The sequence below is a fragment of the Lactuca sativa genome, chromosome 4, assembly GCF_002870075.4.
Source record: "Lactuca sativa cultivar Salinas chromosome 4, Lsat_Salinas_v11, whole genome shotgun sequence".
Taxonomy (NCBI): Eukaryota; Viridiplantae; Streptophyta; class Magnoliopsida; order Asterales; family Asteraceae; genus Lactuca; species Lactuca sativa.
In genome coordinates, this window is record NC_056626.2 from 146662062 (window position 1) to 146734150 (window position 72089).

At 37.3% G+C, this 72089-nt stretch overlaps 3 protein-coding genes across 3 annotated transcripts; 1 reads left to right on the forward strand and 2 right to left on the reverse strand.

The window, feature by feature from the left end:
* The first annotated feature begins 12468 nt into the window (after nucleotides 1–12468).
* LOC111892323 (4-coumarate--CoA ligase 2) lies at nucleotides 12469–16312 on the forward strand. Its single transcript, XM_023888401.3, has 5 exons — nucleotides 12469–13517; nucleotides 14704–14902; nucleotides 15034–15247; nucleotides 15863–15965; nucleotides 16068–16312. Exons 1-5 carry the CDS (start codon nucleotides 12531–12533, stop codon nucleotides 16185–16187), a joined length of 1623 nt encoding a protein of 540 aa, XP_023744169.1. The 5' UTR covers nucleotides 12469–12530; the 3' UTR covers nucleotides 16188–16312.
* A 39844-nt stretch (nucleotides 16313–56156) lies between these two features.
* On the reverse strand, nucleotides 56157–58258 carry LOC111892238 (fasciclin-like arabinogalactan protein 14). The gene is made up of 2 exons (XM_023888309.3): nucleotides 56966–58258; nucleotides 56157–56273 (listed from the first exon to the last, which is right to left on the reverse strand). The coding sequence occupies exons 1-2, from the start codon at nucleotides 58190–58192 to the stop codon at nucleotides 56157–56159; spliced, it is 1344 nt and encodes a 447-aa protein (XP_023744077.2). The 5' UTR covers nucleotides 58193–58258.
* A 144-nt stretch (nucleotides 58259–58402) lies between these two features.
* On the reverse strand, nucleotides 58403–60033 carry LOC111892239 (mitogen-activated protein kinase kinase kinase 20). Its single transcript, XM_023888310.3, has one exon. The coding sequence runs from the start codon at nucleotides 59735–59737 to the stop codon at nucleotides 58511–58513; it is 1227 nt and encodes a 408-aa protein (XP_023744078.1). The 5' UTR covers nucleotides 59738–60033; the 3' UTR covers nucleotides 58403–58510.
* Nucleotides 60034–72089: the final 12056 nt, after the last annotated feature.

Below are 72089 nucleotides of genomic sequence, written 5' to 3' on the forward strand. Positions count from 1 at the left end.
AATCATTGTAAGTTCTGTTTATGCTTATGTTTCGGTATTAACGATGACATCCCAAACATTTTAAAATGAAATAAATACGTTTCTTCAAAAATGTTTTAATAACGTATTTACCATGTTTTTCTGGGAACAAATTCCGCAACCTTTTTATAAAATGAAGTACTCTGATTTTTATAAAGCATAAACAAAATCGGTCTTTTCTGGCCGTGATTTTGGGGATGTCACAGTTGGTATCAGAGCATTAGTTTAAGCGAACTAGGAATATGGATTTATTTCTAGACTTAAACTTAGAATGCTAAGCGATAATTGTGAGGTGTGAGCACTAGCTTATTTTAGGAATGATGCCTAAATTGCTTTTATGTGCTAAATGATTTGTTATGCTATAGTTTGATCGGATCTATGGTCTGTTGCCGACCGGATCTGGAAACCTTATGTGTTTAGGATTCTAAACGTACGACTACGATATTAGAACTAGCATGTAAACGTTTCGGAGTGATAAGGATGATTTAAACGTCAATCCTAAGTAAAGGTCTAGATTCACCTCATTAGGTGTATAGATCAAGATGGTAAGAACCCGTAGTGGAAACGTAAATGCAAATGGGAACAGAAACCAACCCCTAGTGATTGAGCAAATACCGGTGATGGAAGCCACTGCTGAGCCAGTCACAATGGCCGGAGTGCAAGCGATGATCCAAGCGATGTTGGATCGTCAAATGGAGGAAACCAGGCGTTTGCTCCAGCAAAATCGAGAGGAAGCGACCATTCAGATCGAACGGCCCGAGTTGAATGAGGGGCAGACTGAGGAGGGAAACTACAGTGGGACTGTTGGTCAAGCCAACCCACCAATGGTTAAGCAAAACCACCAGGATGGAGGAAATGATGGACGTGGATGCAAATACAAGGATTTCATGGCGTCCAAACCACCGAGTCTATCTGGAAGCCCGACGCCGGTGGAAGTCATAAACTGGATCTCCGAGATGGAGACGATGTTTGAGAGTTGTGAGTGTAGCAACAGGCAAAAGACCGCTCTCGCGGTTCCTCTGTTGAAATCTGGAGTACTAAGCTGGTGGAAGCTACTAGCTGATTCGATGCCCAAAGGAGAAGCGAACAAGATGTCATGGGAGGATTTTCTGGTGCAGCTAAAAATGCAGTACTGCTCTGAACAAGATCTTCTGGAAATCAACAACGAGTTTCAGAATCTAAAGAAGGGAAAGATGAGTGTCATCGAGTATGCTGCAAGTTTTACGGAGAAAATGAAGCTTGTTCCTTATCTAGTTCCAACTGAACTCTCCAAGGTCAATAAGTTTGCCCATGGATTACCAGCAGACTTTGGTCCAATGGTCAAACAAGCAACCACTTTGAAAGCCGCCATCTGGGCAGCCAAGAATGTTGAGACCCAAATAAGGGAAAAGGGTCTGGAGAAAGTTGAAGTTGGTGAGAAGAGGAAGTCGGAAGGATCCTCAAGACCTGATAATAAGGGAAAGTTCTCGAAGTCTAACCTGGACGACCGAAGGAATGAAGCCAAGTGGTGTGAGAAGTGCAAGAAGAAACACTTCGGAAGATGCGATGGTGAAGTGACGTGCTATAAGTGTGGTAGGACCGGTCACTATTCCAGAGATTGTACATTCGAAAACAAGAAGTGCTACGAATGTGGAAATGATGGGCATATTTCAAAGAACTGTCCAAAGAAAAACGAAGCTGCAAGACCAAATGCACCGCCGAAACCAAGGGCATTTCACATGATCCTCGACGAAGCAGAAAACCGTGCGAGGAATCAAGGATGAGGACTTCATATCCGAAGATCAAGTTATGCAGTAGCCATAGTATTGTATGATGTAGCCTATTAGAGGCATAGCCTAGGGTGAACTTGAACACCTATGTAATCATTTCAAGAAATAATATAAAACCTTTGTTTCGTTATCTGATGTGTTAAGTTGATTCGCTGCATGGTGACTTGGGAAACTGCGAGACAATACTTGGGACGAGTATGAGTAGGTGTGAATGGTAGTAGAGGCCTATACTACCGGAAGCACAGGACTCACACTTGGATCAGGGAAAGTCACAAGGTTACCAAGAAGCTAGTAATTGATTTCGTTTTATTCAAGTGTGTTGTTACCATTGTTTCGGTAATGACTAAGAAGATTGTTGATATTCCGACCCTAGTGGTCATATCGAATCGAGTCCGACTACGATGAGTATGTTGTGTGGTTCAGAGGACCAAGTTTGATGTAGCGTCCGACTTAAACCAAACGGTTGAAATCAAAGAGATCAATAGAAGTATCGCACTCGTTGTTAAAGAAGTTGGTGGCTAGAAATGCCTAATGTTAAAGTGTGATTATATCACATTAGAACATGAAGGAAGGCATAGTCTGTTTTAGAATTTAACTCTAAGAGACCTAAGTCTAAGTGTTGCAACATACGATGATAGGTCATTAGAATATGACACATCGATCTATAGTAGTAATAAAAGAACTTATCTCAAGTCCGTATCCAGCAAGGATCGAGATTGTGACTTGAAGGTCATAATTTGGAGTCTAACCTGAGGTAGAGAGCAGGTGCACGATCGAGTACTCTTACAGTCAATGAGTTTAAGAGATAGAATCGAAGGAATGTAGAAGTTATAATTATTACCTAGGATGAAGAGATGACGTATGGAGTCATTATACGACCCTGTTTCGTTGATGATTCCGGGACGTAATCATCCTAAGGGGGAGATAATTGTAACGCCCGCAAATCTGGGCTAGTCAAATTAGAGGCAATAGGGGTCGAAAACGACTTTTCGACAAAAGATTATTTAGAATAAATAATCTTAATCAAGTTGTAGAGTATGTTACAAGGTTTTCGTACATATAAAGAACGCCGAAAACCGAGTTATAACGAAGAAGTTATGACCCGTTGAAGTTTCGCGACGGGACCGACACGATATCGGGAAGCGTAAATAGTGAATTTACGATAGAGCGAGATTTAGCCTTAGCGATCTAAACGAAAGTCGTAGAATATGTTAAACTAAGAACATCGATAAAAAGAACGCCCAAATCTGACTTCGTATGAGGAAGCTATGATTTTTCTAAGATTTAGCATAGCAGTGCACAGCCCGAAATCTGAATTTTAGATCGGTCGATTTTTAGCCGACGGGATCTAAATGAAAGTTATAGTACTCGTAAATACCAACGCGTGGATATAAAGAACGTCGATAATAGAGCTCGTATGCAAAAGTTATGGACGAAGCTTAGTCCCTACTTTTCGAGCGCGGCGAATTCGATACATTTTTGTAAATACGAGATAGAATGAGAATTAGCCAACGAGGTCTAAATGAGAGTTGAAGATCTCATTAATAGGAACTCAACGGTAAAAAGACAGACAAAAATGGAGCTCGTATGCGAAAGTTATGGACGAAGCTTAGTCCCTACTTTTCGAGCGCGGCGAATTTGATACAGTTTTGTAAATACGAGATAGAATGAGAATTAGCCAACGAGGTCTAAATGAAAGTTGAATATCTCATTAATAGGAACTCAACAGTAAAAAGACAGACAAAAATGGAGCTCGTATGCAAAAGTTACGGACGAAGCTTGGAGACTACTTTACTATACACTTCCTATAAATACAAGGGTGAACTCCTCATATTTTCTTCACACCATAAGCCTTTCTTTCTCTCTCTAACTTCTCTCTAACCTCCCTAAACCCCTCCCAAGTCTAGGGAACCTCCCTATCACGAGAAGAAAGCCCCGGAGCGCCCGACGGCTCCGAGAAGAAAAGATTTCGGCTCGGAAATGCTGCTCCAGCGAAGCCTGGTTTTTAATAAAAACCCGCTGTAAGTGAGCTACGCCTATAGTATATTAAATATAGATTTTATTTAATTATAGTAACATTGTTAGGACCTTAAAATAATTATTTAGGCTATTATTATGAGTTATATTGAGTGTTATTTAACGCTTATATAATAGTAATAATAGCTAGACTATTAAATTAGTCTCGTCAAGCGTTAGACTAAACTCTAGTGGTAATGATACTAGGTTTCGTCAAGGGATAATTGTTTTAAGAGCAACGAAGTGCTGTCCGAGTGCCGACTCACCACCTTTCAGGTGAGTGCATAGTCCCTTTCATCTTACACATAGATATGAAGTATTTTATATAAACTACGTGCTATGTGTGCACATTATCTGAATACTTGCTGTCTATGTTGGTTGAACGTTTTATACATGTTTTAAAGGACTTAAACTGTATACGTATTTTATATATACGAAAATGTTGGGTATGAGATGGGTAGATGAATGATGAGAGATAGAAGATGACGTGAGTATACATTGGCAGCTATAGACTTAGTGCCTATGGGACAAACACCGGTAGCTATGGACTTAGTACCTTTTAGACGTTGGTAGCTATGGATTTAGTACCTGTTGGGAATTGGTAGCTATGGACTTAGTACCTATTAGTTAGACGCTGGTAGCTAAGGATTTAGTACCTGTAGGAATTGGTAGCTATGGACTTAGTACCTGTTGAACATTGGTAGCTATGGACTTAGTACCTATTAGATAAAGACTGGTAGCTATGGATTTAGTACCCGATGAATAGACTATAGCAGCTATGGAATTAGTGCTTTATGAACGAACATTGGCAGCTATGGATTTAGTGCCAGTCCCATAACCCTGGAAGTAAGGGACTTCAGAATAAACGAATGCAGGATAGATGACTCTTAGGTTAAATCCTTAAAGAGTAAAGAAGATAATGGGGATGGGTAATTGGGTTGATTGTTTGATTGAACATAATAATTATATTATTGTGGGTTGAAAACCCTATGTACTCACCAGGTTTCCCAACCTGACCCACTCAGTTTATGTATATCACAGGTGACGAAGTGAAGTGACATTACACTGAGAGATTTAAAAGAGATGTAGATCACTAGTGTAAATCATTGTAAGTTCTGTTTATGCTTATGTTTCGGTATTAACGATGACATCCCAAACATTTTAAAATGAAATAAATACGTTTCTTCAAAAATGTTTTAATAACGTATTTACCATGTTTTTCTGGGAACAAATTCCGCAACCTTTTTATAAAATGAAGTACTCTGATTTTTATAAAGCATAAACAAAATCGGTCTTTTCTGGCCGTGATTTTGGGGATGTCACATAAGTCGGCTACAAAGGTTATAAAAGTCGATTTTCAGCTAACCAGGAGGGGGGAATTCGACTTACAACTTAGTTTAGTCGATATTAAACTTCTGTTAAGCCGTTTTGAGGGTTTAGAAGGCGGTCGGAAGGCCGTTAAGCTAACAGGAGCGGAGATCGGAAGGGTTGGAGAGCGGATACATGTCGGTAATCATATGGATTGTTAACGTGACCATGTTTAGCATTCCATTGTGGTACTTTTCTGTATTTAGTTTCTGATTTGGGTGTAAAAACCTTTTACTTTGTGTTTATGATTGAATGAAACTTTGATTATTAGACTAATTGCTATATTGAATTGTTTATTTATGTTTAATTTATCTTGCCAAGCTTGTTAAATGATCCTTATGTGTTAATGATGATTATTTTCTGTTAATTGTTAAGTGGATTGAGTTGCATGAACATCTGCTTGATTTGCTTGTCTCTTATGATTTTTGATGACCATCGAGATTATAAGTCTAGAAATAACGAATGTGAAACTAGGATTAACTTGAGAATAAGTAAGTTAATGTGTGAGCCTTGTTGGATGACCATCAACAAGAGGTTAAATTGAATTAATAATTCGATTAACTATATTTACAAGTCTTGCTTGATACGAACTGAACACTAGGAAGCATGTTAGTTTAACCAACTGATCACTGTTTGAATTGACTTGTTTTCTAAAGGATTAGTTATAGTGAACACGAATCTAATCATTTTAGGAATCGGTGAACATGAATAAATGAATTTGTATATGCAATTGTCTATGTTTTCAAGGTGTAATTTGTCTAAACCAAAGTACCTGAAGAGATTTGTTTTCCTGTTAGTTTATCGAGAGTAGTTAATTAATTGTTAGTTTGAAATTTATTTCTTTATTCTTTTCGTGTGACCTATAACCTATAATTAAATATATTAAATTAATCAACCGTTCCCTGTGATTGACACCCGACTTACCTAAGCTATACTGTAATCTGACTAGGTACACTGCCTATAAGTGCATAGATAGTCTAAGTTTGTTAGGTTATAAATATTAAAATTAATGGGTACTTTTGTGCACATCAATGACGCATTCCTTTCTCTTAACTGTCACCTCTGAATCCTTCGGAGAATTCTCGCTGAAAGACGAACTCAATGACCAAAGACATATGACACTTTGAAACCTAAACCAGAGAACCACAAACAAACCCACCCGGAGCTAAACATACCCACTTTTGGAAAGGTTCACCAATCAACATCTGCCCAACAAATCTGAAAGCAACAATCCGAATAAAAAACTGACAAAACCTTCAATGACTGACGCTCAACCTAAGAATTCCCAATTCTCCCCCACTTAGAAAACTAACCACCACCCACTTGTGGTGAAACCAAAACATAACTTAACTGACCCAACCAGATACAACCATTTCTGACCATGGAATGAATAACATACGCAGAATGATCCTCTTTATACGGATCAATCGAGACCCAAGAGAAACATGAATTTCAGCTGTAGACCCCTAAATTTCCCACTTATAACCACTTACAAGCATAGACAGCTACCAATCTACGACCCAAACATACCTTCCTCACTTGCAATCCTAATGACGATCCGACAACTGGCCTTCCCATCTCCTAAGGATATGGGCCCTTGCTCGCATCGCTAAGGTACTCATGCCACATCAATCCATCTGCACACACCGGCGCTGATATACTGTCCCCAACCACTACAACCAACATACCCCCAGCTGAGAATCCAACCTAACTCGAGAGGTCACATGCCTACCCACTCCTTCTAACTCAGAAAAAAACCGAAGGGTAAGATCCTTGCCACAGATAACAACAATCTAATCCCACAACCCATCACTTACATCCCAAATGCGATTTCCAAGCCGATCATATCAACCACTTCCTCCCTATGTCTTAAGGCCCGAGGGCTGACCTCTAACAAAACCCTCGAGACTTCCAACCAACATACTCACATGGGTCTGAACCACTCAATCCACATCAATATCGCCACATGGGCCTAAACAAACACACAACCCATCCTCGCCTGAGCAACCCCAAGCCAAAAGATCGACAGATACGAAACCACTGTCTCGAACCATTGTATCCAACCATGCTATCTTCCCTGACCAGTCCTTAGAATCCCCGAAATCCTGCTTGAATTGAGTATGTATCATGTGCTTTAAGTAGTATAGGCCCAATAACTACCTTCCACACCTATCCATACTTTCCTCAAGAATCATCTCAGGTCCTCTAAAACCTATTCATAAAATACTCCTGAAATTTGCTCAACAACGAACATTTGCACAAAAAAATACTCCCTAGGCTATCCTAGGGTTCCACACTTCTCTGCCATCAACTGATGAAGAGCTCCACACAATGTCAATTAGACATTCCATGAATACAATCACATGCAACAAAGTTCAGATAATCCTCCGAGTAACAGACTCATCCGTACAACGGTTGGACTCAGACGAGAGTTGTGCAGCAACATCAGATTCTTCACTATGAGATTATCCAACCTTTTCCACATGTGACTTGACATATTCACTTAATGGCTAACTCACACCACTCATGAGATCCACAAAGCCCAAAGCAAGCAACATTCATGCAGAGGAGTCGACTGCCATTAAATGCAGTAAAATCTGACAGATTCTCCTATGGAATCCTCGATCTCAAACTCCGAACACCACGGATACACCTTCACCCTACTCTTGCTCTCATCGAGTGGCTAATCATTCTTCGCGTCGACTCGCTATAAACCGTGCCCAAACCAGGGAAGTTACCTCATCCAGTCGCGGTAACACGACTAGTTGGCTAACCACTGCACCTACTCATGAAACTTCCACCAACCCTGCAACACTCACATATGCTAGCCATACATAACACTAAATCCTATAGACAATAGAATACTTAGTCCTACTCTAAGCCCAAAACCAGACGAGGAATAGGAAATAAAGCCAAACCAAATATTCTCAGGCTATAAAATCTTAGTTATGTACAACTATGATGCATACACTAAGCAACTACAGTAATGATGTCAATTTCATATACTAAAGAACCCTAGGCTATCAGGCATCATATAATCAGGAAATTCTATCATGCAATTCCTGGAGATCCCTAGCCTATCACTAGCATGCTGTTCTAAGGTCTCATAATATTAAATAATAGTATGGTATTTTGGGATCTACTTACTGGCTCCGGCTGATCGTATACATCACGTCCTCGTTATGTATTTTGAAAACCATTTGAAAATCTTTTTCCTTAGTTTGGGTTTGGATTCACACGAGTGTTCCTCCAATTCACTCAAGTTAAGGCTCTGATACCAACTTGTAACATCCATAAAATTTCAATAAAATTTAAACTTTTCAAAACAATCCATTTATTAAAGAGGTGTTACAAAACCGTTGTTTCCAAAACCTTTATTTAAAACCAAAATTATTTACACATAGTTTTTAAACAATAACGTTATCAGAGTATCCTAGAAACGATAAGTTCCAAAAACACGAGGATGTGTACGGTCATGCCTTCACCTTGCCACAATCCACTGAAGTACCTGAAACCATAAACCAAAACTGTAAGCACGAAGATTAGTGAGTTCTCCCAAAATACCTACACAAACAATAGCTAATATACAAAATAACAACATGCAACGGGTCCACAACTAACATATTGGATTACCCCTGAGCCCACAACATAAGTATGGCTTGCCTCCTAAGCCACAAATTATGTCTGGCTTGCTCCCTGACTGTCAGTATGAGTCTCGCATGTCCTACCCGATCCTCAGCTAATATATGGAATTCCCATGAGCCCTCAGTATGAGTCTGACATGTCCTTCCTAGCCCTCAGCTCATATCTGGATCGCTCCAATTTCCTCAAGCCCTCAGTACGAGTCTGGCATACCAACCGGGTCCTTAGCTCGTATTTGGAATGTTGTTGAGCCCTCAGTATGAGTCTGGCATGCCCTACCTGGCCCTCAGTTCATATCTGGAATGCTCCAGGGTTTGTTGGCTATAGCACGAAGCAGTACTACCTCAACCCATCCACACAATATGTCGAGATATAACAAATAATAGCATAAACATATAAACATGCAATTCTTAGGTATTCCAACAGATCTACCAGACTAGCTTAACAAGACTATCATGCATAATTATATCATACTCAGCATATCGGCAATATCAGGTTATCAAACCATTGGGCCGACCTTGGTGCCTTCGAACCAAAAGTATAGTAAGGAAGACTCACCTCACACTGTCGATCACACAAACGTTCCCTTGGTGCTGGCTGCCAGATCCTGAACCGCCACATCAAGACGGCACCCCATCAATAGTTGATTCCATGAATAACCTCTAGCTGTAAATCCGCTATCACCCACACGCTAACAAATACCAAAATGACAGTCCATCAACATCTAGTTGCTGACTCATACTACGCGTCTAATTCAGGGTAAAAGACCTTTTTACCCGTCCTCAAAATTGGCCTAAAGCTAAGGCCCAAACTAGATGAGAAAAGGTCCAATATCAAAATAAATTCCTTAAGTCCAATTATGGCCCAATTTTCCAAATTTGGCCTAATTCCTTCATGGCCTTCACTCAAGAAGATCCAGTAAGCCAAAAGTATATACCATAAAATCCCAAACGGCCCAACGCAACCCAATGCAAACCAACCTAAATCTTGATCCAAAAAGGCTCAAATTACTTCAAGTCCCACACTTGGCCCAATTTTCTAAATTGGGCCCAACTCCTTATTGGGTCTTATCCTAAGGTCCAATCCTCCATTTAGTCCAGAACACACTATTCGGATAGTCCATTAGGGCCCAAGAATCAAAGCCCAAACAGATGACCCAAACCCGAAGCCCAAAGTCCAAAACGCAAACAGAGGCGTGCGTTGGGCGTACCCCTTCGGTACGTTGGGCGTAACTTGCCATGCATTGACCACCATTGGGGTGGTTGACTCAGTACGCAGGGCGTACATCGACTTATGTGGGGCGTACCCTCGCATGCCTTAAAATCCTTATAAGTGCTTAATGGATTAAGCATTTAAGCTCAAACTTCAGATCCATGACTCAAAAGTACTCCTAAATCATAAAGTCTCAAACTTTAATACTTTAGACGTCCAAAAAGGGCTTAATACATGGTCTTGATCCATTAAGACCTCCTATTAGCAACATGAAGCCAAACCAGCCAAAGGGACCTCATGTTTATAACTTAGAACCCTTCCTAGGGTCTGAAAGGACAACTCAAAACATCCAAAACAAATCACATAACAATGGGACTTTTGGGACAAGAAGAACACCAAAAAGCTACCAAAACAAGATCTAAACAATCCAAGCATAAAGGTAAAAACTTTAGACCTCCTAAAGCTCCCAAAGAAGATAATAATCCCATATCTACAAGCTTCCTTCCTTCCTTGACTCCTTTGATGCACTAACTTCTCCTTCAACCATACAAGAAACACACTCATAACTCACATACACACACTAGAGGAGTTACGGTTTGCCAAAAACGATCCCAGAACTTAGAGGCTGAAAAGATAGGGGGAAAAAGGGCCATAATGATGCTTAAATACTCCACAAACCCTAAAAGTTAGGGTTTCACCCAGACACTAGTACGTCTAGCGTACATATGTGTACGCCCAGCGTACTAGGGCACACCCTAATACGCTTAACATACTCATATGTACGCCCAACGTACTACTTTTGCTCCAGAGTTACCATTTTGCCACTAGGGCTTCCCATGACCACTCATTTCTAATCTAAGGACTAAAAATGCCATAATTACAACCCAAGGGATGAATTTGAAATTACTTTAAGATTGGGGTGTTACAACTTGCGACGTGGCTCACATCGCTAGACCTCTATACTTACATCGTGACTACAAGTTTTTCCCTTAAACACCAAAATCTTGAAATCCTCAAATTGACAATTTGACAACCTTGAAAATAGGTGTTACATTATATGAATACATTGATCAAATTATTGATATTCCCAAATTAAATTATCATTTTTTTGTCACAAATAAATAATTCTTAGAAAATTTTCAAAATGATGTATAATTACTTGATTACGAAAAGTTAAATTTGGGCTTTAATAGCTTAAAGATTCATAATGATCTCAGAAACAAAATTGAAAGAAGATTCATACCGACTTTTAGTCGTTAGGAGTAAAAAATGTAAGCTTTTCAACATCTTGTAGACCCAAAAACTGCAAGGCAAAAAGTGAAATCAACGGTTTGTTGATGTTAATATTGATGTCAGAGACTAGTTTTTTCTTATTTGTTAATATTGTGGTTTATCGAAGAAAGAAGATGAAGGTAGACGACGACTTGGGTTTCGATAACCACAACAGAGGCTTCAATGATGATTATGGACGTCATTGCAGAGAAACAATGTCGTCGGGGCATACTAATCATGACCGCAATATGAGATTTTTTTGAAAGAGAATATGAATATAATTTCTTGAACGTATTTGAAAGAAAAAGGATATTGTGGGGTGGGATGGACTCCATTTTATTTTCTAAATATTTTATATATGAAAAGAAATATAGAATTTGAAGGAAAAAAAGTGTAAGATAACAAAAGACAAAAAAATTTAAATTTATACAGGTACAAATCCAAAATTTTATTGAATAAAACCACAAAAAATGACAACAAGATATACATTATTTTTATAGTCTCGTCAACTATAAAATCATTAGGAAAGTTATAATTTTTTTTTATTAAAAAAATACATTACATTTTTTAGAATTAAATGAATCAACTATAAAATCATTAGGAAAGTTATAATTTTTTTTTTATTAAAAAAATACATTACATTTTTTAGAATTAAATGAATCGCTAGATGTCTAAAAGTTAATTTTAAACGTGTATACTTTTCAAATGCACGTTGTAATAGTAAATCATCGGTGATTCACCGGAATTATCGCCGACGGCAATAGACCACATGTCCTCCAGCGAGTAAGTGTGGTAGGTAGACAAGACGTCTTAACTTTGTGATATCAAACTTTAAAGAATCACCACCCAAAAGTTGACCTACCCCTCAATACCAAAACCTTCTTAACTTAATAAACAAACATAAACATGACTTTCCGTTTCATATGACTCCACGTTATTGTCGACTTAGTATAATCTTTTTCATAATTTATTTTATTCAAAGACATGTGGCTACAAAGTCAGCATAAAAGTGGTATAACAAAAAAACAACTCCAGCCTCACCAACCACACCAATGCCCAATTGCCCATTATGCCCTCCGACCACTTGATCAAATTTCCATTACTACCCTTCAAACCAACCCATAATCCCCAAACTACCCTCCGGCCACCACAGGCGTATAAAGGATTTTGCCTTTTTGCAACCTTTTAATTCCCAATCCAGACGCCTATTTCTCTCTCTAGAAATATTTTCCGATGGAGCCGGAGAAGGAGATAATTTTCCGATCAAAACTCCCGGATATCTACATACCCAAACATCTACCTTTACACTCGTATTGTTTTGAAAACATTTCAGACTTCAGTGAACGCCCTTGTCTCATTGATGGCGCCACCGGTGAAGTCCACACCTACGCCGAAGTCGAGCTCACGTCACGAAAAGTTGCTTCTGCTCTTCACCAACTCGGCATCAACAAGGGCGACGTAATCATGATCTTGCTTCCAAACTCGGCTGAATTCGTTTACTCTTTCTTCGGTGCATCTTATCTAGGCGCCATCTCCACCATGGCCAACCCGTTCTTCACCGCTGCTGAGATCATCAAGCAGGCAAAAGCCTCCAGCGCTAAGATCATCATCACGCAATCCGCACACGTACCGAAGGTCAGAGACTTCGCATCGGATAATTCAGTTAAGATTGTGTGCATCGATTCGGCTCCGGAAGGATGTTTGCACTATTCGGAGCTGATTTCCGGCGACGAGACTAAATTGCCGGAGGTTGAGATCTCGTCTGACGACGTGGTGGCTCTACCGTACTCCTCCGGGACCACTGGTCTACCAAAAGGAGTGATGCTGACTCACAAGGGGCTTGTGACGAGCGTCGCACAACAAGTCGATGGAGAGAATCCTAATTTATGGATCCACAAAGAGGATGTGTTGATTTGCGTGTTGCCGTTGTTCCACATCTACTCGTTGAATTCGATCTTGTTGTGTGGATTACGCGCAGGTGCAGCCATCCTTATCATGCAGAAATTCGACATAGTTCCATTTCTGCAACTGATCGAGAAGTACAAAGTGACGATCGGACCATTCGTGCCGCCGATCGTGTTGACGATCGCGAACAACGAGGAATTGGTGGATAAGTACGATTTGTCATCGATAAGGACGGTAATGTCCGGCGCGGCGCCGTTGGGAAAAGAGCTTGAAGATACTGTTAGGATGAAGTTCCCGAATGCGAAGCTTGGACAGGTATGGCGTTCCTTCCACAACATTCTCTCTCTCACACACTTGAACACACAGTTGATGCATCTGTCTACACGTATTTCTTATGATTATCTAAAATTAACATCATTTTCAATACTCTCGTTATATGAACTGAACAAACCAGTATTGTCCTTTTGCGAAACAGGTAAGATAAATGTCTGGAAATGTAGTTTGATTGATGGTTTTATATTAAATGGAAAGAGCCAAAAATATTTAATTTTTTTTAGACCCACTGAATTAAATGAAAACCGAATCCATTGCTTCATTTAACAGATGAGATTTAATTTGTTAGGTCCTTATAAACATAATAAGACCAATTTATTCATTTTTATACAACTTGGGTTACAAGGAGTCCATAAATATTTGTTACCCCATCGACATAATTGGTTGGTAAAATACTCCATACATCATTATTACCAATTATAGAAATACCTAACATGAAATTCTATATAATTGTAGTAGCTAGTTGTTTTGTAACTAGTTTATAACCTGTGGAACCACAGTTATAAAATCAATTAAAATTTCATATTAAAAACTCAAAATTATTAATCAATTATTTTAAATAAATTGTATTAATTAAGAGATTTTTTTTGTTATATAAAATTATAAATCATTGATTTAAATATATATATATATATATGTGAAATTATATTACTATCAACTTTATTTTAATTCTTATTCTAATGTTATTAATTTAATGTGTTTAGAGTGTAAAATATAAAATTTAAAATTTAAAATGAAAAATGAATATGTTGACAAGTGACATGATATTAATTAGGAAACCTAATAAGGTGACACATGACAAAAGGATAATAAACATATTTTTTTGTTAGAATACGAAAATTGGTTACTCGTATATATTTTTATGTAATTACACATTAAGTTAGCTTTTAGCCTGTTAACTTATATATATTTTATGTAAATTTACAAATTTTAAAAGCTTACCGCTACATACCAAATATTTATACATAAATAAAATATGCATTATACTTGTTTAGTTATAACAAATTTAAGTTCCCAATAATAATTTAAATATGTAAAATAAAAATTGCATTAGAAAAAAAGATATAAGAAAACTATTTACTAGATCTTTACGTCGAGGGCATGTTTGACAAAATTAGCTGTTCACCAGGTAGTTGATAGTTGATAACGGATGGTTGAATAATGACAGGGTTACGGTATGACAGAGGCAGGACCAGTGTTAGCCATGTGCTTAGCCTTCGCTAAAGAGCCATTCGACATAAAGTCCGGTGCATGTGGCACCGTGGTCCGTAATGCCGAGATGAAAATCATCGATCCCGAAACCGGTGCCTCACTTCCTAAAAACCAACGAGGCGAGATTTGTATTCGTGGTGACCAAATCATGAAAGGTATTGTACCTATTTTTCTAATCCTTATCTTTGTACACTATGTGTCAACATCAATATATGTCACAATTTGATTGTCATCTACTATTCAACCAAATATGTTTTTTTTTTAATGTGGATTGAATTATCTATAGGTTATTTGAATGACCCTGAGGCGACTAAGAGTACAATAGACTCAGAGGGTTGGTTACATACGGGTGATATTGGGTACATTGATGATGATGATGAGCTTACCATTGTTGATCGGCTTAAGGAGTTGATTAAATACAAAGGATTTCAAGTAGCACCCGCTGAGCTGGAAGCCTTGTTGCTTACTCATCCCGACATTTCTGATGCTGCAGTTGTCCCGTAAGTTTGCACTTTCTCATCACAACAACTGAATTAATTGTTAGCAAAAGACCATGACTAAAAATTTAATAGTACTCACGTAAGTGGTCAGGATATAAAAATTAATTAAAAGATGTTCTGATATTCGTACTATGTCAAGATTGTGATTTACCTTTTCTATTTTTTGGCCGCTAGTGAAGTACGATGAACTTTTTGTTACACATAATAAAGGAATAAATCTTAAAAAGATGATTAATGTGAGTATCGAACTATACAAATACCTAAATTGTCCTTGGGGGTTAAAAATGAAAATAGCGAGAATAGCATGACTGGATCTGGCACCAAAATCGGGTTGGCACATGTGTTGTCATTGCTAGTTGGCTCTAGCATTAAATAGAATTATACGGAGTATTTTATAATTATAAAATATTAAAATATCTAAATATGCACTTACCTCCCACCAACTATTCTGACTAAACAAGGAGTGCCCATCCACCATGAAAATTGACACTTTGACTCCTTATAAGTAGGTTGTCGTGTGTCAATTAGCTAGTTTCATTTTAATTAGGTTTTTTACTTTTTATAAATTGCATCGATTTGATTTTGACATAATATTTTGTGATGCGTTTATCTCAGAATGAAAGATGAAGCAGCAGGAGAGGTTCCGGTTGCATTTGTGGTGAAATCTGCTGACTCAAGCATAACAGAGGACGATATTAAGAAATTTATACACAAACAGGTAATTAATTATCTTTATATATAATCATCCATAAAACTATGTATTTACTTGAATGTGTATTTATTAATGGTAGTCTTTTTTTTATATATATATAATTTACAGGTAGTATTCTATAAAAGAATAAACCGTGTGTTTTTTATCGATGCGATTCCTAAATCGCCATCAGGGAAAATTCTTCGTAAAGACTTGAGAGCAATGCTTGCTGCTGGTGTTCCAAATTAAATGTTATTAGATAACATTAATAACTTAATGGATGAAATTTGTTAAGGATTGTATTTTGTTGTCTGTATATTAAACCATTTTTATTTTTAAATATTGTTTTTAATAAAGTTATGATTTGTTGAGAAGTCTTTTTTTCACTTGATGAAAACATCAATGTACTCTTTCAAGCTTGAGTTATTCTTTTTTGTTCTCTAGTGCTCGAGAATATAATGAATGATCTTGACGAAATAACTTTAATAACTTTTTACCTTATTGTTGGGTGTAAGTGATGAACACTAAGAGTTCTTGTATTGAATGATAATGATAATAACATTTACATGAGTTGGTATAAATACATAGAAATACAGTTGATTCCTAAATACAATCATAAGACCCGGTATAAGAGTGTGAGTAGGACTAAGACTATACACATGTGCTCTTATACATAGAAAGTACCGTTATTACCCCCTACAAGCTCAAAGTCGGGTCGAATTTGAAGCTTGTGTCTTAAGGTCATTAAACGATCTTTGTGTAAAGGTTTCGTGAAGATGTCCACTACTTTATCAACTGAGAAGACGGGATTGATCTGGAGTTCCTTGGCTTCAACTTGCTCTTTGATGAAGCGAAAATCCAAAGCAATGTGCTTGGATCTTGTACGAATAACCGGATTCTTTGTCATAAAAATGGCACCGATGTTATCACACAATAATAAACGAGAGCTTAGCAGAGGAGAGTGCAACTTAGACATCAGTTGTTTAATCCATATCAATTTTGCAGTTGTGTAGGTAAGTGAACGGTATTCCGCTGCCGGACCGAGCAACCACTCATTGTTTTCGCGAGGCCCAGCTAATGAGATTACAACCATGAAAAATGGCAAAGCCTTACTGTGACCTGCTATCGTCTTGATCTGAAATCCATCCAACATCCGAGTATGCTAGCAGAGAGGCAGTGGTTGTGGGTTTGAAGTGCAAGCATTGGTTTAGAGTGCCTTTTAGGTACCTGAGAATTCGTTTAACCGCCTGTGAATGTATAATAGTGGGCGAGTGCATATATTGACAAACTTTATTTATAGCAAAAGCTATGTCTGGGCGGGTGATGGTGGCGTATTGTAAGGACCCAACGACTTGTCGGTATAGAGTTGGATCAGGAAATGGATCGCCATGCATTGTTAAACGAGACTGACTATGAGCAGGTGTTGAGACTAGGGTTGCTTCATCCATGTGTGTTTGTATGAGTATATCATGTATGTACCCAACTTGACTTATTGTGGGACCAGTCTTAGTGGTGGTGATGTTGATGCCAAGGAAACAATGTAAGGAACCCAAGTCTTTGAGTGAGTTGTGAAATTAAGCGGTTAAAAAGAGTTGCACTTGTCCCTATGATAATCAAATCGTCAACATAAACTAAGACAGAGATGGTGACAGAAGATAAATGATGAACAAACAGATGGTGTCCGAGTGACAAGAACGAATTCCTTGAGTGATCAGATATGTCTTTAGTTTAGTGAACCAAGCTCGGGGAGCTTGCTTAAGGCCATAGAGTCCCTTATGTAAACGAAAAACATGATTGCGCTTTGTGGAATCTTCAAATCCTCGTGGTTGCTTCATGTAGACTGTTTCTTGCAAATCACCATTTATAAATGCATTGTTGATGTCAAGTTGACGTATGCACCATCCATTTGAAATAGCCAGAGATAGAACTAAACGAATTGTGGTAGGCTTGATGACGGGACTAAAAGTTTCAAAGTAGTCAACACCCTCCTCTTGAATGTAGCCTTGATCAACGAGACGGGCTTTGTGTTGTTCAATTGTGCCATCGGACTTTCTTTTAACCCTGTAAATCCACTTGCAGCCTACAAGATTAATGTTAGTGGGACAGGAAACAAGTGACCAAGTTTTATTTCGCATAAGGGCATCATACTCATTTTACATTGCATCTTGCCAACATTTGTGCTTAATTGCCTGTTTAAATGTGGAGGGTTCAACAGTAGGGATATAATCGGTGGATGCAGAAATAGCTTTGGGTTTGAGTGACTTGGTTCGTGCTCGAGTAATCATGGAATGTGTGGTGGTATTTGAAGGGCGATAGTGATAGGTGGAAGGACATGTCTATTTTGCATGAGAGCTTACTGTACAGTTTTGATAAGCGGAAGTATTAGGAGAAGGGGGGATGTGTTGTTCGAGGGGACAGTAACACTTGGGTTGGGATAGATGGGAGTGTGAGGTGGTGAAGGCGGAAGGGTAGGGGACAAAGAAGTGGCTAATTGGAGAATTGCAGGATCAGTAGTAGATTGGGGCAAAAGTAAAGATTGTATAGGAGGAGTGGGAGGCAAAGTGGTTGAAAACGGGAAAACATCCTTGTTGAAAACGACGTGTCTGGCAATGTAGATTCGGGAAGAGGGTTGATAGTAACACAAATATCCCTTGTGAGAGGCATTGTACCCAATAAATACACACGGTAAAGATCTAAAATCAATTTTATGATGATTATAAGGTTTGAGAAACGGGTAGCAGAGGCATCCAAAAGTTTTCAGAAACGAATTATCGGGAATTTTAGAGTATAACTTTTGGTAGGGTGAGTGATAATGGAGAACAGGAGTTATGGTGCGATTGTGAAGGTAAGTTGTTTTTTTAAAACGCATGTTCCCAGAAGGTATGAGGAAGGGAGGAATAAGCAAGGACAGTAAGACCTTTCTCCACAATGACCCGATTGCGCCTCTCGACTGCCCCATTTTGTTCCTGTGTACGGAGACAAGAAATGCGATGGTCAATACCGTGTGTCGACAGGTAGGTAGAAACACTACAATATTTCCCTCCCAATCTGATTAGAGACTTTTGATGGTAGTCTTGAATTTAGTTTGGATCATTTGATGAAATTGGATAAAAGTGGAGAGAACTTGATATTTTTAAGATAAGAAATAAATACACACATATTTTGTGCAATCATCAATAAACAAAATGAAATAGCGGTTTCCATTTATTGAAAAAAGTGGGGATGGACCCCATACATCAGAATAAACTAAATCAAAAGGTTTTAAAGATGCAACATGAGAACTAGTGAGTGGAAATCGGTGGCTCTTTCCAAGCTGACAGGAATCGCAGATAGTAGGGAAGGCATTTGATGAAGTTGGAAGCTTGAATGAAGACAAAAGGCGCTTGAGAATAGGTGCATGGGGATAGGCAAGTCTCTTGTGCCAGCCGTGAAGAGAAGTGCGAACTCCAGTGAGTGCTATGATAGGAGTTGAATTGTTTGACATTGTAGCATCCCAAGTCCTAAGTATATTATTTAATTAATTTCTTTCATTTTGGCAGGTAAACTCGACGAGTTGGGAGCACTAACTCACCGAGTAGAGAGTGTAATGGCCGCAGGATTTTGGAGTCTACTCGACGAGTTGGAGGACCCCGACTCGACGAGTAGGAGTTGGGTGAGAAAAACCCTAATTTTTCGGGTTTGTGTCCTATTTAAAGGACCTTAAGCCCTCATTTCTGCCTCCCTTGTTAGGACTGCCAATTCTCGACACGACACGCGACATGACCCGCGACACGACACAAAATAAATGGGTTTGGGTTGAGTTTTTCAACCCGCCAACCCGCTAACCTACCAACCCGTTTATTAAATGTGTCATATATGGGTTTCTCAAAAAATAAACGGGTTGACCCGCCAACACGTTTATATTCTTAATAAAAAAATTATTTTATTTTTAAATGTATTTATGTATCAAGTATTAATATTTAATAAGTATTATATAATATATATCATTTATTCATAGACCATTTGACTGTTTTGGCATTATGACTCGTGGCGGATGGTCTAAGATCATAAGTCGTAATCTATAAGGCTAAGTCTGTAAAATGTTTCTATGAATGTTTTTAATTTTCATTTTGATGTTTAAGACTTAAATATCTAATATTCAGACCCACAAACCTAAATCTGACCCACGAACCCGCCAACTTGTGAACCCGTATAAATAAATGGGTTGGTGGGTCATATATGGTTTTATGTTCCAAACCCGCCAACCCATGACCTGTATACTTAAATGGGTCGTGTTTGGGTTGGCATATTTTGACCCGCCAACCCGCGACACGCCAACCCGAACACGACACGATCGCCAGGCCTATCCCTTGTCATCCTAACCCTCTGCGAGAAACCCTAATCATGTGTATCCATTTGTGACAGAGAGAGGAGCTAACTTTGGGTGCTTTAGTGCGCATTTGGAAGAATAGTGAAGAGCATCAAGCCTTGGAACGAGAAGAGGCTTGTGGATCAAGTGTTTCTCTGTGCTAGCTTCAGTTAGGAGTTAAAAAGCTACCACCTTGAGCATTTCTTTCGATAGATCTCTTTCTAGAGAGTTTTAGGGTTTTTTTCCCCTTATCTTGTGGTTCCTAGGCTGCTGTAGCTTGTCATGGAGTTGAGACACCAGATTTGGACAAAAGGAGGTCCCATGAGCCCAAAGATCCAAGCTTTATCAAGCTTTGGCCAAGTATCCATGCATGAAACCCTTCATGGAGCTTGTTTTGGCATTTTGAGCCCTAGATGCCACACATGAACATAAAACTTGCAACTTTACGTGATAAGCGAGCCTTAGAAGGCTAGATCCAGAGTATGCAACATCACTTCTATCTAAAAACGTTTGAATGAGGAAATGCTCTGAAGGGACTCGACGAGTTGGTTAGGGTTTTCCTTGACGAGTCTGGACATGTGTGACTCGGCGAGTTGATGAGGCAACTCGGCGATTTAAGTTGGATTTTCAAGACATTTCTGAGGACACGAGGGAACTTGACGAATCACATAGATGCACTCGACGAGTTGGGTCAACAGGGACTGTTGACTCGAGTGTTGACTTCTGTTGACTTTTAGGGTTTGGTCAAGACTTGGATTATGGAGACCATAGAGGGGTAAAATGGTCTTTTACCCATTCCAAGAGTTAGAGAGCGAGGTTGACTGAATTTATTTAGAGTTGTGGTTATAAGTGTTAATTAGAGGTGATTATGACATGTAGGCAGGGATTAGACCATTCGAGGGGTACGAGGTTTACTTGCTTGCTTACGAGGTGATTCTTCTCACTATACTTACCATGAGTGGTGACATTGTGTGACCAAATGGTCTTGTGTTCTTATATTGAGAATTGTAATATCATGCATTATGTCTTCGTGATTTATGATGTGTATTATCTTGAGTTTTATTGAGTTAGGACCGAAGGGTCCAACCCGAGCTGTGGGACCGGAGGGTCTCCACTAAGACACATTGACCGTAGGGTCATATCGAGATATATCCATGAGATGTGTGTGGTATTTTGTAGAACTCACTAAGCTTTGTGCTTACCGTGTTATGTGTTATGTGTTTCAAGTACTTCTCAGGATCACGGGAAGGCGCCGACTTGATTGTACACACGAGATGGAGTTTACGTTTTTGAGGATCCTGGATTTTATCAAACAATTTATGAATTTGTGTTTTTGATAAATTGACAATTGTGGTTCATGGGTTGCTAGAGCTTGTCATGGAGTTGAGACTCTAGATCTAGACAAAGGAAGGCCCCATGAGCCCAAAGATCCAAGCTTTATCAAGATTTGGGCAAGTATCCATGCATGAAACCCTTCATGGAGCTTGTTTTGGTATTTTGAGCCCCAAATGCCATGCATGAACATAAATCTTGAAGCTTTACATGATAAGTGAGCCTTAAAAGGCTAGATCCAGAGTATGCGACATCACTTCTGTCTAAAAATGTTTGAATGAGGAAATGGTATGAAGTGACTCGACAAGTCGGTGAGCTGACTCGACGAGTCGGTTAGGGTTTTCCTCGACGAGTCTGGACATATGTAACTCGGCGAGTTGATGAGGCAACTCGACGAGTTAAGTTGGATTTTTACGAAATTTTTGAGGAAACAAGGGAATTCGACGAGTCACATAGATGCACTCGACGAGTTCGGTTGTAACACTCATGTTTCTGGGCTAGGCATTAATGACAATGTAATAGTCTAGGTTAGTCTTTGTAACTCATTTTGAAATAATAAGAATGTATTATTTGAGTATTATGTGTTTTATGCTTAATTGTGTTGCTAAATTGAATTAAGAATAAAAATAAGAGATAAAATAAAATATTAGATAAGCCGATATCTATGAAGGATGCGGTAGTGGTCGTGGAAAGGTTTCTGAATATATAAAGAATGTCAAAATTCGAGTTATAATGAAGAAGTTATGACCTGTCAAAGTTTCGTGACAGAAACGGTGTGACACTGCGTGACGTAAATAGTGAATTTACGATAGAGCGATATTTAGCCTTAGTGATCTAAACGAAAGTCGTAGAATACGTTAAACCGAGAGCATACGTAAGAAGAACGTCTAAATTTGACTTCGTATGAGGAAGTTATGATTTTTTGAAGTTTCGACTTAGCAATATGCAGCCCGCAATTCGAATATGAGATCGAGTGATTTTTAGCCGAAACAATCTAAACGAGAATCGAAGATCTCGTCGATAGTAGTCCAACGGTGAAAAGACAGACAAAAACAAACGTCAGATGAAGAAGTTATGAATTTCTATCGGAGTTTTCCTGTCTCGGGCTACTAAAAATAATATAATAAAAATGAAAGTCAAAATTAAGCGACGGGGTCTAAACAAAAGTTGTAGAACATAATCCCACCTACGCGTGGATATAAAGAACGTCGAAAACAGAATCGTATGCGAAAGTTATGAATTTCTGAAGTTCGAGGCATGCATAACGAGGAGGGAACTCCCCGCGTTCAATTGGGGAATGCACCGTGTTCAATACTTGGCTCCAGAGTGGCCACGTCGATGCTGACTCAACGGATAAGGTATAGGATCAGAACCCCACTCCTACGCATCGCGTTCCAAGGGAACGCCCCGTGTTCACGGCAGACTTCACCCTATAAATAGATCACAAAGGGCAGCCATTTGTGGTTGCCAAATCTCTTCTCTCTCTCCCTTATTTCATCGATCTACGTGCAAATTATACCCTCGAAGCCCCGGTATCATCCCGAGACCCGAAGCGAGTCCCGAAGCCTCGAAGATCCCGAGAAGTAAAGTTTCCGAGCCGAAACTTTGCCCGCGAGAAGCCCGTTTTTTGTGAAGATCTCTCGGTTTCACCGAAGATATACTACTCTTAGAGCCGTAGTGCTGTCCGATCATCTTCTGATCAAGTGAGTGTGTAGTTACTTTCTTCTAACCAATGCTCCAACAACATTCATGGATTTAATGAACAGATTTTGTAATCCGTTCCTTGATAAATATGTGATAGTGTTCATAGATGACATTCTGATTTACTCAAAAAGCCAAGAGGAGCACGGTAGACACTTGCGAGAAGTGTTGGAAGTCTTGAAGAAGGAGAAGTTGTATGCTAAGTTCTCCAAATGTGATTTTTGGATTCCAGAAGTCCAATTCTTAGGTCACGTGGTCAACCAAGAAGGGATAATGGTTGATCCAGCGAAGATTGGAGCTGTGATGAAGTGGGAACAACCGAAGAGTCCCACGGAGATCCAAAGCTTTTTAGAATTAGCCGGATATTACCGAAGGTTTATCCAAGGCTTTTCTTCGATCGATAGTCCATTAACAACTTTGACCCATAAAGGAGCTGCTTATGCTTGGAGTGATAAGCATATAGAAGCATTCGAGTTGCTAAAGAAGAAGCTATGTGAGGCACCGATTCTTTCTCTACCCGATGGAATCGAAGACTTCGCTGTCTATAGCGATGCGTCTGGTGTTGGGTTGGGTTGTGTTTTGACCCAAAGAGAAAAGGTGATAGCATATGCGTCTCGACAGCTGAAGGAGCATGAAAAGAACTACCCCACTCATGATTTGGAGCTGGCAGCGGTAGTTTTCGCTCTGAAGATATGGAGGCATTACCTCTATGGCTCGAAGTGCAAACTTTTCACTGATCATAAGAGTCTCAAATATCTCTTTAAGCAGAAAGAATTGAATATGAGGCAACGACGCTGGCTAGAGTTACTTAAGGACTACGACTGTGAGATACTTCACCACCCTGATAAAGCAAATGTTGTCGTTGATGCTCTCAGTCGGAAAGTCAATCTTGAGAGAAAAAGGTCAAGAGCGTCGAGAATAGAAGATGTCTCGACAATTGTGGAGAGTATAAAGAAAGCTCAAGAAGAAGCTTCTGAGAAGAATGACCGAAAGGAGGACGTTTGGGCAAAATGTTGGTGTTTGGTACAAACGGTCACAGACTAAAGGTATTCCAAGATCGAATTTGGGTGCCTAAGTCAGGTGGGATAGGAGATCTTCTGATGGAAGAAGCTCACAAAACCATGTACTTGATTCACCTCGGTAGCACTAAAATGTATAGGGACCTAAAACCCTATTACTGGTGGCCGACGATGAAGCTTGATATTGAAAAGTACGTGGCGGAGTGTGTAACATGTGCACGGGTCAAGGCACAACATCAGAAACCATACGGGATTTTAGAACCTTTACCTGTGCCTATGGGTAAATGGGAAGACATTGCTATGTATTTTGTCATTAAACTGCCCAGTACAAAGAACGGTCACGACATGGTTTGGGTGGTCGTTGATCGCTTCACTAAGAGTGCACATTTCATAGCAGCCAATGAGAAATGGTCTATGGATAAGCTGGCGAGTTCTTACATGAAGAAAATTGTGAGGCTTCACGGTGTTCCGTTAACGATTGTGTCAAATCGTGACAGCAGTTTCACCTCGCGATTTTGGAAAAGTCTACAAGAGGAATTAGGTACCAATTTGTGTTTGAGTACAGCTTACCATCCACAGACTGATGGTCAGAGCGAACGAACGATACTAACTCTTGAAAATATGCTGAGAGCATGTACCATGGAATCCCAAGGTAACTGGGATGAACATTTACCTTTGGTAGAATTTTCCTACAATAATAGTTTCCACTCGAGCATAAAGATGGCACCTTATCAAGCTTTGTACGGACAAAAATGTCGTACGCCCTCTTGTTGGCTTGAGGCTGGGGAAAAGCAGTTTATGGGACCGGAGATAGTCCATCAAACTGCTGAAAAGTTGAAAATAATTAGGGAGTGAATGTTAGCAGCCCAGGATCGTCAAAAGAGCTATGCTGACAACAAGCGAAGACCGATGACTTTTGAAGTTGGAGATTTGGTTTTGCTTAAAGTCCCACCGTGGAAAGGACTTATACGATTTGGTAAAAGGGGAATTGAGTCCAATGTTTATTGGACCGTTTAAAGTTCTTCAAAGGATTGGGAACAAAGCTTACAAGCTCGAACTACCAGAAGAACTGAATGGAATTCATAACACTTTCCATGTGTGTTATTTGAGGAAGTTCACGGGAGAAGTTCCCGACATGATTCCACTTTCGGAGTTGAGAATTGATGAGAACAAGAGGTTAATTGAAGAACCAGTGGCAATCGTTGACCGAAAGACTAAGAAGTTGCGGCATAAGATGGTCGAGTTGGTGCTTGTCCGATGGAAACATACGAATGGGCCGAATCTCACCTGGGAGACGGAGAGTGACATGATGAGTCACTATCTGCATTTGTTTGTTGATGTGTGATTCCGAGGACAGAATCATCCTAAGGTGGAGAGAATTATAACACCCGTGTTTCTTGGCTAGGCATTAATGATGATGTAATAATCTAGGTTAGCCTTTGTAACTCATTTTGAAATAATAAGAATGTATTATTTGAGTATTATGAGTTTTATGCTTAATTGTGTTGCTAAATTGAATTAAGAATAAAAATAAGAGATAAAATAAAATATTACATAAGCCTGATATCAATGAAGGATGCGGTAGTGGTCGTGGCTAGGTTTCCGAATATATAAAGAATGCCGAAATCCGAGTTATAACGAAGAAGTTATGACCTGTCAAAGTTTCGCGACAGAACCGGCACGACACTGCGTGACGTAAATAGTGAATTTACGATATAGCGATATTTAGCCTTAGTGATCTAAACGGAAGTCGTAGAATACATTAAACTGAGAGCATGTGTAAAAAGAACATCTAAATCTGACTTCGTATGAGGAAGTTATGATTTTTCGAAGTTTCGACTTAGCAGTATGCAGCCCGAAACTCGAATATGAGATCGAGTGATTTTTAGCCGAAACAAACTAAACGAGAATCGAATATCTCGTCGATAGTAGTCTAACGGTGAAAAGACAGACGAAAACGGACGTCGGATGAAGAAGTTATGAATTTCTAACGGAGTTTTCCTATCCGGGCCTACTAAAAAAAAAAATAAAGGTCAAAATTAGCCGACGGAGTCTAAACGAAAGTTGTAAATCATAATCTCACCTACGCGTGGATATAAAGAACGTCGAAAACAGAGATCGTATGCGAAAGTTATAAATTTCTGAAGTTCGAGGTACGCATAACGAGGAGGGAACGCCCCGTGTTCAATTGGGGAACGCACCCCGTTCAATAATTGGCTCTGAAGTGGCAACGTCGATGCTGACTCAACGGATAAGGGATAGGATCGGAACCCTGCTCCTATGCATCGCGTTCGCGACAAACTTCACCCTATAAATAGATCACAAAGGCCAGCCATTTGTGGTTGCCAAATCTCTTCTCTCTCACCCTTATTTCATCGATCTACGTGCAAATTATACCCCTGAAGCCCCGGTATCATCCCGAGACCCAAAGCGAGTCCCGAAGCCCTAAAGATCCCGAGAAGTAAAGTTTACGAGCTGAAACTCTGCCCGTGAGAAGCCGGTTTTTGTGAAGATCGCCCGGTTTCACCAAAGATATACTACTCTTAGAGTCGTAGTGTTGTCCGATCATCTTCTGATCAAGTGAGTGTGTAGTTACTTTCTTCTAACACATAAATACGAAGTATTCTCTATACAATATGTGTTGTGTGTATATATGTTATGTGTTATTTGAAATGAGTATTGATTGGATGTTTTATAAATGTTTTATGTTGTGTGTGTGTGTATATATATATATATATATATATATATATATATATATATATATATATATATATATATATATATATATATATCTACAAAGATGTTGGGTAGAACATGGGTAGATAGTGGATGTGTGATGAAATAAAATGATGAGAGGCCTCGATGTTGATGTTGTTAATCTTGTCATCTAGCGGAGTATGGATGACGACCACGGACTCTTTCTAGACTATCCTATGGAACGCTGGCAGGTTCATAACCTATAGGTGTTGTGGGCTTGATGTTCACCGGTGTACTCTATCCCCCTCATGGTTGCCTTTAGGACATCTATTGTTGAGGAAACTCCTTGCAGTAATGTCCGTCCCGATGAAAGATCCTAGATTAGGTCCCTTGAGATAGATGTTGTTTTAGGGACGTAAAGCGAGGATAACGGGAATGAGTAATCGGGGTATTTTTGGTTGGTGAAATTAAATATAATTATTTATTGTGGGTTGAAAACCCTATATGCTCACCAGGCTCCCAAACCTGACCCACTCAGTTTATTTGTATTACAGGAAATGGCGCGAGGGCATAAGATGGATGAATCATCAAGTTATTTTGTTTATAAGCCTGTAGTTGTATATAACTGTTGTATGGCTTGTAATTTGTCATTTATGCTTTTTGGTCTGTATCGGAACATGACATCCCGAGTTTTGATATCTAATGAAAATGCATTCCTTTATGAAATGCTTTGGTGTATATTATTTTATCATATTTTGTTTTTGGGAACAAATTCCTCAAACCTTTTAAATCAATAGATTTACTCTGAAATTATTTTAAAAGCATAAATTAAAACGGTCTTTTCTGGCCGTGATTTTGGGGATGTCACATCGGTCAACAGGGACTGTTTACTCGAGTGTTGACTTTTGTTGACTCTTAGGGTTTGGTCAAGACTTGAATTATGGACACCATGGATTGGTAAAATGGTCTTTTACCCATTCCAAGAGTTAGAGAGAGAGGTTGACTAAATTTATTTAGAGTTGTGGTTATAAGTGTTAATTAGAGATGATTATGACATGTAGGCGGGGATTAGACCGTTCAAAGGGGTACGAGGTTTACTTGCTTGCTTATGAGGTGAGTCGTCTCTCTATACTTACCATGAGTGGTGACATTGTGTGACTGAATGGTCTTGTGTGCTTATATTGAGAATTGTGATATCATGCATTATGTGTTCGTGAATTATGTTGTGGAGTATCCCGAGTTTTGTTGAGTTAGGACCAGAGGGTCCAACTCAAGTTGAGGGACCGGAGGGTCTCCACTGAGACACATTGACCGAAGGGTCTTATCGAGATATAGCCATGAGAGGCTAATAAGATGTTTGTGGTATTTTGGGGAACTGACTAAGCTTTGTGCTTACCGTGTTATGTGTTATGTGTTTCAGGTACTTCTCAGGATCACGGGAAGGCGCCGACTTGATTGTACACACGAGATGAAGTTTATGTTTTTGAGGATCTTGGATTTTATTAAACAATTTATGAATTTGTGTTTTTGACAATTTGACAATTGTGGTTTTGGAAATGTGATATTGAGAATTATGTGGTTTTGAAAATGAATTTTTTTTTTGAAAATTCACGATGTTACAGACAGTGTGTTAGGGGAGGCTGGAAAACGATAGTGACCATCCTTAACGTCCCCTGTTAGAAGAGTGTGTCCCTGCAATGACTTGACAGAGCAATGATTATGCCAAAATTGTGAATAGACATCATTTTCTCGACCCAATTTAGAGACACTGAGCAAGCGTTTGGTTATTTTAGGAACAACCAGAACAGTAGGCAATTTAAGATGATGCAGAGTAGGTGAACCAATATGTGAAAAAAAAAGTTGATTATTGTTGCCCACTTAAAGTTTATCAGGGCCATGATATTCATCATTGACTGTCAGGTTTTGAAGATCCAGTGTGATGTGATCGGTGGCACCGGTATCAAAATACCAATTTGGATCAATTGCTTTAGAGGAACCGGAGTGTTGAGCAACGTGGACTTGATGAATCTGAGAATCGCGGGGATTGGGCTTGCAAGAGGATAGTCCACCAAGTTAAATCATTGCCAGTAGTCCACGGCTTCGTGTCCTGGCTTGTTGCACAATTGGCAATGTGGTCGGTGTCATCGGGAATCAGAAGAATGAGAGCCAGATGAAGAGTTGAATCAAGAACCGGAACTAGTGGAGGAGATGGGTCGTGTTGGAGCATGCTTGACTTGTAGAGCAAGTGGAACTGAAGCATTGGGAGCCGGAAGAGGAATAGCAAGTTGTCGACTGTGTTGTTGTTCCACTCGTGCTTCCTCTTGGAAAAGAAGCCCAAGTAGTTTATCAACATTCTAGTCGTCATCCTTGAACATATAAGATGTTGTGAATGGGTCGTAAGATGAATCAATGCCACTGAGGATGTGCCCAATCAAGTCTTCGTTTGAGATTGGGGAAAGATTTTCCTCTAGAGAGTCGGCAATAGCCCTTTTCTGTTCAAGATATTCGAGCATGGTCATGGCCCCTTGAGAGAGTCTTTGTAGCTTAAGCTTCAGAGACATACGGCGGGCCTTCGTCTGGGACTGAAATGTCCGCTTAATAGCGGACCAAGCAGAATACGAGGTGGTAGCTCTGGAAACAATGGCTAATGCTCGTTCAGATAAGGTATATTTCAGCATCAATAGAACAAATTGGTCTCTTTTCTTCCATAATAAAATGTTTGGGTTAGGTTCGAAGGTGGGAGGGCCGGTGGCAGGAGCAACAGGACGAGTTTCAGCAGGGGGATTTAGGGCTAAGATGAAGGATTCGAGGTTGAAAGTTTCTAGGTCAGACACAATTTTTGTACGCAATAAGCATTAGTTTTGTGTGGATAATTTGATGTTAATGGTTGGTCTTTGGAAGGTGGAATTTGTAGCAAGACTAAGAATGAGCTAATTATTAGCCATGGGTAGGAAGAAGACGATGGAAAAAAATTACAAGGTTTTGGATACCATGTAAGTGTTGAACACTGAGAGTTCTTGTATTGAATGAGAATGATAATAACATTTACATGAGTTGGTATATATACAACTTATTCCTAAATACAAGCATAAGACCCAATATGAGAGAGTGACTAGGACTAAGACTATACACACGTGCTCTTATACATAGAAAATATCGTTATTACTGGGAAGAAACTAGGGCTTGCTCAGTGTTTCACGGAAAGTACAAGCAACACCTCTTGGGATAATCAAGAGAGATAAAGATAAATAACGGCATATGATACATTTTTTCATTGATTTCATTTAGTGTTTACAAATACATTGACATCTAGTATGTGTCATTTTCAAAAACTATTGACATCTAGTATGTGTCATGTTTCAAAGAATATTGATATGCAGAAAAATAAGAACAGATGATTGAAAGGTATAAGTTATTATTGTAAATAAGAAAATAACTCAAAACTATTTACAGTCTCTCTTCTCAAGTGCTCTCTCTAATCATTGAAACCTACATGTTTCGATTGTCTATATATAGTTGATAACGACTTCCTAATTTGTATCTAACTAGCAAACAACTTGCCATATAAGAGACTTGCTTGTTCACTAAGCTAACTAGATTTAATTGAGTCCTAAATGACTTCTTAAGACTTCTTGTTATCCAAGGAATGTCCTTCCTACACCTCATTGTGTATAGAAGGGTATTATCGAAAATTAGCTTATAGTAACCCCCTAATTTTAGAATGGAAATTGAGAGGTCTTCAACTCCTAGCAGCTTGTGCATTTCACCAAACTTTATCTTAGCTAACGCCTTTGTCAGAATGTTAGCTTGTTGTTCCTTTTCATTAACATGCTCAACTATGAACTCCTTGACTTCAACTCGTTCTAATATGTAGTGGAAACGAGATTTGATGTGCTTGCTCCGGCCATGAAACATTGGGCTTTTGATTAATAATGCAATTGTTGATGTGTTGTCAATTTTAATTACTACTTTCTGTATTTTAGAACATGTTATTTCTCCCAAAAGATCTCGTAACCGAGCTGCTTGACAACTTGTTGCAGAAGCAGCCATATACTCAGCTTCACAAGATTATAACACCATTGTTTCTTGCTTTTGAGAGCACCATGTGATTGGTGATTCATCAAAGTAAAATACATGATCGGTGGTACTTCTTCCATCATCTTGATCATTGTTGTCATTGCTATCACAATATCTAACCAAACTTACTAGATTATTGCTACTATAACAAATCCCATAACCTATAGTACCTTTTACATATCGTAATATTTTTTTATTGCAACCATGTGTGATTTCTTTGTAGTTTGCATATAACGATTTGTAATGCCAACTGAGTAAGTGTTGGTGATTTCAGTGCCATCGGGACACTTTGTGTAATTAGAACTTATATGTGAGATAAAGGGGCTTTGTAATTTGTACTCTAATATATGTTTAGGTATGTGTGGAGTGCATACATGTATAAGATTGAACTAGAAGCTGGTTCGAAGACATGTTGGGGGTCTGTGGGCAGCGCCCTCGGGTTCGGGGTTTCTAAAGGGGCGTTGCCCCTTTGGCGGGGTCTAGGGGCAGCGCCCCTAGCGGGGTTCAAGGGGTAGATCCCTTGGTTGGTAAAACTAATTAAGATTGTCAGTTTTAGAAACCATTGATTTCCTTATTATTTATGGATTCCCTCGACTTGTTTCTAAAGGAACCTGTGACGACCAACCCTAAAACGAAACCCTACATATCGTTTTCTATATAAAAACGGCTCTCCTTCTAAGGAGAATAAGCAACTGTTAGCTCTTGTTTTTCTTCATACGAACTCAAAATTCTCTAGCAATTTGGCTTGCTTTTTCTGTTCCTAGATTCGTAAGTGTCCCCTTAGAATTATCCTAGGATGAATTTCTTGTAACCCGGGCATAGGGTAGAAATCTCAGTTCAGAAAGTGTTTACATGATACGAGGGGTATCCAGATCTCCACCATACACCCTACCCAATTTCTAACAGTAAGCTAATTCAACCCTTGTTTAAAGCAATATTTCAATATTCCATATAGGCTTCGATTGCTCATTGCATCCGTGTCTTCCTCCCCTTCTCATTTCGAGAATTTTGCATTTGGATATATTGGAACTAGAGTAGGATTGCAGTCATACATCCCCGCGTCCTTGAGCAACTTTTTTGCATACCCTTCTTGTGTGATTAGTATGTTATCCTTCTTTTGATACACCTTTATTTCTAGGTAATATCGTAATATTCCAAGATCACTCATATCAAAGTTCGTTTCCATTCCTTGGTTGAACTTGTTTATGATTGAGACATTCGTTCCCGTAACGACCAAGTCATCAACGTAAACTCCAACTAGGATCATATCAAAATTTATTTACCTTCGGTATACTGCTTGTTCTTGTATACACCTTTGGAACTTCATATTTTTAAGAATCTCGTCCATATTCATGTTCCACGTTCGAGGGGCTTGACATAGACCATAAATGCTTTTATTCGCTTGAATACAAAATTCTTTTTATCTTTTCCATGTTGAAACCTTTGGGTTGTTCTACATGCACTTCCTCTTGTAGTTCTCCATGTAGAAATGAGGATTTTACATCGAGGTGATGTAACTCCCAACCTTTTGAAGTAGCTAGTTATCACACCCCCAAACCTGAATGACGGAAACGTTTGGGGGCGGAGGACGTCATGCTCAGTATCATAACCATAGTGGAGAAAGCAAACACAACCATCATAAATATAATTTAAAAGGTTATATTGTTTCCAAAATACATGTTTCCAAATAAATTACATATGATGTTCAAAATATAGCAAAAGAATCTATGCCTTAGCATCTTGACTTCTGAATACCTGAATTACTGATTACCTGAGAATACAAGTTGTTTTGAAAAGAGAGTATCAGCATAAAGCTGGTGAGTTCATAAGCAATTTATGAGTGAAGAATGAATGTAGTTCCTTTAAGTTTGTTACAAGTTTGTTACAAGTTTGTTACCAGAAAATTCAATATTTTCAAAAAGGATTGTTGTAGTCTCAACTGAACCGAGACTTAGTATATGTAAGTAAATCGTCATACGTATGTGTGGTTTTATATTTAAATAAAACTCTTTTGTTCAAAATCTTAGAATTTCCGTGAACTTTATGTTTTGTTAATATCCCATGTGAGATGTTATAACCATACTAAAGACTAGAAGACCCCGTATGCGATGTTCTTCAGGCGTCGAAATGTTATGACACTTGTCGCCCCAGACCTGCCGGTCTAGCCGTTGCAAGCAGCTTAGGTGCGGGTTTGTCAGACCCAGTATAGATCTATACACAAATATCACGTTCTCCCTCCAGGAGATTCTGATTATAACTATAGGACTTTTCTGTGGTACTTAGGAGTACCCTGAAGGAGAATGTCTCGCAATTTTATTCATTAACAAGTTCACGTAGTGTGCAATGATATATTTGTATTGTAAGTCGATTAAGTTACTATTTCTTTGTCAAACGAAGTGTTCAAACTATACCTATTATAGTTTATCAAAAGTGTTGTGTGTGTTTGAATGAAACCTTGTTATGCAAATCATTGTATTTCCATAAAATGACATTTGCTCAGCATGTTACAAGGTGTGGATAACTCTTAAACATGCACTTGACAGTTTGGTAAAAATGTCAAGTTTAGGTTGGGTAAAACAGCCTGTAAACAAGGCACAACTTTACTGTTGTACGCTGTCCAATTAAGTTTCAAATGTATTTTGGTGTTTTAACTTGTATTCCCCCCTGAAAACTAAAGAAAGCGGGAAAAATGTAGGGGTATGAACTCACCTAGAAAGTGTAGTGATTTGACGGAAACAGGATTTTTCCTCGGGTAGCACTTCGACTGGGAAGTGGTGAGTTTTTCGGGAATCTCGTGGATTCGGACCTTCGTCGGGGCTTGGATATGAAACCGGGACTTTGGGATATTACTTGCATGCAAAACGAGGTAAAAATGCGAGAGAAGGAGAGAAAATGAGCAATGGAACCCGAAACTCTCGCATCCCTTTTATAGGGGATGGAACCCTCGCGTACGCGGGGTGTACCAGCGGAGTTACGCGGCGCGTACCGGACGTCATGCGTGACCGCATCCTTGTTCATCGTTCTTCGGATTGGATAGGGGCATAGAGGCGTAAAGGGGTGACGTGGACGATCCGAGGCCTAGCACCCGAGTATGTTGGGCGTACGAGGGTACGCTGGGCGTAAATCGTCTCGGTTTGAGCACCTCGAACTTGTAAAATCTGTAGCTTTCGCATACAAGCTCCGTTTTTGACGTTCTTTATATGCACGCATAGGTGAGAATATACTCTATAACTTCCGTTTAGACTTCGTCGGCTAATTTTGATATTAATTTTAAGTATATATTTTTAACAGGCCGGGACATGATAAATCCGTTAAAAATTCATAACTTCTTCATCCGATGTCCATTTTCGTCTGTCTTTTCACTATTGTACTACTATTGTCGAGATCTTCAATTCTCGTTTAGGTTGCGTCGGCTAAAAATCGTTCGATCTTTATTTCGAATTTTTAGTTGTCTACTACTGTTCTGAAACTTATAAAAATCATAACTTCCTCATACGAAGTCATATTTGGATGTTCTTTTTATGTATGCTCAAGGTTTGTTATTATCTATGACTTTTATTTAGATACTTAAGGCTAAAAAGTCTTTTATTTAAATTTCACTTTTTACGCTCAACAGTGTTTTACCGGTTTAGTCGCGAATCTTTGATCGATCATAACTACTTCGTTATAACTCAGATTTGAGTGTTCTTTATATTTCTGAAAACCTTGACGCGATATCTAACATTTTATGTATCCCAATTAAGACTTTTAAACATTTCATTTTTGACGTTATTTTCCAAAATGGATTACAATATTTGACCTTTTGAACATTACATTGAGTTGGAATATCAGGTTGTCACACTAGTGTTATCAAAATTTTGACAGTTTCAATTCGTGCTACTGGTGCAAACACTTCATCAAAATCGATACCGTTGTAGATACCCTTTTGCTACAATTCTAGCCTTATACTTGCCAATTGAGCCATTTGCATCTCTTTTTACTTTGTAAACCCATTTTAGCCCAATAATGGTTGTGTTGCACGGTCTTTTTCAAATCTCCAAGTTCCATTTTTTTCAATAGAGTCGATTTATCTTTCTATTGATTTTACCCCTAAGGGGTTCTTCTTTACTTCATGATAATTCATCGGTTCATCTTCATTAAGGGCTAAAAGTAACTCATGATTCTCGATGTAAAATTCAACTTTGAAATCATCATATCTTTTAGGAAATTATGTGTTGCGATTCGAACTTCGTAATTGTGGAACTTCATCTTGGACCTCCGTTTATGTATTTTTTTGAAGCGGTATCGGTTGTAAGTTTGGATCATGCGATAAAGACTCATTTTCTTCACCGTGTTTGGGTTCATTTGTGACTTCGTGTGTACCACTCATTGTTGTTCCACTTCCGGTGTCAATCATCGTCGACCAATGAACCGAAAACATCCCAGGTTCGAGTGTTTGCTCGACTTCCTTTTCCCAACTCCAACTTGTGTTTTCATCGAAAATAACATCTCGTGACACCGTGATTTTTCCCAACATTGGATCGTATAAACAATAAGCTTTGGAGCTAGGTTTGGACCCAAAATACACCGTCTTTTTGGACTGATCATCTAGCTTATTTTGGTGAGGTGTTGTGATTTTTTACATAAGCTAGTGACCCAAAAATCCGTAAGTATTCGATGTTAGGCTTGCAATGATTGAATTTCTCATATGGAGTTGAATTCTTTAAAGCTTTTTTTGGTAACCTATTTATAATATAGGTTGCATGTCAAATTGCTTCTCCCCAAAGAAAGTTTGGAACATTTTTGGCTTTTAACATGCTTCATGTGATCTGGAGGAGCATGCGATTTCTTCTCTCTACCACCATATTTTGTTATGGTGTGTAAGGATCCTTGAGGTGTCGTATCATACCATCGTCTTCACAAAGCTTGTTGAATTCTTGTGAAGTAAATTATCCTTCTATGTCTGTGCGAAAAACCTTTATACTATTTTCGCATTCTTTTTCAAATAATTCCTTGAATTACTTGAAACAAATTATGGTCATGTTTTTTTTTTCTTTCAAAAGATAGCTCCACATGAACCAAGAGTAATCGTCGATAAGAATGAAGATATACTTGTTTTTGGCAATTGTTGATGGTGATATTGGCCCATAGATATCTCCATGCACGAGTGATAAGACTTTTTCAGCTTGATACGAAGCCTTTTTTGAAGAATTGCTTCGTGTTTGTTTTCCAACTAAGCATGAATCACGAATTTGATTTAATTCGGTGATGGTGGGTAGCCCTTTGACAAGTTCTTTTTTCGACATTGCTGAAATATTATTAAAGTTGGTATGCCCTAGTCTAGCATTACATAGCCACGATTGCTTACTAAGACATGTGTGTAAGCAAATTGGCTTTCCTACTTTGATTTTCGTTTTGTAGAGACGATTCGAGAACATTTTAATTTAAATAGAAGAATATTTCGGCTATTATAAAGGTGTAGATAACCACCTTTCATTGACACGTCACACCCAATTTTGGTTTCTTGTCCTAAATTGATAATATTAGTTCAAAGTCTTAGAATGGTTGATAATATTAGTTCTAAGTATTGGAATGTAATATATATCAGTTAATAACTTCTGGCTTCCCCCTTCACAATCGAACAAAATAGAACCTTTGCCATGTATCTCGACAAAAGATTCATCACCAAATTTTACTCTACCTTTAATTTTCCATTAAGTTTAGTAAATAAAGATAGATTACTTGCCATATGATTACTCACACCGTTGTCCAAGTTCCAAGTATTATTGTTGTTTTCTTGATTCTCGAATTTTCTTGGTATAACACCTTCTTCATTCAAGAAAACTATCTCGTAGAAGGTTTGAGCCATAAAAAGTTGTGGGTTATGATCTTCAACTTCAGATACATACGCTTCTTCTTGCTTGGATTTTTGTTCCAGACATTGTGATACAAAGTAACCAAACTTGTCACACCTATAACATTGTACTTTGGAATGATCTTTGTTCTTCCTTTTTGTTTTTTCAGACTTTCCGTTATTTGATGTTGTGGTTCGATTTTGTTGATAGGAATTTTTGTGACGACCTCCACGTCCTCCACATCCCCACCACGAGCTCCTTGACCACCATGACTTGATTCTCCAAATCGAGAAGAAGACTTGATTTTGTTGAACAAAAGTTTGATACGTTTGTTGTTGGTTCACTTTCTTGGATGTGTTCTTCGTAAGCTTTTAAATGTCCCACCACGTCGTTGAATCCTACCGTTTTTAGGTCTAGAAGTTGTTCAATGGAAGCAATGATGTGGATGAATCTTCTTGGTAAACTTGTAATAAATTTCTTAACAAGTTTACTTACATTTATTGTTTCGCGAAGAGAAGTAGATTTTGATGAGATTCCTGAAAACCGACTTGCAAACTTGTCAATCGTACTTGATTCCTTCATCTTCAAGTTATCAAACTCGTTTATTAGGGTTTGTAAACGAGCTTCCCCTACCCTGTATTCTCCAAGGTGGTGAATTTTGATGGCTCCCCATATCTCCTTAGTGGTACTTGTTAATGTAACCCTCTAGGAATACGTTAAAGATAATAGAACTACTATCTTTAGGATGACCTAGCTAACGGTTGCTAACTAACTTAGTGCTATACCCGAGCCCTCGCAGAAGGACTCTGGTGCTTGGCACTCTCACGACACTGGCAAATGCACGGTGTTGAAGAAAGAGATTGAAGAAAAGAAACTAATGGGAAGGCTATCTGATATTTCATATGAATTGAGATCCAAGTTCGATGTCGACCAGAAGAATGTATGCGCTCAAAAAAGACATTGGCAAGCGCCAAGACAAAAAGGGCGACATCTTCACTATCAACAAGCCACGCAAGAGAACTTGGCCACCTAATTGGGACCCCAAAGATCCAATCCTGGTCACTGTCTACATACACAAAACGAAAGTTCATCGTGTATACATAGACAATTGTAGCAACACCAATGTACTCTACGAACATTGCTTCAGGAAGATGCCTACCTCCTGGAAGGAGGGTCTAAATCCTCTGATAGGCGGTTCGGTCGTTGGTTTCATCGGGAATAGTCTATGAGCATTGGGCACTATACATCTCCCACTCACATTAGTTAGTCACGATGGGAAATACAAGATCACACAAACGATTGGATTCTCAATGGTACGGTTTTTAAAAGAACACAAGATCTTGCTCAGACGGACAATGATTTATCAACTACAGGTCATATTGTCAACAATCCATGGTATTGTCAAGTTCATCACACACATAAGGTCAGCCACAATCGTTGCCACTAACCCACGCATACACCACTGCCATCAAATCATTGCCGCACCAGAACTGGTGCGAGCCTTGAAAAAATTAAAGGAAGGTTGCCACTCAGAAAAACACATCATTCACCGGGATTATCCACAGAAAACAGTACGAATAGGCGCCAACCTATCGGAAGAAACCAAAGCAAGGTTAGTCGCGCTCCTGAAACAGTACTCCAAGGTCTTTGTCTGGCAACCTACTGACATGACAGGGTTCGACCGCGAGGTCATCGAGCATAAATTGAATGTTATCTTGGGAAGTGTCCCCATCAAACAAAAAAAGAGGGGCAAGTGGGTGATAGAAACAAGGAAATAAATGCATAAGTGGCAAAGCTGGTAGACACATGCATTCTCCAAGAGGCAATTTTCTCTACCTGGATAGCAAATCCAGTGATGGTGAAAAACTAGATGGGTCGCGGCGGTTGTGTATTGATTACTCTAACCTAAACAAATCCTAACCAAAAGTTCATTACCCTCTCCTAGAGATAGACCAAAACGTTGATTCCTTGGAAGGATTCCAGTTCAAGTGTTTTGTAGGTTCCCATTTTCTCAATTGGATTGGTGCGAAAAGATAATATCAAGAAGATAATTGTATGAAGAATGATGAACAAAAACGTGTGAGTAAACCGTGATGGATAGATAGAGAGAATAAACATGTTACAAGAACAAATCTCATGGATAGGGAGAATCCCTAGCCAAACACACACACACACACACACTCTCTCTCTCTCTCTAAAGTCTACATGGTGTGCTCATTAACAAATGACCACTCACCTCCACTTCATATACTAGCGGATGGAATATACTCTCATACAAGGGAATATTCTAACCTAATAAATCACTCATCATTGTAGATCATTTTCATGATCCAACAATTTCCCCCTAAATACTCGAAAATGGTGAGGGTAAAGCTGTGATAAAAGGCAGAACATCCAACAAGCAGACTTTGGTGTTGAAGTGTCTCGAAAAAGTTGAAGTTGTTGTGATTTTGGAATATGGAAATGGAATATCTAGCATCAAAGAACATACAGAGGAACCCAATATCTGAATAAAAATGTGAAATCCCAATCTTCGAATGTGATCAGTCCTCAACAACCAACCATGTTCACAGTCACCCCCTCAACTGTTGAACCGAAGAGCACAATGTCCAATTACACAATGTCTTTAATATTCAGAACTCGAGTGATAATGTACCAAATAATCTCTAAAGAATAACCTGCTAAAAATATGAAGCATCCAAAAGTAAATTCGAATGAAAAATAATGACATGTTCTAGCAATGCCAAAACTTTGATTGGAAGATCAAAAATAAGTGTCACACCGCATTGCCAAATTAATCTTGGTCTTCAAAGTATCGCAAATCCAAACTCGAGAAATCATAAAATATTATTTGGATGCTAACACAAATGAGACATCCCAAAAGGTAGAGTCTGAAGATAAATAATCGTGATCTGAAGAACATCTATTAATGCCAAAAAATTCGATCGGTAAAGATCAAAAATCAGTGCCACATCACATTACTAAATCAATCTCCATCTTCATATGTCTGTAGTGTCAAAACTCCAATAATAAAATCAAAATGGATTATCATGATTCTCCCCCTATTTCTAATCGACCATACAATAAAGATAAAAAATAATCATGAAACCAGGCAACAAAATATGTCGGATATGATGGAGCATCGCACACTCCCCCTTGATGTGAGCATCTACCTGCAAAAACAAGGATATTATTTTTTTTCTCAAGGGTAGACTTGGTGATGTATTGTCGAACTGAACAAACACTATAGAATATATATATATATATATATATATATATATATATATATATATATATATATATATATAATATATATATATGATAAACCCGTTGCTGAAGAACCATAATGCTGAACCGAAGTGATGCTGATAGCCTTCTTCTAGTTCCTTTCCTTAGAGTATCACTCTCAAACAACACCTATATAACATTGACATAAGTCATTAAAATGACCAAAATACCCACTCATATACTTCATTACTAAATTTAATTGTTTCATCTCATTCATTATGTAAAAATATGAATGTAGGCGAAAATCGAAAATCCGAGTCCGTATGCAAAAGTTACGCAAAAATTACATGGCATTGCTCAGGGCATTCCACGCCTGTGGAATGATTAGCCTTGCCATTCCACGGTCGTGGAATGAGGTCTACGCAAACAAAAATATTGAATTTTCTTAATATAGCACCCTACTACTTGCATAGTTCTTGAATACCCTTTTCCCATTTGCTTTCTACCATTTGTTTAGGTTCTCACATAAGATTAGGAGGTATTTTATCATTTTAAAACACTCCACTTAATCCTTTAAGTGCTTATTGAAATCATAAGAACATGATGATCTTCAAGTTTTTACATATAAGGGTGAACTTGTCCATTGATCAATTGGGCATTCTAAAACTTACAAAGATTGTTCCTAACTTATTGAACACTCAAATTAATGTGATCAAGTACATAAAACCCTCATTAATCTAATTGTAAGTACATAAACTAACCATGGAATCCTCAATTCCATTCCATGTTCCTCAAAATGCCCTTTAGGCCAAAACAATCACTAGAACCACTTATAGATCAAGATATCCTTCATGTTTATGTTCCAATCCCATCTCTAAAGTGTCAATTCATATCCATGAATGCCATTCATCTCTTAGATGTCAATCAACATGAAGTTATCCCTAGATTCCGTAAAATGCCCTTATGGCCGAGTACTCCATAATTTCAAAAAGATATCATTCAAGTCTTCATGGTTTTGCATTTAAATCATTTTATTAGTATCAACTCATATTCATGAGTATCATATACTCATCAAATGCTCATAAACAAAAGATTCCCTTGTTTTCATCACATTTCACTCAATTCCATTCTAATTCTAGCATAAACATGGTTCTATCACCATTGATGATTGTGAGCATTCTAATTGGATTTTTTGCTACCAAATATCATCTAGGTCATAGAAGCCATTCCAATCTAACATATAAACTAGAAATCCCCAATTTAGATTTCTAGGGTTCATGAGGGTTTTCATCAAAGTCTTCAAATCCATCAATAGGATGATTGGATTGAAATTGTGATCATCAAAACAAATCAAGGGAGGTTAGAAAATCGAACCCTAATCCTCAAATGAGATAAAAATCATACATATCTCCCAATCCATAGATGAAACTCGAATTCAACAACAGGGGAGGAAGTAAGTATACCTTGAACCACTTGATTTCTTCACAACTTGCACCAAATGAACCAAGAAGGCTTGAGATCGGCTCCTAGGCTTCCTCTCTGAGCATTGAGTACAATGCATCATTTTAAGCTTGGGAAGGGAGTTAGTGTAAAAGTGGCATTTTTTTGTTAAAAATTTAAATTTTTAGTTTTTTTTTACGCTAATTTTTTCAAATTTTATTTTCCTTTTTGCATTTTATTTTTTGGATCGCATTTTATAGAAATTTTTTTGAAAAAATCCAAAAGTATTTTCTATTTTCCTTTTTATTTTTTTTCCGAATTAAAAAAACCGAAAAACTTTTTTATTTCTAGTTATTTGTATTTTTTATTTTCTTATAAAAAAAATGAAAAAGTTGAAATTCTTTTACTTGAGATGAAGATATTATTTACATTCGATAGCTCTGTTAAGCTGAACTGTGATAGTTACCGAAAATAACCGTCTCATTACAATCAATTTTAAAAATTATCTTTTCAAGTGCTTTAAATGTTTTCGAAATATGAATCACCATATGAGTCGGATAATTTTTACAATGGAAGTGTGAGATGGAACAAAGAACAGTGTTTTAGAAATAATTTCCTTAAATGCTTTAAAAAGAACCTAGATTAGATAACTCTTATCATTCCTTGAAGTACTGAACCGTATACCTTCTGTATCTTTTGAGGTTGGGAGGGAACTCTTGTTATACCTACTATTTATTATCATTTTTGAAGTATTAAAGATATGATTGTCCTCAAAGTAAAATTTGCGCCCAGTTAATATATATGTTAGAAATGGTACATCAACCAACTTGAAAAAATCTACAATTCAAAGTCAAATTCAGGTTAAGTTCAAATCGAAATAATGAACCAAGCAAGTTAAATCTGAAGAGTTGATCAAGACAAATAAGATGTATGGTATAATGAGATAGATCCCTCGATAGTGGAATCATAGGAGTAAGCTTGGATTTTCTGTCCATAATCGAGCTTACCGCGTTTACTGGACGAGTTCGGAAAGAAAATAAGGGATTGATCAAGCTAAGTTTTCATAAATGAATTTTCGTGAAATTATTTTTAAAAATACACTGTTTTCACAGATTTAATTCGGCATAAAAATTATTGACTTAAGCTTGGTTTGACTAATTAAATATGAATTATGAATCTGTAATAAAAATATTGAGATAGCTGTCTAGGTAGTGATTTCATTAGAAGTTCTTCGTTGTGAAATCTGATTATGTGAAGAAAAAAGAGTGAAGTATTTTAATTTCCTTTATTTTATTTCTAAATTCTTTTTAGGTCATCTACATATTTCTACCTGTTTATAATGTTTTATCTTTTTCTTACTTAAAGACAAGTAAGGTTCAAGCTTGGAGAGATATGATAGATGCCATTTTATGCATCTTATAGGGTAGTTCTTATTATCATTTAGCATCATATTTTGTACATTTGCATGTCATTTGTTTAAATAATGTTCAATTCATGTATTTTATAAGAATTCTCGTACTACTAGCATTTTTTGTGTCAATTTCAGAAAGTTCGAGTGGAGCAGTACTTTGGGAGCAGTTGGATGCATATTTGGAGCCTAAATGGAGTTGGAACTGAAGGAGGATATTGATGAATTCTTGGCATATGTTTTGGTCAATAAGCATTCGATCGAATTGATCATATGAAGATAGATTGCTACAATCTGAAGCTAAAGGATGTTGTTGGCCGCTTTGATCCCTTGTCAGTAATTTGACCATATCTCATGAACCGTAACTCTGAATTATGAGATTCAAAATGTTTTGAAAACTAGACAAAATTTTGGACAACTTTCATGTTTGTGGAAAAGGACAAAAATGTGATCACATAGGCCAAAAATGTGATTGCATAAGTGATCACATGTTTTTTCTGCGATCACATTTTTGCCAAGAAGTTTCCTAAGGTCAAAATAAGTCATCTGAAGAAAAAACCCAAAACATGTGATCGCATATAGCATACCTACAATCACATAAATGGCTTGTAGTTCTAGAAAAATCAAAAATAGCATCCTACATCATTTAGGGGCAAATATGGAAATTTTTTGAAAACCTATGATCGCATATAACCAACCTGCAATCGCATTTTTTTGTTTCTTTATGCGGAAGTTTTCATCTCGCATATAAATACGACCCTTAGTATCATATTCAGGGGTTAGACGATTTCTGCCGGTAGAATACCCTTCTAAAGACGATTTCTGATATCTTTCAGCGATTTCTGAAGATCTAAAGGTTATGAATCATCTCATTCAGTTAGTTTAGAAGATTAATCAATAAATGTTTCTTTTATCTAGTTTATTTTCGTTCTTAGCCATGTCTGGCTAAACCTTAGTTTTCAGTTTTGCAACGACTAGTACTTTTCATGTGATTATTTTTCAGATCTGGTTTTCTTTTTATGTTTCTATCTAGATTTTTCAATTTTGAGCTTAATTAATGTTTGATTTTTAGTTATTGTTAGTCTGGTCACTTAGCTAGGGTTTTATTATTCTAGTTAATCAATTAATATAATACGTAATTGTTCTTGTCAACTGGTAATTAGTAACAAGTATCAGATTGGTTCCGTGTTGGGATTTAACTCTGGTGTAAACTGTAAAAATCATATCTTTATACTTCCGAGTTTGTGAGAAGTATTGGGTATTGCTGGGAATTTTACACAGATCTTAATGCAATTTTTCTGATTTAATTAAGAGCTTGTTTTATTGAACAGTGAAAAGTTAGGGATAGTTCAAAAAGCTTGTTTTGATTAACTAATTTAGGTAAAAGAGATTATACTAGAGCTTGTTAGTTTTTCTCAGTACCAGCTTAGATAGAATGCATTTTGAATAACTAGATCAAAACTAGTTGCATGATTAGGAAAGTCGTAGTAGAACTGAAATCGTTTTTATTATTGATTTTCGTTTAGTTTATTTTCATTGCAATTTTAGTTTTTAGTTTAATTCAAAACCCCCTTTTAATAACTTTTGTTTTGACTAGAATGTGTCTGATGCAAAAAGGCATTGACCGTTAGGTTATGCCCCTGAGGATTCAACACGGTTTCCCTGTGCTATATTTTTAGTGCAACCAGCAGTGATTATTTTATTTATTTAAATAAGGTGTGACTACGAGTCTAACAAACATCCACATACATTTTTTCACCTGAGTATTCTAATTACCGATAATGGCACCCAATTTGAAGGAACCCCTTCACAAAATGGTGTGAAGAGAAGCAAATCCATTACCGATTCACCTCAGTGGTGCATCCCCAGGCCAACAGCAAAATAGAGGCATCGAACAAGACAACTTCAATGGACTTAAGATGCACATGATGAAGTCTAAAGGAGAATGGGTTGAAGAATTGCCTATAGTGATCTAGTTGTATTACACGACCCCAAGGTCTAGTACTGGGGAAACACCCTTTAGCCTAACATACGACACAGAGGCAATACTCCCACTTGAAATCTTGAACGGATCACTACAAGTGACGGACTTTGATGTAAACGAAAATGAAGTTGAAAAACATCAAGACTTAAATATGCTTGATGAGAAACGCGAAGCCGCCCATCCCCACAAAGCTGCATACAAAACTCGCATCGAGAATTACCACAATTGGCATGTACAAGTGAAGAACTTCAAAGTAGGAGAATGGGAATTAAGGAAGAATGAATCCGGTCATGCTCAACCCCAGGGAGAAATAAGTGTCACCTAGGAAGTCCCATACAAGATAGTAGAGACACACCAGAATGAAGCTTACGTCTTGGAACCACAAGATAGGAGGCCCAGCCCCAGACTTGGAACACACATAATTTGCCGCACTTTTACTCTTAGAGCAGGGATAAAAGAAATAATAAGACACGTCAAGGGAGAGGGTAATGTGATGTAACTCCAAGTGGATAATCACACCCCAATAATTAGCTCTAGTTCTAGACCCCTTTTTTTGTCGAAGTTTAGTTATTTTTTTCCTCATTAAACAATGTTGATATTTCCATAACATTATTATTAGAATGATGGAGGTTGACTATTTTCGAAAAAAATTTAGATGCTTATTATTACTCAAGCTTGATATCATTTCAACAAGAGGTTGTGCACATTTACCAAGTGATAACAAGGGCTGATCATCCATGTCACTTAAGCGAAATCGATGCAAGGATGCAACCATAGGCTTTAAAGGCTCATAACCTTTCCCTAAACGTATCAATCTAAGTCAAGAGACCATTACCTTTGCCCATGACATGAACAAAGTCTTTAAAGGCTCATAACCTTTCACTTGATATAAAAATACCCAAGTCCTAAACGCCTCGAGGTAACGATCTTGGCTTAACTTAGATACCTAGGGCCAGAGTGCAACTCTCATCGGCCCAAGACTTAGAACAAAGTCTTAAAGGGTAACTAGAAAACTTTGCATAAAAGTGAATACCCTAATAAAAGAGAACTAGCCAAGGTCCATGAAATAAGGCTAGCTAAGGCCTAAGCCTAAAAAACATAGGTCAATGACTAGAAAAAAGGACGAACCCTGAGCTCGTGAGCGCAAACTCTCAGGCCAAAACCAAAAAACTTTGGTCAATTATAAATCCTAAAATCACAGTTCAAACCAACCTAGTAAAACAACTAAGTTGTTGAGCAATATAACTTTCACCTATCAAAGGGAAGAATGCTTCGAGTCTTAACACCCTACAAAGCAAGTAGGAATCATTCCCAGTCAATTCCTAAGGCCAACAAAAACCTTCGGAAATAAATCCCTCAAATGGGAAAAACATGAACAAATGTACCTCATAGGCCAACATTAACCTTTGAGAAGAAACCAAACCGATGGACAACATAAACCATATGGGATCAAAGAAAGCAAGCTTTAATCAAATGATAACCATACCATTAAGCAACAAACTAAAACAAACTGTATGTCAGACACATCCCAGACTTAAAAGAAGACCACGTAGGGCCACAAACCAAGTTAAACATTATTCAAACTTTGTTTCCCAAAACGTGATCATCAAAACAAAAAACTAATAAGGAGATAGAAAAAAGGAGAGATCAATAACCAGGTGGATTATAGGAGGGTCCAACATTCAGAGAACTACCTTTTGATGGGTTCCCCTCGGTGTTGGAATCACGACATAGGTGACAGAGGCCTGCCAAATCCATTTCACCTAAACGGCGATATGAAACAAATTTAGTCTCCATAAAGTCCTTCACGTAGTCGTTTATTGCTTGGGTCTGCTCCACAAATACACTCGGCTCCTCTGGATTAAACTTTCTGGTGACCACCTGCTCTCGCACTGCATGTTTACCGCCCTCCACGCCGGCTGCCACACACACTGCCTTCATTTGTCGGACCCCAAACGAGAACTCAGTGCTCTCGATGAGCCGATTCACCACACGAACAATACGCTTTTGGAGTAACCAGGACATGTCCATCTCCAAAATCCTTCTCTCCGACTCCTCATGACAGCTGCTCACCCTGTTGCTTCACCTTCTCCTCCAACTCTTTCTTCTCTATTGTCAAGGTCTCCACTTGCTGAGACAAGTGCGCCACTTTAACATCCAAGCTTGTCACTTGATCCTCCACTAAAGCTTTCTCCCCGGCCAAAATATCATAGTGGTATTCAAAATTGTGTTTCTCCTCCTCAAGACTCAACACTTTCTCCCTCAATTCACCATGCTCAGCTTTGAAAACGGTCAATTCCGCCAAGTCTGAGCCCACATGACGTAGGCGCCCATCGAAAGCCACCAACTAGGGGGAAATATGGGTCTCTGCATATCGAAGGTTGTTCTCCATGTGGGAATTGGAAAAGGACGTCAGTGCTTCCATTATAGTCGGATGGAACGTATGACGACACCCCTCATACGCAATGACATGTTCTATGAGTAGGGTCTCATAAGTAAGAGTCCATCCAGGGAGATAAATGTTGGGAGCCACCAATGGCAAAAGGGAAACACCAAAAATTGTGTTGTCCCTCATCGGAGACAAAGTAGTGCCAAGAGCAGTTTGGAGGTCAACCTCCGACTTCTTTTCAAACTTTCCCTCATCAATGTCAAGGACGATAGCATCCTCATCTTCTTTCTTTGGTTCCCGAGGTGTTTATGTTTCCTTCTTTTCTATCCCCTACGATTGGTGACAAGTGTCATAACTGGGGATGTTAATTATCGTGTTGGACTCTCCCAACAAAAAATCGACGTTATGCTTCTTGCGAAGACGTTGTCTGCACTAGCATCTTCTGCAAAAGGGGAGTCCATCCAAGTTATCTGCCACTTGGTGGTAATACGGTTGCCGTCAATTAACACCTCCTTCGCCAGTTCTTCTTCATATGTTTGAGGCAGAGGATCGTCATGGAAAACACCATCAACAGGTACATCCACCAAACCAAGTTTGACCTAGATAGCAAATTCCTCACCCCTGACGGCAGGAGAAGCAACAAGCGTCATTGCCCAATCAACACTAACAGGCGGAGGAAGAGTCTCCACCAGGTCCACCTCATGGTACTGGCGATTGCTCTTGTACTTGCCCCGCATAACCATCTCAAAGGATAACACCATTTCGATACCTAAAAATACAAACAACAAACGGGTTAGCAAACCCCTTTCTTCTCCCAAAAAAGAAAGGGGGAGGAGAAGAGTACTCACCATCCTACTCCACAAAGAACCGAGGTATCTTTCCTCAGGCCCGCCGGGTGGCACTCATTCATGCTACCACCAAGATGCAATCCTCCTAATCTTACTCACCATGTTTCCCAACCTGACCCACTCAGTTTATTTATATCACAGGTGTCGATATGAAGTTACATTACACTGAGAAACTTAAAAGAGATGTAGATCACTAGTGTAAATGAATGTAAGTTCTGTTTATGATTATGTTTCTGTATTGACGATGACATCCCAAATGTTTTAAAAGTGAATAAAAAAATATATTTCTTTAGAAATACTTTGATAACGTAATTATCATGTTTTTATGGGAACAAATTCCGCAGCATTTTTATTAAAAGAGGTACTCTGATTTTTATAAAGCATAAACAAAATCGGTCTTTTCTGGCCGTGAAAATGGGGATGTCACACCGCGCTATCGAACATAAATAACATTTGAGTTCCAATCCAACACCAACAATCCATATATGGGGTAAAAAATACCATTTTACCCATCACCTAGTTTGGTCTAAGACTAAGGCCCAAACTCACAATAAAAAAGGCCCACAAACCAATTAATCATCTAAATCCTTCTTATGGCCCAATTTTCCAAATTGGGCCCAACCCTTACATGGGCCTTACCCTAAAGCCCATTAACTTTTCCCTAATCCAAAATACTTGTTCTTAGATGACCTAACAATGCCCCAAGCAACCAAGCCCAAAAGATAGCCCAAACATATGAGGCCCAACAGACCGAGTACGTTGGGCGTACTCCGCACATACGCACATCGTACTCACTTGGAGGCTTGTACGCCCAGCATACTCACCCTCTTCAGCCCAAAACTTGATTAAACACTTAATCCCTTAATACAAAGCTCCAAAACATAGATTTAACTTCCTTAAGATGGATTATCACGTAAAATTGCTAACTTGATGTTCATGCATGGCTAAATGAAGCTCTTAAGCTTAAATGGGACTTAATAAGTGACTTAATGCATGCATGACACCAAAAATCTCATAAAGATGGCACCTTTATGCTTAAGGAGTCCAAAACAAACTCAAATCTAAAAGAACAAGCGCTTGAACGACTTAACTCTTCCATTAACCCAAAAAGGGACCAAAAGCATAACAAACTAACTATGAAGAGATCTAAACATATACAAGCCAAGATGCAAACTTGATACCTTAGAAAGCTTTCCCACAAGATGATGATTCTGGATCCAAAACCTTTTCACAATGTAAGGCAACTTCAAGCTTCTCTACTTCCTTCACAACGGAAAAAATGGGCACCAAAGTCTTCTTAATAGCTCAAGAACACGACCAAGAAGCTAAGAGGTCGATTTAGGGTTTTAAGGACAAGTAAAGAGGCCAACCCTAAAGGATTAAGATGCTTAAATAGGGTACACTTATTCAAAAATTAAGGTTTTAGCACCCCTCCTACGCCCAGCGAACAAGGCCGAGGTTCGCGATCCTTCCTTCTGGGTATGCTAAGCGTACACCAATGTATACCCAGCGTATTGCCCTTCGCACTAGTATGCCCTGCGTACTCCCTATGTACGCCCAACGTACTAGGGTTTCCTCTTAAACCCTAAAATACTCCGAAGACCATAACTTCTTTGTTATAAATTTGATTTTGACGATACTTATATCCATGAAAAGGTAACGAGAAGCTCTTCACTTTTATCAACTCATACTTGCCATAAAGTTTTCCAAACAAAAATCCAATTTCCATTAAAGCCCGCTGCCATTTTACCAAAATACCCCTTGGCTCCAAAACCAAATCCGAATGCCCGAATCATCTACATTACATCACCCACACCCAAATGGATGATGATTCGAGACAGTAGGTTACATGTGATTACAGGGATTAACTCAGATGGAACCACCACGAGAGGTCGTTAAGCTCAGAGCACATATCACAACAGTACTCATCATGCCAACTTGCAAGATTAAGTCTTCAGGAATTGTTGGGAATAAAATTGCAATTTCTACATTGTTTCTCTTAGCATCCATCGTTCCTGGATCAACATCATCCTATAGTTGGTAAATGTTGAAGATGACTTTCATGCGAATTGCCCAAACAATGTAATTTCTTGTAATGAGCATTGGTGTGTGAGACGAAATGGACGAATTTTCCTTTGTTCCGGATGTGCTTGGATTCGTCGGTCCTATTATGCTTGGTGAATTGGATCACTTTTTCTAAAATCCGATACCAATTGAAAGACTATTAATATGCAAAAAAAATATAAGAAAGCGAAATTTAAAGGTACACAACTCTTATTGTAAATAAGAAAATAACTCAAAACTATGTATATCCTCTCCTCTCAAATGCTCTCTCGGAGCTGGAAATTCCTATCAAGGGTGTCAAGAATCTCACCAAGGTTGTCAAGATCGAGATCTTACTTAAAACCGTTTTATGTTTTGAAAGATCTTAATTGTACGATCGGATCGGGATCAAAAGATTCTATCAAAATGAACTCATATTTAAATTTGCTTGCAAGATAGTGGGTGTGAAGTATACATTATAAGTTGATGTTGATTAAGAAATTGATAGTGGAATCAACTTTAACTTCTTAAGCATGAACCATAAATTTTGTTGCTACAAACTATAAATATTAAGAAGAAAACGACTTAACTAGAAAATATCATTTTGATCATGTAGAACTAAAGACATAATGAGTGTGTTATGCCTAATTCATGATGAATTAATGAAATGTTGATGCTTTACAAGACTTCTTGCAACTTGTGATATTCGATTTCAAATTGAATAGACAAAATTTTGATACTCGACTACATTACAGAACTAGAGAGGTCAGATTGGTATCGTAAAGTGATCAGGATCATTTTTCACTTGTAGGATCTTAAAATCATAAAATTTTAAGATTAATATCGGGATTTTAACAACCTTGATTCCCACCACCCTCTGAGACGTGGATTATGTAGACAACAAATAGAACTAGAAAAGAAAACCAAATATCTAGATTTACATAGCTGAGTGAACAAAGAAAAGGTTGAAAGTAAGTTTAGGAATATAATAGAAATCAATGAGAGAAATACGAAGGGTAACAACATAACCAACATTCTCTATTGGTATTAATATACAGATATAATAGAAATATGTGCGGTAGTATACAAATATATAGAGGATGACAAACACGTTGACATGATGAGATGAACCAAAATCCAAAATTCATAAGGATGGAGTAATACTTGAAGTATTGAAAGAAGACAAACTCCGAATGAGACATAAATGTTGAACTGACAGCAAGACTAAAGGCAATATGTTGTCTGAACTTCTAAAAACCATGTAGATCCAAAGACATGGCGGTGTGATGGTAGCTTGGTGATCAATCTCTAACGAATGTGTAACAACAATAATGAATTATGGTGGACAAGGTGCCTATGATGTAGGACCAGAAGGGCATGGGTGAAAGGATGGCAATAATTGTCCAAATGGTATGTTTTATACGTCCTTTGTTGGTGTTTTACCTTGTTAAGTAATAGTGGGCACTGAGACTTCTAATAATTCTTTTGTTTGAAAAAAACACATTCATCAAATATAACTTTAGGGTTGGTTCAAACTAATTTGCAGTCTATAGTCATGGTAGAAACAAAAAAGTGTAGTTGAAGCTTTAGACCGTTTGTCAATTTGAGATTTGATACACGTTTCTTCTACTATCAGCTTATGAAAAAACTAAATCAACTGTGGGAATAGGGGTATAATGGAGTATTGCTCCACATAGTCCTTTAAAATCATATCATGATGCCATCAAAACTACATTAAATGTTGTTCTTTTAACCTAACAATGTAAGGTTTGAAGACCTTCAACTCAAAGGACTCTATGATAGCCGACTGGTCCATTAAATTAGACATAACAACATAAAAATCATTAACACTAATTGTATTCAGTTTGAGGGCTCGAGTATAAATATCAAGTTAGTATTGTTTAACAAAGATATAACTGTACAATCTACCAAGTGATCTCAAACTTCTTTTATCGTATCAGACTTCACCAATTGGGTGCCAAATGATTTGATTGAACTACATAGTTATTGATCCAAGTGATAATCCTAGAATTATCAGTTTTACATGCATCCAGTAGCGTTGCATAACTAATAGCTTTCTCATTTGCCAGTTTTACTTTTACAAAAAGTTCTTCATTATATAACCCCAGTAAGCATAATTATTGCCATCAACTTTGGTACTAATCGACCGAAGATAATCATCTTTTGGATCCATAATGCCAATAATTAAGCACAAAAACAAATAACCAACAACGAAAAATGAGAACTAAACCAACAACAAACGACAACAACGAGAATCAAATACTAATGAGATCGAAAAACACACATGACAAAAAAGAGATTGAAATGAGAATATAGGAAGAACAATACCATGAAAATTTGCATTTTGGCATTGCCCCGAACCCCGATCGAAACCAAATGCACAATAGTGGTGTCTACTACAAAGTCATCTATAATAATCAAATTATCAGTCATGAATCGAATATAGCTTTTATACCATGTAAGTTGATAACAAAATAAAGAATATATAGCTGAGGTTTATTATTGAAAGGAAAAGTTGTTTTAAAAAAATACAACTATAAATAGGAAAAATATATAATGTTAACTTAGCTAAAGAGCTAAATAAAAACCCAATATAAAATAAGCCCGTATCCTTCTTAATAAATGAATGTTTTTTTTGTCACATGTCAATCTATCATGATTTTTGACACTTATCATTTTATGGTATTTTTTAATAAATGTTTTTTTCATTTGTCATTTTCTTATTTTTTTTTATCTTTCTTAATTAACACATCATATTTACATCTTAATTAATAATTGTCTTAATTGAAAATAACCAATAAATTATAATATTACAACTCATATAATATTTAATATGTTTCTTTTTAAATTCAAATTTTAAAATTTAAATTTAAATAAATTTTTGTTTAAACCTTCATATTTATTTATTTTTTTGTTTTATCCAATCCGTATAACATACGAGTCTCACAACTAGTATTATATTATGTTAACATTTCTATACGGTTAAGATGTAATACATATTTAAAAAAAAATCGAATTTCTTCTATTTAACAATAAAACACATCAAATATTAGAATCTTATCTTTCCGAAGAAAGTCTGATTATTAAAATGCAAAATTTCACAAACATTCAATATTCAACACTGACATATCCAAAATATTGCTATTGTTTGACGAATGACCTTCTATATAAATATGAACCCTAAGACGAATAGACCTGTTATAGTTTACCATCTCTTTTAGAATCTTCCGATTTAGTATTTTTGGATTCCATCGAAAGCAAAACAAATGAATCCAAACAAAATGGTTATTTATATTACAAGAGTAGATAACACTTTTTGTGTTATTATATTTTTTCTGCCTATGTTTTGAGTTGTGTCCAATTAAACCCTTTAAAAATTCTTCTATTATGATGTCGACCATTTTGATATTTGCATTATTGTTAGAAATTAATCTACTTTTTATAGAATGGGATGAAGGGATAGGATGGCTTGATGTTATATTTAATTCAATAAATTACTTTTTGTTATGATGCGTTTTAAGAGGTCATATGAAGCACATCAATTTCAGTATTTCACGTATTTTACATGTATGATGATGTTTCCAGAATTTCAAAGAATAAATACTAAAATTTAACCAATCAAAACCAATTTCGAAAATAATTAATCAAGTCGGATATCCAAACTACATCAAAAAAGGTCGGTAAATCAACATTCATTGATTAAATCCATTTAGGAATGAATGATGTTTCCAGAATTTCAAAAAACAAATACTAAATTTTAACCAATCAAAACCAATTTCAAAAATAATTAATCAAGTCAGATATCAAAACAACATCAAAAAGGGTTGGTAAACCAACATTCATTGATTAAATCCATTTAGGAATGAATCATACCCAATGGAAACACTTACAAAACAAATTTTCTAATCAAGTAATATGTGAATTTGAAGTAAAGGGAATCTAAAGTTCAACCAAAAGAACTTCAGGGGCTTTTTAGTAACAATAAACACCTACTCATAAACAAGTATCAATATATAGCATTGCACCCATAGTATTCCTCCACGTGTCACAATTTTGAATAATTTATAACTAACAAAGCAAAATCAGCCACCACAAACTAACCACGTATCATTAGATACACATACATAAACCCATACTTCCCCTCTATATAAACGACATCGGTGAGACAGGATCGAAATGGTCCACCGTCTACCATCGAAGGCGGCCAAAGCAGCCGATGAACTGGTGGCAGACTACGGTGCATGCTTCCGGTGAGCCATCTTTCTCTCTATTCCTCTATATATAGTTATATACGTAAATATATGTATATGTAAATTTCTATACCCTATGAACTTCAACCTCGAAATTGTTAACATAATGATGAATTTGATTACATAATTTGATCACAGATTACTTACAGTTACAAAGCTGTTGAAGCTAAATTAAATCACAAATTTTGCAATAAAAGTCAAAAGTCAAAAGTAAACCACAGAGTTTTATTCCTGAAAAGCATGTGTACAAGTACAATTACAAATTTTTTCGAGCAGAAAGGGCCAATCTTCCCCTAGCTGTCGAGGGTTAACTTCCATTGCAACTCTAAAATCTAACAAACAAATCCTCCGTTTCTCTTCGTGTTCTTCACTTCTCCCCAAACTTCCAAAATGTTGTTTGACTGGTGTCCTGAAATTACCAAAACACCCTATCAACCCCTTCAAATAAGCATCTAATCCTTTATTCAGTACACTAGCACAATCCATTGATACTCCTTGAAGACCTTGTGTTGCTGTAATTTGATCCATACGTTCTTTTAATCTGATCGTATCCATCAATCCACCAGTGTCAAAAACCGTAACATACTTTCGATTATTGGATGACGCCTTTCGGGCCCCACATGGAATCCCGAGTGGAGCTGTAACTGTAACTGATCCATTTTCATGGTGAACCTTCGGTGGTGGTGGTGGTGGAGGAGGAGGTGGAGGTGGGGGTTTTCTGGTGGAAGCGTTCTTTAAAAGTGATTGAATTAACTGATTATGAAGTGATAAGTTGTCTCTTCCAATAGTTCTTAAACAAAGCTTATCGAACTCAATCTTATTCAGCTTTAAGCTCAAAAACCTTTTCAAGTAATCAAAATACTGTTTTGATCTTTCAGGTCCGAGCTTTCTGGTTAATTGATCTTTCATGTCGGCAAGATTGATCCTTGAATGCTTCTGCTGTGGTTCCATAAAACACTCACAAAACTATAAATTTCCTACTTCGCTAAAAAAAACCCCAAATCTGACGAACTAAATTAGGGTTTTGCTTCTTCTACAAAATGACATCTTCCTGAATGAATTTAAACTACTCTACAACAATTTACGTAACGAGTAACGAATACACATTTATTGAAACTCTCAATTGGGTTTTTCCGTACTGATTCAGAGAATCAAATCGCATATTACAGTTTTAACTAACTCTCCCTCCAAAACCCAAATCCCCAATTATTCAAATTCTAATCTACAAACGAATAAACCCTAAATCTAGTTCACATCTACACTATCTAAAAACCCTTAATTTTTGAAAAGAGATCTCTATCCAACTCCAAGTAAACTCATGAATCAGTGTACGAAACATGCTCACACTTTCAAGAATCTTCAAGTACCGGAAACGTAACTTTAAAAATGTGTAAAGCTTAACAAAAAGATCGAATTTGGAGATTTCCCAACACCAACTTCAATTTCTCAATGCAAAATTGGGAATCAAATATACAACGGATTGAAGATATTTATGCTTCGAATCAACTTTATCAGTAAACATAAATATCCAATTCTGACCTTTTTGCAGCTCCTCCAAAATTGAAATTCCGATCACTGAGGTGTTAACTTTCACAATCATCAATCTTTTTCTTCGTTGGAACCCAAGGTAATGATACTATTAGCTTCGATTTGTTGTTCCAAAATATCGGGGTTTCCTTTTGGTATAAATTTCTCCGCCGCATTAATGTTCTTCGCCTAAAATTTCCATCTTTGCCTGTTTAATTCAAAGCCAAAAGAGCACTCTCTCTCTCTCTATGATCGCTCTTCACCGATACACACTCTATCTTCTCTTTCTCTCTCTACTTTCCTTTTCCAACTCTTTTTTTCGTTTTTGAGTCTGTACAGCGACGTTAATGTGCATTACCAACTGCCCCCTCATCTTTAAATTATATAAAAAACACCCCCTTCAGTTCAATACTTGTGGTAGGGAATTCAAAGATATAAGTTCATTTCAGTTAGTTCATGTTTGTTTCAAGCGTATTGCTATGTGTGCATGATAAGTAAAATATTAAAATGTTTAACCTTTTAATGATGGCTCGAAATTTATTTGATGATACTTTCGAAACATAGGGACTTCCATGTTAATTATTATAAGCTAAGGGTGGTTTGTGTAACATAACAGTTTTCAGTTTTCAGTTTTCATGTCCATTATAGCGTCATATACAATGGAAACTCCAAATTCGTTAACTAAATCTAATACCCTACACATATATTTACTTTCAGGTTCAAGATTTCGCATATGCATGTTCGGGGCATTTTGCCATTGGAATCACGTTGTTTATGTAGAAAACTTATAAACCTAAAATAACACATTTCATGAGAAAAGACAATAAAGAACATAACTTTGTGTATTATGTTTGGATAATTAAATTGATACATGATAATACCATGGTAATAACAACAATACTACTACTGGAAGTTCCAATGCCTGATGGTTGATCAGTATCTGCAGGCTGGGATAGTGATTCAGCGGGAGTGTCTGCAATCTTTGGTGGTGATATTGCCGGTGCCTCTATAGAATTAGGAGGTGATTTTGGTGTACTTGCAGAACTACCTGAGGGTGCAACCAACGATGTTTCACTCTCCGGTGGTGATTTTGCAGATACCGGTGTATTTGCAGAACCTCCTGATGAGGGTGCACCGAGTGCACCCTCAGGTGGTGATTTTATTGATGTCGGTACATTTGTAGAACTACCTAAGGGTGAGGGTGCCGGTGCACCCTTAGGTGGTGATTTTGTAGATGCCGGTGCATTTGCAGAGGGTGCACCCTTTGGTGGTGATTCTACAATTGGAGGTGGATTTGGGGAAAGGGTTGGGGTTGGGGATCTCGAATGAGATGGTACTAGCTTAGGAGCCAACAACGGTGATTCTGCAAATGCTGGTGCATTTGCAGAACCACCTGAGGGCGCAGGTGATGCGCCCTCAGGTGGTGATTCTCCATGTGGATTTGGAGAAGGTGCGGAGTATCTCGAATGAGATGGGGCCACTTTATGGCCACATCGTGGCGTGTAGACACGTGGTTTTGACGTTTTTGGGGTAGGGGCAGGAGAGTCCACCCGAGAACTTGAATTTGAATCAGAAACAACCGGAAAATTCATCCCGAGTGGGACGATCTCAGTGCTAATATGAAGCACCGATATGTTGAACGGCTCAGCGAACATTGAATTTACCAAAATAGCCCCAACAGGGACTCCACTAGTCGCCGAACTAATGACAACATTTTCAGTCTTGGAAACCGTAGCTTTCAAGAAACCCTGTTCGCCAAGGGCTCGACCAGTGGTTTGGAATAGTGTTGTCATTTGTGTAGTCCCGTTTTGCAAATTATGTAGCTTTTCAACATCAAAATAATCAAGAACAACATGAACCCTCATGAGATCATCAAGCATATCATTTTGATGTTTTCCAGATAAATGCAATACATCATCATTAGATACAGCCAACACTGTTATAGTTTGGCGTGAATTGATCTCTGATGAAACGTTTGTTTCAGAAAGATAACGATTGAAGATGCTAAATGATGGGTATTGGTTGAGGATCGTTGTGATGTTAAATGCATTTGAGTAGTGAATGAAGAACAAATGGGTGTAGAGTAAAAAATAAAACTTAAAATGCATCAGTGGCAACAATGGCGACAATGGTTAATTTCTTGAAAATGGATGATAATATGGAGTGGTGGTTATTTGTTAATTTGTTATGTGTGTATATATTTGTACATGTACACACACAGATAAACGCAGTCAAGATTAGGACAGTTTCAATAGAAGAAAAAGCAGATTCTTGTGCCATTTTTGTAGGGAATTTGTTTCCAATTGTATAACTGAACCTGACTAAAAAATGTTTCCTTTTATATCAATGAAAGAATTAATTAAATTTTCTACAATGTTACATATTTTGTACATAACACGTATAAGAATATCTAACAATAAATCTTGCTAAACTCCCTTGGAAACAGTTAATGTAATCGGATATTTTTGTACTTGATGGAATCTTCTACTTTCTTCACTTTTAATGGCGTTCACATCTCCTTCTGACCATGAAGATAGACCATCATAGCTTGATCCATCTGTAAATGAAGAAGACCATAACTCACCATCATCATCATCATCATCATCATCATCATGGGAGAAAGCTAGTGATGAGGTGATGTTGTTTATGTCAAAAACTTCTTTCTGTGATTTGTCAACCTCATTGACATTGTCATCAAGTAAACCTTTTACAAATGGATGATTTAACAGCATATTAGACCTTAATCTACACATAACCTTTCTAGACAAACAACCCTTCAAGAAACTCCTTCCATCTGTAGATATACTGCTGGAAACACATGGCAACTCATTTTCATCATCACTAATACGACTCAAAATCTCATCAACTGTCAAATCTTTTTCAGAAAACCAAAGCGGTTTTCCAGTCAACATCTCAAACACAATACAACCAACTGCCCAAACATCAGAAGGAGGCTCTTGAACACCATTAACAACAGTTTCAGGTGATAAGTACATTGGGGTGCCTCTCCAGTAAGGACCCAACTTGTTCTTCTTGCTCTGTTTTGCTCGTTTTGCCAATCCCAAATCCCCAATTTTAGCAGTGAAACCATCTCTTGAATTGGCTACAAGCAATACGTTTTCAGGTTTTAGGTCACAATGAACGTACCCTTTCTTGTGAATGTGAGTTAACCCACGTAGAATTGACCTGGTGTAGCGTCTGACGTCAACTTCCGGCAAGCTTTTACCGGATTTCTTGATTAGGTCAGCTAGGGTTCCACCGGAGCCATACTCCAACAACAAGTTGTACACCATTTGACCATCTTCTCCGTTTGTAATCTCGTCGCCAAAACATTTTATCACGTTAGGACACCCACGAATGTTATCCATAACTTCTTTCTCCTTTTGGATTGAACCAGAAGCAGAGACCTCCGCCGATTTCACAGCCATAATCGGTGGATAATAGCTGTATTTCGATTTGGGTTTCTTCAAATTCGCTAGAAAAACAGACCCGAAACTTCCCTTACCTATCATTGCACCTCTGGACCAAGCAATCCCATCTCCATATTTCTTATGCACAAGCTTCCAATCGTCTTGTTTACTTCTTTTACCCTCGTATGACTTCTCTCCAGCAAGCAAGCTTCTTTTCTTCGTCTTTGCTTCCATGGAGTTCATATTTGTCACCAATTGGTTCGTGAAACTTAGGGCTTTGGTGACAAATTAGGCAACAATGTCGTTGTATTGGTGCAATACGCATGTATATGTATGTTGTTGCTTACTTGGGGTTAAAGCAATGAAATTGAAGGGATTGGGGGATGAGATTAGGGTTAGGGTTTAGAAGAAGAAAGCGTATGGAATGGGCATAGGTTTGTGGATGATTGAAGTGCATATGCAAGCTATTTAACGGAATAACGGTCAGTTGCGTTTATATGGAGTTTCATGTGCAGTTTCTATATTTGACGGCATAATTCCCTTCTTTGCTTCTACGGTCATGTTTACTCTTCTTGTAATGAAAAAAGTATAGACTTCATGAAAAAAATGTATTAAAAAATGGGTAAATTGTATTTTACGTTAAAGATTCATGAGTTTAATCGGTATTTGTTATAACGTATAAAGAATACATGTATAAAATAAAGTTTAAAAGTTTCTATCTTGAGTATATAATTATATGAAGAATGAAGAATTCGGTCATTAAATAACAAACTCATTAGCAATAATTATGTTAATTTTAGAAGAGAAATGACCATAATAGTTTTTTTTTCCTAAAGTTTTTTCACAATATAATCTAAAAATGAAAAATAAATCAAAATATTTATAATTTTCATATGTCACATCTATTAAAATCGACATGGCTAATGAAAAAAAAAAATTTTCTCCAAAAATTTAAATGACGTTATTCTGGAAACTAATGATGTAATCTTAGAAAATTGGTCAAATATAGTATTTTTTTAAACAAGTTGTATTGTCTTGTCAATTACGAAAACCATAGGCCGCACTGCGAAATCAAAATATGTGATCACGAAGAAAGCTTGGTCAATACTTGCATAACCTTGGAAGTACGAACCTCCATAGTTACACCAACATTAGAACATATGTTATTAGATCATTTTCGACTCTATTTTGTGGCTCTTGGATGTGTGATAAGATAATTTTATTTCCTAACTTTTAATTGTTTATTTTCATTTTTTAAATTTTGTTACCATTAATTGTTTAGTTTTGCCATAAAATATAGCTTCATACATTCATCTTGTTAATTTTACCAATCATCTTTATATGTAATATCCCTCTAAGAGGGGACTAATGTACATAGTGGCTACTATGGATGGAAACAACCAGAGTTTTCATCTAACGTTTATCTAGACATGACAAATAGCATCAACTCTTGTACCTGGTTGGTCATGATGCAGATGAAAGAAGCTCTTAGAGGGACACTAGGGAAGTAACATTCATAACTAATCTGGACAATGTCATCATAATTTTTTTAGGTCAACCTGATTCATATAATGGGTATTGTTGTAAGAGTGTGGTTGTTGCTTTGTGCCCTAGGTTTGGTCAAAATAGAACATATGATCTTCTGTTCTATAGGGCATGAAAATCGTATACAATGCATGACTTATTTTGAAGAAAACGTTGGTCAACTACATGTGACTAATAAAATGTTGGTTGACTACAACATATGGCATAGACTGCATGTGACTAGCTTGCCATATTGGCCATGCGAAATGGTTAAGTCCCTTTTCCGCTAACATTTGTTAGAATGTAATCAACCTTAATAGTCCATATGTCATCAACATATTATCATTCGTGAATGCAAATCTGTCTGATGGCAGATAAGAAAAACGTCATCCACCATGTTTCATGTAATAGATTTTAGGTCATGTTGTAAATCTTCAACTTTGAAAGTATACATGTGGGAAATGACACAGTTGTGGTATAGTGTGTGGTCATACTTTGGCGACATCATAGTTTTTAGCATTTGTATGTTTTTACCATATGGTTAAGGTTTATTGGATGTCTACGGTGTATTGAGCTACATACCAATAGACAAATTTGTGTCTTCTCACGCCTCCTTCTGAATGGGAAATACCAAAACAATTAATGGTCGTTTTAACCCATATGTCGAAATTAATTATTTTTGGATTTAGAATTATGAAAAACAATTATTATCATTACTTCTTATTACATACCACAAATAAAAAAAATTAGAAATATTGGACATCATTAAAAATATTCCAATACACTTCGTGTGCAAGTCAACCCCGTCACTTTGCATTATGTATTGCTCTTTAGCCGTCTCCAAAATATCATTTTCATCTTCATTCGACAATTCATCTTCAATACTGTAATAAATTTTGTTGAAATTCTTCACATCTCTTGTCCAATACTTAAACTTAGTATTAACTTCTTTTTTTGTTCGAGGGCTCTACAACCTAATTCATAGTGAAATATATTTGTCAAGAAGACCAAAGTGATCGTACTAGCAAATGTGGGAGATCGATAACGAAATATCATCTTTAATGATAATCCAAGAACGTGTGAGTGCGATCTCCTTTTCTGTAGTCCATGAAAGGGTACATTTGCCAACATTTTAAGTTGTATGATTGAATAACTAGTGTTAAAAAAAAAGTTGAGTTCTAAGTCCTATATATATGGAAAAAGGTAAATTGACACATTATGGACATTTAATAAGAATTTTCATTTAACCATTGAATGTTTATTTCGTCAGAGAATTGTCATGTCACTTTGACAATGAAAATATACACTTTGACTATGAATTGCAAACATTTAGTAAGAATTGTCATTTAACCAATGACTTCTCATTTCAATAGATAATTCTCATGTCAATTTGACTATAAAAATGTATACTTTGACTATGAATTTCTGATAGTTAATAAGATTTTCATTTCATTAGTGAATTGTCATTTCATCAGGGAATTGTCATGTCAATTTGATTACGAATTCCAGACATTTAATAAGAATTGTCATTTCATCGGTGAATTGACATATTAATTTGACTACGAAAATATACACTTTGACTACAAATTTCAGATATTGAATAAGAATTGTCATTTCACTAGTGAATTGTAGATGTGGAAAATGAAAAACAACATCTAATTGGAAGATTTATAGATGTGGCATGTGACAAAAAAGTGGTGTACTGTGTGGGCACACCATAACAATGATGAGGTCATTAACTTGGAAAAGATTCACCAATTTGTTAACTATAGTTTGATTTTTTTTCATGTATCGAGTTACATACCGAACTAAAATGGTATACCCTCTACAACCTCCTGCTGGGATTACGAAACGATGTATCGGTGTTGTTACCCCCTCTATAACTTAAATATTTAGATATCTTTTTTAAGTGTATGCGTAATGTTATATGTTATCCACTAATAAAGTATCTACTTAATATGACCTCCAAAAAATTGCCAACATCATAACCCATCCTAACTTGGAGCTTACAAAATACGAATTCTCGACCTTCAAATTTGAAGTGTGATATTTCCGTGGATAACCGTTGTTATATAGTATACAATGAAAAAATCACCTCAAAATGAAGTTCATATTAAAGAATTATGAAGGTTCAAAGTTTGAGTATTTTTTCATATATTTCACCAAGAAGACTACTTTGGACCTCAAAAAATATGACTTCTCAACCTTTAATGAAAAAAAAAAATAGCCAATGTGAACTTCGTATTAAAGAGTTATGAATGTTCAACATTTAGGAAAAAGTTGGATTTTCACAGATGACCACAATTCTCGCAAATGTGGCCATTTTGGTCGATTTTCATTTTTGAGACTATTTTGTGGAAAACCCTTGGAAAAATATTATTATGTTCATTTTCTCATTTTAGAATCATGTATGTTACTTGATATAAAATATATAACAAAGTTTTTTTAAGATTAAAATTTATTAGGGTGGACGGATTTGATGAATTTTTGCAATAAACTCACTGTGGTACCTTTGGCCATTGATGTAACGTCCGTAGATCCGGACTAGTCAATTTTGAGACGATAAGCATCAAAAAATGACTTTTTTATGGAAGATTATTTAGAAGGATTAATCTTAACTAAGTTATAGTATATGTTACAAGGATTTCGTACATATAAAGAACGCCGAAATCCGAGTTATAACGAAGAAGTTATGACTTGTCAAAGTTTCGCGACAGAATCCGCACGACACAGCGCGACGTAAATAGTGAAGTTAAGTTAGAGCGATATTTATCCAAAACAATCTAAATGAGAATTGAAGATCTCATCGATATTAGTGCAATGACGGAAAGACGGACGAAAACGGACGTCAGATGAAGGAGTTAGGGCCGGCAATTCTCGACACGACACGCGACACGACACGAAATAAACGGGTTTGGGTTGAGTTTTTCAACACGCCAACCCGCCAATCTGCCAACACGTTTATTAAACGGGTTATATATGGGTTTCTCAAAAAATAAATTGGTTGACCCGCCAACCCGTTTATATTTTTAATTAAAAAATATATTTTTTATTTTTAAATGTATTTATATTTTGACTTGTGGTCCTAACTCATAAGGTCGTAAGTAGGTTTGTAACCAATTGATTTTCCTCACTTTTTCCCTAAATCAAATGGCGTATCGGTGTATGGTTGTATGAGCGATTGAGGCATTAAACATGTTTCTATGAATGTTTTTAATTTTCATTTGGATGTTTAAGACTTTAAGACTTAAGTAGTTAAGTGTCTAAAATTTAGATATGTTTGCATCAACCATCAAGAATTTATTCATGTTTAATTGTTAATTTTATTTATAGAATCTAACCCATGAACCTAAATCTAACCCACAAACCCGCCAACCTGTGAACCCGGATAAATAAATGGTTTCGTGGGTCATATATGGGTTTATGTTCCAAACCCGCCAACCCGTGACCTGTATATTTAAATGGGTCGTGTTTGGGTTGACATATTTTGACCCGCCAACCCGCCAACCCGAACACGACACGATTGCCAGGCCTAGAAGGAGTTATGAGTTTATAACGGAGTTTTTCTGTCCCGGCCTACTAAAAATAATATATAAGTAATATAATTATAATATATTAAAAATAAAATCAATATTAGCCAATGGAGTCTAAATGAGAGTTATAGAGCATAACCTCACCTTCGCGTCGATATAAAGAACATCGAAAACGGAGTTCGTATGCGAAAGTTATGAATTTCAGAAGTTCGGGGCGCGAAACCCCAAAACTGTCAGATACCACGACGTGGCAAGCAGTGTCATGACGTGGCCAGTCTTCTGACACCTCCGGGAGTCCCCCAGATGCAACTTGCAATGACGCATGCAGTGACGACCAAGCCCACAAGGTGGGAAAAGGTGCCACGACGTGGCAAGGGCCAATTTTGCCCTATAAATAGATTTGAAGGGCCAGCCGTTTAGGGTTGCTATTTTCTCTTCTCTCTCTCCCGTTTTACCTCGATTTACGTGCAAGAAATATCCCGAAGCCCCGGTATCAACCCCGAGACCCGAAGCAAGTCCTGAAGCCCGAAGATCCCGAGAAGAAAAGAGTTTCTGAGCCGAAGCTCTGCCCGCGAGAAACCCGGTGTGTGAAGATATCCCGATTTCACTGAAGAATACTACTCTTAGAGCTGTAGTGATGTCCGATCATCTTCTGATCAAGTGAGTGTATAGTCCCTTTCATAACACGATTTTAATACAAGTATTGTGTGAATGTATTAAGTATATGTTTTGGGTGAGTATGTGATCACTTTCTTCTAACATATATATATATATATATATATATATATATATATATATATATATATATATATATATATATATATATATATATATATATATATTAAGTATTTGCTATGAAATATGTGCTATGTGTTTATATATTGTTGTTTAGTTGAGATGAGTGTGGAATGGATGTTTTACATAGGTGTTAAATGAGTTAATCTGTATATGTATTTTATATCTACAAATATGTTGGGTAGAACATGGGTAGATGAATTAGATGATGTGTGATGACACTTAGGTGATGAGAAATAGGTGATGATAATTAGGTGATGAAAAATTGGTGATGATAATTAGGTGATTATAGATAGGTGATGTGAGAGGAGAGGAGATACCATAACCTTGTGCGGTGATGTGGCAATTTGGCGATGTAGTCATCTACCAGAGTATAGATGGCGACCACGGACTATTCTAGATGACCCCGTGGAAACACCAGCAGGATCATAACCTGTAGGTGATGAATTACGAGTCCAGGCGATGTTGTGGATGCGTATTCATGCGATGATACTCTAACCCTTACAATGAATTACGAGTCCAGGCGATGTTGTGACTACGTATTCATGCGATGATAGCCTAACCCTTACAATGAATTACGAGTCCAGGCGATGTTGTGACTACGTATTAATGCGATGATAGCCTAACCCTTACAATGAATTACGAGTCCAGGCGATGTTGTGGTTGCGTATTCATGCGATGATAGCCTAACCCTTACTATGAATTACGAGCCCAGGCGATGTTGTGGCTGCGTATTCATGCGATGATAGCCTAACCCTTACTATGAATTACTAGTCCAGGTGATGTTGTGACTACGTATTCATGCGATGATCCTTAGGAAAAAGTCCTTAGGAACAAACATATAAGGAAATGTGATGTAAGGAGATGAGAGGTAAATACGCTGTAGGAGATGACCCTTAGGATAATTCCTTAGGAAAGGTACTTAAGAATAAACGAAGATAATGGGGATAGGTAATTGGGTTGATTGTTTGATGATTGAATATATATATATATATATATATATATATATATATATATATATATATATATATATATATATATATATATATATGATATAATATTGTGGGTTGAAAACCCTATATGCTCACCAGGCTCCCAAGCCTGACCCACTCAGTTTAATTGTATCACAGGTATCGATACGAAGCTGCTTTGCACTGAGAGATTAAAGGAGATGTAAATCACTAAAGTAAATGAATGTATGTTCTGTTTATGGTTATGTGTCTATATCGGAACATGACATCCCAAGGTTTTATTATTTAATGAAAATACATTCTCTTTGAGAAATGTTTTGATAATTTTTTATCATATCTTGTTTTGGGAACAAATTCCGCAACTTTTTTCTTTAAACGATTACTCTGATTTTAAAATAAAGCATAAACAAATCGGTCTTTTTTGGCCGTGAAATTTGGGGATGTCACAGTTGGTACCAGAGCATTAGTTTAAGCGAACTAGGAATTTGTTGGATTTCTAGACTTAAACTTAGAATGCTAAGCGATGATTGTGAGATGAGTGTGTACCATATTTTAAGACACGAGCACTAGTATATTTTAGGAATGATGCCTAAAATGCTTTTATGTGCTAAATGTTATATGTTTCCCATATATGCTATTATTTGTTCGGATCTATGGTCTGTTGCCGACCGGATTTGCAGACCTTATGTGTTTAGGATTCTAAGCGTTTGATACAATATTAGAACTAGCATGTAAACGTTTCAGAGTGATAAGGAGATTTATACGTCTATCGTAAATAAAGCTTTCTTATCTTAAATTCTCGCCCGGTGCACCGAATGTCTGCTTGGATGTACAAAACGTTATGGTGAAGACTCGTAGAGAATTGAGTAAATGGAGGAAATGAAAGGCTTATGATAGTGAATGACACCTATCAGAAGATATCATAAGAGTGGTGTCTTGCCTTTAGTTTATGTTTGATAAAATAACGGAACGTTTAGAGGAGTACAGTACGTCTGAAGTACACCTTCGATTGGCAGGATGATGGAACAATTGGTGTAATTCTTGAAGTTGTCCCATAATCTAGAATTTCCATCACCAATTGAGTTCGTTTTTATTCAAGTATGTCGTTACCATTATTTCGGTAATGACTAAAAAGATGACTGATATTCTGACCCTAGTGGTCATAACAAATTGAGTCCGACTGCAATGAGTTTGTTACATGGTTCCGAGAACCGAGTTTGATGTAGCATCTAACTTAAGTTAGAAGATTGAAATCAATGCGATCGATAGCATCGCGCTCGTTGTTAAAGAAGTTGGTAGATAGAAATGCTACATGCTAAAATGTGATTATATCACATTAGAATATGAAGGAAGGTATAATCCATTCTGGAATTTGACTCTAAGAGACTTGAGTCTAAGCGTTGCATCATACGATGAGAGGTCATTAGAACATGACCCATCAGTCTGTTACAATAGATAAAGGAAAGTACTTATCCTAAGAAGAAGAAGGAGTCACAATAAGGATTTATTTTGTATCTCGAAGGTTACAATTGAAAGTACAACATAGTACGAAGAGCAGATGCAGGATTGAGCACTACCTGCTATCGAGAAGTCCAAGAGTTAGATACTCTTTCGACAAAATATAGAACTTACAGTTATTACTTAGGATGGAGAGATAACGTATGGAGTCAGTATACGAATCCTGTTTCACTGATGATTCCGGGACGTAATCATCCTAAGGGGGAGATAATTTGTAACACCCGTAAATCCGAGCTAGTCAATTTAGAGACGATAAGCATCAAAAAAATGACTTTTTGATGGAAGATTATTTAGAAGGATTAATCTTAACTAAGTTATAGTAGATGTTACAAGGATTCCGTATATATAAAGAACGCCGAAATTCGAGTTATAACGAAGAAGTTATGACTTGTCGAAGTTTTGCGATAGAACCGGCACGACACAGCGCGACATAAATAGTGAATTTACGTTAGCGCGATATTTATCCAAAGCAATCTAAATGAGAATTTAAGATCTCATCGATATTAGTGCAACGACGGAAAGACGGACGAAAACGGACGTCAGATGAAGGAGTTATGAGTTTATAACGGAGTTTTCCTATCCCGGCCTACTAAAAATAATATATAAGTAATATAATTACAATATATTAAAAATAAATTCAAAATTAGCCAATGAAGTCTAAACGAGAGTTGTAGAGCATAATCTCACCTTCGTGTTGATATAAAGAACGTCGAAAACTGAGTTCGTATGCGAAAGTTATGAATTTCTGAAGTTCGGGGCGCGAAACCCCAAAACTGTCAGATACCACGACGTGGCAAGCAGTGCCACGACGTGGCCAGTCTTCTGACACCTCCGGGAGTCCCCCAGATGCAACTTGCAATGACGCACGCAGTGACGACCAAGCCCACGACGTGGCAAGGGCCAATTTTGCCCTATAAATAGATTTGAAGGGCCAGCCGTTCAGGGTTGCTATTTTCTCTTCTCTCTCTCTCTCTCTCTCCTGTTTTACCTCGATTTACGTGCAAGAAATATCCTGAAGCCCCGGTATCAACCCCGAGACCCGAAGCAAGTCCCGAAGCCCGAAGATCCCGAGAAGAAAAGAGTTTTCGAGCCGAAGCTCTGCCCGCGAGAAACCCGGTGTGTGAAGATATCCCGGTTTCACCGAAGAATACTACTCTTAGAGCTGTAGTGATGTCCGATGATCTTCTGATCAAGTGAGTGTATAGTCCCTTTCATAACACGATTTTAATACAAGTATTGTGTGAATGTATTAAGTATATGTTTTGGGTGAGTATGTGATCACTTTCTTCTAACATATATATATATATATATATATATATATATATATATATATATATATATATATAAAGTATTTGCTATGAAATATGTGCTATGTGTTTATATATTGTTGTTTATTTGAGATGAGTGTGGAATGAATGTTTTACATACGTGTTAAATGATTTAATCTGTATATGTATTATATATCTACAAATATGTTTGGTAGAACATGGGTAGATGAATTAGATGATGTGTGATGATAATTAGGTGATGAGAAATAGGTGATGAAAATTAGGTGATGAGAAATAGGCGATGATAATTAGGTGATGAGAAATTGGTGATGATAATTAGGTGATGAGAGATAGGTGATGATAAATAGGTGATGATAAATAGGTGATGTGAGAGGAGAGGAGATACCATAACCTTGACCGATGATGTGGCAATTTGGCGATGTAGTCATCTACCAGAGTATAGATGGTGACCACGGACTATACTAGATGACCCCGTGGAAACACCAGTAGGCTCATAACCTGTAGGTGATGAATTACGAGTCCATGCGATGTTGTGGCTGCATATTCATGCGATGATACTCTAACCCTTACAATGAATTACGAGTCCAGGCGATGTTGTGACTACGTATTCATGCGATGATAGCCTAACCCTTACAAAATATTATGGTTGCGTATTCATGCGATGATAGCCTAACCCTTACTATGAATTATGAGTCCAGGCGATGTTGTGGCTGCGTATTCATGTGATGATAGCCTAACCCTTACTATGAATTACTAGTCCAGGCGATGTTGTGACTACGTATTCATGAGATGATCCAAAGGAAAAATTACTTAGGAACAAACATATAAGGAAATCTGATGTAAGGAGATGAGAGGTAAATACGATGTAGGAGATGACCCTTAGGATAATTCCTTAGGAAAGGTACTTAAGAATAAACGAAGATAATGGGGATGGGTAATTGGGTTGATTGTTTGATGATTGAATATATATATATATATATATATATATATATATATATATGATATAATATTGTGGGTTGAATATATGCTCACCAGGCTCCCAAGCCTGACCCACTCAGTTTAATTGTATCACAGGTATCGATACGAAGCTGTTTTGCACTGAGAGATTAAAGGAGATGTAAATCACTAAAGTAAATGAATGTATGTTCTGTTTATGCTTATGTGTCTGTATCGGAACATGACATCCCGAGGTTTTATTATTTAATGAAAATACATTCTTTTTGAGAAATGTTTTGATAATTTTTTATCATATCTTGTTTTGGGAACAAATTCCGCAACTTTTTTCTTTAAACGATTACTCTGATTTTAAAATAAAGCATAAACAAACCGGTCTTTTCTGGCCGTGAAATTTGTGGATGTCACAATTGAATAGAGGGTAGTGCCAAATTGGAAGGATAACAAGTTACATAGCTCGTTGAAAGACTCTCTCTCTCTCTCTCTCTCTCTTTATATATATATATATATATATATATATATATATATATATATCATTGTTGATTGTTGACCAATGGTTACATTTCAATTTTTTATTTTTTAAACCTTTTTACCTACTATAGATATCATATTTAACCACTACAAAATTCACACCTTCACTCCAACTTTCTTCAATTATGTAATAATTGTAACATCCCAATCTTCAGGTATGAATTTAAAGCTTATTATTTATATTTTTAGGGCACCTCGACGAGTTGGAAGGCCCTAACTCGACGAGTTGAAGGCTGAACATGAAAACCCTAATTTTTAGGGTTTGCACCTTATTTAAAGGCCTTAACTCTCATTGTTGGCCTCCTTCATCGCCTCCTTGTCCAGAGAAAACCCTAGTTCGTGCTTTTTCCCTTATTGAGTGTGTGTGTGTGTGTGAGAGAGAGAGCTTAAAGAGTGGTTTTTGGTGCTCTTTTGGAAGGAACAAGAAGCTTGAAGAAGTTGGTTGTAGATCCGGTGTTTGCTCTGTTGTGGCTACCATTTTTAGGTATAAAGTCGATACCTTGGCCTCTTATTGCTTAGATCTACTATGGAAAGATATTGTTATTCTTGGTCTATATTAGGTTCATTCTTGGAAAAATGCATTGTTTGAAGTTGCCACTTCAGATCTGGATGTTTTGTGGCTCTTTGAACCTAAAGTTTCAAGCTTTATCAAGTATTGGCCATCCTTCATGCCCTAGATCCCTTGATAAGCCTTATTTGAGTGTTTTAGCCCCTTTGATGCCATGCATGGACGTAAAGTTAGCAACTTTATGTGGTATATAGTTTGGGGCTTTGGTTTCGCTTGGAAGTGTTTGAATGCATTAAGGCTACGAAAACTCGACGAGTTGCTCTGCCAACTTGACGAGTTGGTTTGGGAGCAATCCAGACATGAGATGTGGGCCCGATAGGCAAGCAAGACTCATGCTGTGGACTCGGGGGTAATCAAGTCTGTAAAGTTGTGGACCCATTACATGTTGTTTTTATGTGTACTATTTGTTATGTATCAGTATTTTGGGGAAACTCACTAAGCTTCGGCTTACAATTGTGGATTTTGTTTCAGGTACTTCTGATGATCGTAGGAAGGCGAAAGCTTGATCGTGTACCTCCTCGTTTTTAATGTTGTGATTTCTGGGAAAACTCTGATAATAGATTATTTTGAAAACAATTTGTAAACAATGGATGGTTTTGGAATGTTTGAAAAGTTTAAAATTTTTATAAATTTTAAGGATGTTACAATAATTCTCTCCAATCTCATTCCATTTTAGCCGATTCCATTTTAAATCGGTCTTACTCATGGAAAATCCAAAAAAGTTGGCTCAAGCCAAATATACAAACTGGCATAACAAAACTGCAAGCTCTTCTCAAGATTTTCCATATTCCTTTCCCGATACCTAAATCCAAAACTATTCTCGATACCAACCATATCAACCACAATATAAATGGTTGCTCGTCAAAAATACGATGACAACCCCCTCATCTTGCATCTAAAAGGACCAAAATA

Excerpts from the sequence above, each read along its gene's own strand:
- LOC111892323 (XM_023888401.3), top strand. The coding sequence starts at position 12,531 with ATGGAGCCGGAGAAGGAGATAATTTTCCGATCAAAACTCCCGGATATC. Across the intron at positions 13,518-14,703 it reads CGAATGCGAAGCTTGGACAG|GGTTACGGTATGACAGAGGC; the intron begins GTATGGCGTTCC and ends GAATAATGACAG. Across the intron at positions 14,903-15,033 it reads TGGTGACCAAATCATGAAAG|GTTATTTGAATGACCCTGAG; the intron begins GTATTGTACCTA and ends AATTATCTATAG.
- LOC111892238 (XM_023888309.3), bottom strand. The coding sequence starts at position 58,192 with ATGCATTTTAAGTTTTATTTTTTACTCTACACCCATTTGTTCTTCATT. Across the intron at positions 56,274-56,965 it reads GTATTGTTGTTATTACCATG|GCGAAGAACATTAATGCGGC; the intron begins GTATTATCATGT and ends TGGAAATTTTAG.
- LOC111892239 (XM_023888310.3), bottom strand. The coding sequence starts at position 59,737 with ATGAACTCCATGGAAGCAAAGACGAAGAAAAGAAGCTTGCTTGCTGGA.